The 66,357-nt window shown below is 41.8% G+C and overlaps 1 protein-coding gene across 1 annotated transcript; it reads left to right on the top strand.

The window, feature by feature from the left end:
• The first annotated feature begins 12,449 nt into the window (after positions 1 to 12,449).
• Positions 12,450 to 29,972, top strand: LOC122795964 (proteinase-activated receptor 1-like). The gene is made up of 2 exons (XM_044064445.1): positions 12,450 to 12,720; positions 28,778 to 29,972. Exons 1-2 carry the CDS (start codon positions 12,450 to 12,452, stop codon positions 29,827 to 29,829), a joined length of 1,323 nt encoding a protein of 440 aa, XP_043920380.1. The 3' UTR covers positions 29,830 to 29,972.
• Positions 29,973 to 66,357: the final 36,385 nt, after the last annotated feature.

Genomic DNA, 66,357 nt, shown 5'->3' with positions numbered 1-66,357 from the left:
AACCATGTAGGTACATAACATCTTAATTTTTGAGGTATTGCAAGTAAGATACACTACAAAGAGAGTAATTAATGAAGTTAGAATGAAAGTTATCAGCATATAAAGGACAACATAGAGCCAGAACAGAGGACAAGTGCATGTATAGTGTTAAAAAGTATAATGACAGAGGTAAAGTAGGAAAAAAAGATATTGAAAAAGTAAGAGATGTACAATGTGGAATGATGAGTATTTATTTATAGTTTTATTAAGTATGAGTGACCCATTGACTGTGCCATTTAGCTATGAGACATTCTCTTATTTTGGATTGGAACACTTTTGGACTGGCTTCTGAACATATCTCTATGTTGGGATTTTGTTGCAAATCTTAGCTACAGAGTTATCATGTAGTGCATTACCAAAGTCATTACTTGACTTTACTCTAAAGAGTTACTTTTGACTGGGAGATGTAAGATGCATTGATAGTGTATGTAGTCTCACCATGTTCATGGCAAAACTTTTCAAGATTCTGTAGGATTTTCTGAGCTATTTTTAATTGGTATTTTTATTTTGCTAATATATTTTGTAGCCCAATCCAACCTAAGGTATTCATAGCTATATGGTCAGGTGTTCCTCTTAGAACTTAGTTGCAGAGTTGGTAATTTTATTGTCTTTGGTTTAAAGTTTTTTAAATAATGGTTTTAATGTTGTGGCATAAAAAATGGTAGGGGTAATGTTTGAGTTGTGAAAGAATAAAGATAGGTCATTGAAATAAGAATTGGCTTTAGATTGTAGTTCTACTTTTTATGTGTTTTGACTACATTATTGCTAAAGTGATTTTCTGATTTGAGGTTATGGTCTGTTATTATCCCTAACAGTTTGGCATGAATTACATGTTCCATTTGTGTTTTACTCAGGGATGTTAGAATAAATGCTGTAGAGTTCTTGCTGCTATGTTTGCGCTGAAGCATTTGTTTAATTCAGAACTTCATAAGTTGAATAACAATGTTCTGGGTCAAAGACCATCTAGGAACACTGAATCCACAAGTTCAGGATCATAAACCAAGTTACTAGCCCATTTGTCAAATTCTTGCTTGAGTATTTTTAAGCTTTGAATAGCCCTGCTTCTTGCTGGTGTTTTATTCTAGAGCTCTAAAAGTTTTATAGAGGCAATATTTTGCTTTAATTTAGTTTTAGTTCATATGTAGCTTAAGATGATCGTTTCTCAACAAAAGTTTGCCATGGTAAGGATGTATATTCAGTCTCTCTTGCAGAAGTAGATCATGAAATTCTCTGTGTGCCAACAGTATCTTACCCCATATATAAAGATAATGTAATGTGTATAAGTTAAAGTCAGTACATCTGTCCTTGTAACATGTATGTTTAATGCACATGAAAGTCTTACTAAACCTTCTTTGCATCCTTTCAACATTGTTAAACTGACTCTTACTGTAAATACAAAACTCATTACTGTACTGAAAGAAAGGATGCACGCATGTGTAATACATCTTTGATAAACAGCTGCTGTCCCTGGTACTGATATCCTTAATCATTGCTCTTGTTTGATGCATGGCTTTACATTTTATTACTTAAACTTATTTATTAAAATAGAAATTATCAGTAATTGTAGCACCCTGGTCTCTAAAAACTTTCACTATATTCAGGAAGGACAGTGGGAGAATAATCTGATGATGAATCTGAGGCTTGCCAAAATACATAACTGAACATTTGTCAGTACTAAATTTCAAACCTATAGGATCACCCCAAGAATAGTTTGCTGATAGGGAATTATTAATAATTATACCATGACCCCCCCAAAACGTGCACGCTGATTGGCCAGCGTGCCCGTTATAAATCGAGTTATACTAATGGAAAAAGGTCCGGTCGCCCGCTAGGTTGATTGGGCACTCTAAATTGACCTTAGGTGTAAGTGTGTGTGTGTGTGTGTGTGTGTGTGTGTGTGTGTGTGTGTGTGTGTGTGTGTGCCTTTTGAAGAAGGTTAGGCTAGCAACTCAACATCTTAAAAAAATCTACTGCCACCCATTCTGCGGACCTGTGTTCTTCTCTGGCGACACCTAATGGGAGCAGCCAAAAGGAGGAGAAGAAGACGAAAAAGCTTCAGAGGCTCTGTGCATTGCAATAATAGCACTTTAAAGTAGTATCAGGTCTTCTAGTGGTGTTACTGACTGTGGCTTTATCTGTATTACCTCTAAAAAAGGTTTCAGTGACTTGAGTATTTTACATGCAACAAAACCTGACCCATATGCACTCATATCAAGTTTATCACTGGCATACACCCTGGGGTCATACAAATAATCTTCCCAGTAACTGACCAGTCTAATATTATAAACCAGACCGAGATGCTGTAGCCAAGTGCTTAATAAATCAGCCTTTATATAAATAGTCCACATAGAGGAAGGAAGGGAGGGAGGAAGGAAGGAAGGAGGGAGGGAGGAAGGGAGGAAGGAAGGAAGGAAGGAAGGAAGGAAGGAAGGAAGGAAGGAAGGAAGGAAGGAAGGAAGGGAGGGAGGAAGGAAGGAAGGAAGGAAGGGAGGAAGGAAGGAAGGAAGGAAGGAAGGAAGGAAGGGAGGAAGGAAGGAAGGAAGAAAGGAAGGAAGGAAGGAAGGAAGGAAGGAAGGAAGGAAGGAAGGAAGGAAGGAAGGATTTCACTTAAGATTATTTCACTTAAGCCATTTTTGACCATCTCAGTTCATTCAAGTATGGCAGTTTTCTTATAATTAAGAGGTGTAGAATATAAATTGTTAGTGCCAATGTGCATTAAAATCCTTTTATAAAGTGGTTTCACCTTAAGTAATCAGTGAAACTGCTCTTGAATATTCACAGACTGTAACACTACCAGTGATCTTTCTTTTGTATTTATTTAACTTGCTCAGAGGATGCACAGTAGGACTGAGAACAGAATCACTAAGGATGAGACTTTCACACTCACTGTTTATCTCAGGTATATATCATCACATATTATGGTTTGATTGGTGGTAAGCGCATGTTGATACTCTGAGCAACAGATATGTCCAAGTTTTCAATTTTTGCAATATGGTGCTTTTCACCCTGGGCCTTCTCTGAACAAGGCCCTTTGCCCAGTCAGACTTCTCTGGACAACATATATAAACAAATAAATAAATAATTCTCTATGACAAAAGATTTTACTTTCTTATTAACAGTGTGAGGTGAACTGGGAAAAATAACCACATTACTAGAGTTTTTGTTACTCTTCTCTTTTTCGGTAGAATTTATAGCCCTGGTCCAGAAGAGTGGGAACTTTGTTGTGTACCAAACTCCACTGGTACAGTGTCTTAAGCAGAATTTTTCTTAAGTAAAGCTTAGGTGTTAAGTAAACTGTGTTCATTAAAAATTTAATTTGGTGCCAACTAATCCTCTGGGTCAACTACTGGGGTTGAGCACTGAGTTACCATACTGCTAAAAAAATCTGTTCATTGTTTTTATTATGGATAACATTCTGGTATTTAGTCTAGATAAAGTCTTGCATGATTGAAGGTTAGAGGCAGAGCTGTAGATTACTAAAATTCTGGTTTAAAGCTGTGCCAAGACAAATGCTGCTTTATTAAAACAGAGCTACAGTGCCATGGGCACAGCATAAGTGGTAATGGACTGAGACCAGATACAGGCAGGGTTAGAACAATAGCCAAGTTATAAAATTCATCTTGTGTAACTAAGACAAGCCCTGAGAACAATTAACTACTTGGACAAGTTTGTACCAGACCTGTGGACTGTGCTTCATCCCTTAACTGTCTTATAAAAACAGGTACATGTGCCATAGTCATGGGAACATGCTTAAGCCTAAACATTCAGTAAAGTAAAATAAATGCTAATAACACCTCCAGTGCTAGCACTCTATGGTGTCACTAAAAAAATGATAGTGAGTGCAGATACAAGTACACCCTGCACAATAACTCAGAATGGATGAACATGTATGTCCTCTTGCCTATTGCTCTAGAGTTCTAATTGGCACTGGACAGAGACATTTGCAAATGGAAAAAGAATGCAATGTAAGTACATAGGCATGTAAGAAATTTCCAGATACCCATTAAGGCTCAAGAGTTTCCAACTCCAGTTTGCTCACAAACCCTTAGTTCCACTAATTACTTCATACAGCTTAGACAAAGTGCCACCATGGTGCCAAAGACTGTTAATGAGATTAGGACAAAGTGCCACCATGGTGCCAAAGATTGTTAATGACATTAGGACAAAGTGCCACCAGGGTGCCAAAGACTGTTAATGAAATTAGGACAAACTGCCACCATGGTGCCAAAGACTGTTAATGAGATTAGGACAAAGTGCCATCATGGTACAAAAGATTGTTAATGACATTAGGACAAAGTGTCACCATGGTGCCAAAGACTGTTAATGAGATTAGGACAAAGTGTCACCATGGTGCCAAAGACTGTTAATGAGATTAGGACAAAGTGTCACCATGGTGCCAAAGACTGTTAATGAGATTAGGACAAAGTGTCACCATGGTGCCAAAGACTGTTAATGAGATTAGGACAAAGTGTCACCATGGTGCCAAAGACTGTTAATGAAATCGAGAAAATTCAATGCTACAGCAATCCATGTGTCTGAGAAACAACTACTGCTGCTGCTGTTGCTGATGTGTTAGCCAGAAATCCCATACATGACCAGCCATGATCTGATACAGAGAAAGTTAATTGCTGAATACATGCAGAATATTATGACAAGACCCATATCTATCAAGAGATTAGTCAAGCCTAAATAAGCTGCTTATAATGACCAAAGTTACAAGCTATTATCATTGAACACAAACCAAACAGCTCATGCATAAGTACTGGCAGTTAGTACAGAGCCTGACAGTGTGAAGGACTAACCTTTTTGTTCCAAGGGTACAAAGTTTAAATCTTTCCACACTAAGTTGCCTACTGTGTGACCTTCAGCAAGTCACTTAACCAGACATTGTTTTGTGGCTATTGGGAATTTGTGTTAAGCTCCTTAATGGTCACCTGGACTGTAAGTCTAGTAACTGCTTATGAACCTACTATACCTTCAAAGTGCAGTTATTTGAACATGATGGCTTATTGTTATATCAAGAAAAAATTGCAATACCTTCATAGCATAAGTGCTATATTGAATACATGAAAAACATTAAAGTCTTACCAAGTGTTGAGAAAAAGCCAAAATGTTAGTGTGTTGGTCAAATGTCCACCAAAATATCATGAACCTGGTGTTCAGCTGTCAACTTTACATTGTGCATAAATTATTGTAAACACTAGAACCACTTATGCCAGCACCCTTAATCTATGGTCCATGGCAAAAAATAGCTGCTGACATGTGATTTTGTTAAAGTTTTATTAATTTAACATATTTACAATGTATAGCAGAAAGGAAGACATTCAACATCACATACTATTATGCGGTGTTAGGAATAAATTGACTCATCAAGGCAGTCTTATACAATTAACACATTAAGAGTCTTGGTATTTTAACAGCATTTCAAGGCTATCCCAATCTCTAAAAGTCTTAGTTTGATATATAGATCTTGTTCTGATCACTTCTATTTCAGTTTTACATAATATTGCTGTTAAATTTAAAAATTCTTTGAATTTAGGAACTAAATTTGATTTCCAATTTTTTGTAATAATTTTTCTAGCCACTGCCAGTAGACTCCAGAATAGTTTTTGTTAATTGGCTTTAACAGATAAAGGAAGTGGGACATTAATTAGTATTACTGATCTAGTTAAAAAACAATTATCAGACCATAACCCTTTAAAAATGTGTATCGCTTCCCAATATGCATTTAATTTCTCACAATCCATGAACATGTGTGTTCAGTCAGCTTTTACAGCTTTACTACATCTCCAACAGACAGAAGAAGTCATTTAATTAAATTTAATGGTTTTATAAGGTGTATCAAACAGTCTGTATATATTTCCACATAAACATTTTCCAGTATAAACTAGAACAAGTTTGACTAACCGATTTAAGTAATAAAGTTTTATTCTTACCATCTATTGAGTCACTCAATCCACTACTATCTAAAAAGTTCCAGAATTTTGCATCAAAATTATTATTATTTGTAATTAACTTATATAACTTGGACAAGCTTCCTTTGGAGGTGATTTTACCCTTGATGGTAGTATTCATATGTTCATATAATGGGGGAATAGTGTCATAGTATCTACAAATTAATTTAATTTCTTACTGCTGGATAATATCAGCTGGTTAACAGATTCATCCAGTTTATAATCTTTCATTAAATATTCTAGCAACTTTGTTTCTCATTTTTGAAAGCAGTCAGACCATAATACTAATCCATTCCTTTTTAGTAAATTAATTTTAACATTGTTCTGGATTTCCATAAATCTAGAGATGTGTGCAATAGGAAAGTGTAGAAATTTCCATTGTGATATTTTGGAGTTTTAAAAGCATATTTCTTAACTGTTTTAAGAATTGATTTCATATATGCACAGTTTAAAGATTGAAATGAATTTCCTTCTAACGTAATTTACTAGCCAGATGAAAGGATTGTTACATATTTCTAATTTATCATATTTGATAAACTTATAAGAATTTAGTAAAATCTGTTCCTGAATTGTTTTTCACTGACTAGTGTACGATGAGTCTATCCAGAGTATAACAGAGTTAAAATTTGCAGCACTAGAATAAGATTCTACATCTGGGAAGCTAATACCACCATACTTCTATAATCTTAAATGATTTCTATAAGCAATTCTCAGCTTTTTAGGATACCATAACAATGAAGTTAACATTTTTTCCACTTTCTTTAAAAGATTTTTGTCAGCTATTAAAGCTATTGAATGCAATTTGTATATGATCTTGAGTAATAAAATCTTTTTAATAAGTACTAACCTATCTTCAAAAGTAAAAAAGCATTCATTCCATTTTTAATAAGTAACACTTCAATTATTTTTTCAGAATTATTATTAATAATCTTACTCACATCTTGCTAGATTTTATTCCTAAATATTTTAGTTCTTTTCCTTCTGAATTATATTTATATTTACCTTTAAACTTATTACCTAGTAATCGATTTAACACTAAAGTTTCAGTTTTATTAAGCTTCAACAGCAATACTTCTTGAAACGTTTCAGTTTCCTCCTATTTTTCTTCAGTTGAATAATTCAAATCTGGTATAGTTAGTCAAATAACATCTACATCTGCAAAAAGCTATATTTTAGATTGACAGTCCTTGTTAACTGAGAATCCATTATTTTTTTCATTGCTTCTTATACTATTAGGGTTTGATAAATAATTCACATAGTAGAGGAGACAAGGCCATCCTTGCTTTGTGCCTTTGTTTAAAGTGAATCCTTAAGAAGCCTAAGATCCAATTTTAGCATAAGCTTTAGATTCTCTACACAGTTTTTTTTAATATTCCAATAGATTGTTCTGGAAATGCAAACACGTTTAAAGTTTTAAACAAGTTTATATAATATTCTGATTTGGATGGCAAAGAATACAATATCTCTTTAAGTGCAAAAGAAGAGATGAGGGACATCAGCTGACAGCCCATGGCATGTTAGTTCCCACTATTTTTATTTTTTCTGTGGCCAGGCTTCCATGAGAACAGTTGCTGCCTGCGTACATTTAAATACCCGATCCCAGGAACTAGGATGGTGGATGTGAGACCTGCTTAGGTACTCATCCATAATTGCTATCTCAAATGTAAAATGAACATTGCTTACCAATTTTCATTAAGCATGTCTGTTATTCTGAGGTTGGGATATGGTGGAATATAATAGACAGTAGTGGCACTACAAATGTTCTAATAGCAGCAATGGGTGTAGCAAGGGTGGGACAAAGGGATAAAGGTTTCTGAATGCAGATACTGCATTTGCAGTCAGTGCTGAAGTGTTTTATCAGTCTGTATGTACCGACTTTGAGAAATGAATGCTAAATAGCAGTAGTAGTCAGGGCTAAAGCACAAGTCACTTGTCACGTTTATAGAAAGTGGCTTGTTACAGTTTAAAGCAGTTTAAATTACTATAGGACTATATTTTAGTTTTTGCCCTTGCCTCAAGACAAGATTTTTTTTTGTTTTGTTTTTGCTATTCAACTTAGAATTGGGAAGTTGAGCGGTATTATATTGGGAAACTAGGCACTAACTACAGATGTTCATTTTTCACTGTTGTAGTAATAACTATGTAAGTTATTCTTGCTGAAGTAGCCCTTGACTGGCCCAAGCACCAAAGCTGTAATTCCCTATTTCTGGGCTGGTGGACACCCTACAGCTGATATCAGAAAATCTGGGTATAAAAGTTATGATTCAGTACCATCTTACTGTTTTTTCTTGCCATTAGAGCCTAAAGCATCCACATTCATAGATTATATTGGTCCTCCCCAAAGACCAGAGTTCATTTTAAAGATAAGTGTCCTGTTGGGGAAAATTTTATACCTTTTCATTGTCTGCCCTATTAGATGAGTTCTAGGACAAATACTTGTCTTGACTGTGAAAAGCAAATTCCATACTGAGATTTTCATTTCCCATTGTCTGTTTTTGCTTAGGCCCAGAGCACAACATTCCTAATTGTCCCTACTGTGCTCATTTTAATAAGTGCACTATCCATTACTGGGCTGTATCCCTTGCAGTTTTTACAAAAAAGGAAAAGGGGTGTCAGGGATTGTCATGCACTATGGCATCCACCGGTTCTTTTGTTTTTGACCCCTCTCATAAGCACAAGGAGAAGCATCCGAAACTATTGAGGGTGGCAGATGACATAGCTTCACTTCTGACTAGTTCACCAAATCTTGTGATAGTTGAAGGACAGGAAACACCTTTATACCCCTTCTGATGACTGAGGGAATGTTGGAGACCATTGGTGAGTACCATTTGGAGACTGACATGCTTCCTAACCCCTGCATGTCCTCACAAGCTGAAGGACAAGGGTTGAGTCTGAGGCTGCTCTGCAGGACCCAGATTCCAAGTCTCATGCTAGGTTTTGAGACAGGGAGGGCAGAATCCTAAAAACTTCCAAGGGGTTGTCATTCTATTGTGCATAGTCCATGGCCTGGTCACAGTACCCCCAATGCCACATGAGGATCAAGCCTAAGTCCAAACCAAAAAGGATTCTTCCTGGCATACATCAGCCTAGGCCTTCAGGCTCACAATCTAGATACAAAAAAAAAACAAATTCAAGACTCCAAGATAAATGAACAGGCAAGTAGGCTAGATTCAATCCAAAATTTATTCACAAATTCCACAGGTAAAGTAAGCGGTTTCGGTTGGCAAATAGACAACCTTCTTTAGATATTAAATTCTAGAATTAAATGAGCATTTAAACAAAACAGCATGATGACATCATTTCATCCTAATCATGAATTAAAGTCACACTCACCTTATAATGACTATATTACTTAGAATATAAAATATAAAATGTAAAATATAAAACCACAAGACCTTCATATAGTCATTCTTATAAAAATAAATAAAAGCACATATATGAAAATAAATGACCTTAAAAAGGTGATACACTTTTAAAATTCTATAAATATACTTAAAATATATTATATTACTGTAACGTCTCTCCAAGGATTTAAGTTTTAACAAACATTTCAGGGAACACATTTCATTAAGTCTGGGGAACATATAGGCATTTGTTAACAATTGCCACCAACGATCCTTGTATTCTAAGGTTAAGGACCAAGGTCCACCTCTAGGATTAGTCTTCACTTGTTCTATAACTGAAAATAAGAAAAAAATGGAATTTATTCTCATTGATATGCCTTGCTAGAGCATTTGTACAGTCATTCTTTGTAATACAATACAAATGTTCATAAATTCTCCATTTTAAGTGGTGCTCAGTCTTACCAATATAAAATTGGGGGCAGCGTTGGCATTCAGCTAAATAAACAACCCCATTACTGTCACAATTATATCTGTTCTTAATATAATAAGTAATAAATCTAATAGAAAATCTATTGGATACTTTAATATGCTTACACTGGGGACAACATCCACATTTAAACATCCCACCTGATCTAGAAAAACTGGGATGCTTAATCTCAATCATATTTTTAAAGTTTTTACCTCTTTTATATATGATTTTAGGACATTTAGGTACCTTATTTCTCAGACTACTATCATCCATTAGAAAGGCCCAATTCTTACATATGATAGCTCGCACTTCATGGGCATCAAGAGAAAAGGTAGTAATAAAAGAAAGAGAAATGGAAGTAACCAAATTCTCTTGTGAAACATTATTATGTGAGACATTATCACCCTGCATAAGGCCACTTAAACTTGAACTTTGAGGATGAATACTATTGTTCTGTATGGGTTTAAACCAACCTGAAGTACGTTTTTGAGTAACTTCATCTATTAACCCCTCAATCAAATTTTGGGGATAACCTCTTGCAAGAAACATCCTCATAAGATTGTCACATTCATTTGAAAATTCATGATCCAAAGTGGTCATATGGGCAGCCCTCACTAACTGTCCTTTTACAACAGACCGTTTCTGGAACAATGGATGGGAACTTTCAAAATGTAGAAAACAGTTTGAATAAGTCAGTTTACGATAAATTTTTGCTATGTAACAATTATTAACAATGTCTTTACATAATAGAACATCCAAACAATTAATACAATCAGTTTTGAATTCAAATGTGAATTTTAAAAAGAAGTAAGGTCAGAAATCATGTCTACAAAATGGGCTGCTTCAACATTATTACCCTTAAACAATATAAAAATATTGTCAAGGTAACGTGTATACCACTTTACATGTTTTTTTAAACATATCATGTTTAAAAAGTAAGGAGGTCTCTCAGTGTGACATAACACAATTAGCAAAGCTCCCCCCCACATGGGGAGCCCATAGCTATACCAGATTTTTGGAGAAAGATGTCCCCACCAAGCATAATATAATTGTTTTTTAAAACAATGTCAAATAGGTATTCAATTAAATCGATCTCATTGCCTCCAACTCCATTTGCATGCAGGAAATCCCTTACCCATGAAACCCCTAAAGTCTAGGGGATAATAGTGTATAAGTCACACACATCCACTGTTAAAAAATGGACATCACTACAATAATCTAAATTGTTAATGCATTCCAGAAATTGCCAAGAATCATGACAAATCTGAATTTGGCCAGCAAGGTATTTCCGCAATTTAATGCCTAACACTTTGGCACATCCATAGGAAATACTATTCTGGCCGTCAACAATAGGACAAAAGGGCGAATTATTCAAGTCCTTATGCAGTTTAGGCAGCCCAAAAATTGTTGGTGTAACTGGGGAGGGGGTTATTAAGTAATTAAGCATATCTAAATCTATCATTCCATCAATAAATAGATAATTTAATAAACTTCTAACTTTTTGATAAGCACCATTCAATTCATTAAGAGATGCTTTAACATAGTTATCAGTCAATAATAAATTCAATATTTTATCATGATAAATGTTTTCCTTCATTAAAACTAAGCCGCCACCTTTATCTGCCTTTAAAACACAAATATCCTGTAGTTTCAAAGAATTCAAGGCATCAATCTAACAGGCACATTAAATCTGTCCATAAAGGTTGGCCAATTCCCTGTATTAATTAAATTCCTCAAATCTAGCTCACATAATTTCTCGAAACAATAAAGTGCTGTGTGCTCACAATCCCCTCGGGCCCACCAGCAGTGTCTACTAAGACTGGCTGTGGATTTATTTCAGATTGTTGTTTCCACTCTGTGTAGTCCATCTAGATATCCTGCCCCTACAGAATCTGTTTCTGGGAAACGAAAGATGGACCCTCCCCCCTCAAGAATACTTGGACTCTTAAGACTTAGATAAGGATATGTTGGCTTATGTAGATCAGTTGTCTACAGGCTCATATGCTGATTCTTACTCAGAAGACATTCTAGCCTCAGCCTCACTACCTGATGATGTCACTTTTGGGGAAATATTTCATAAAATGAGGGAACCTTTCTAAGGGGAAGCTCAGGATTACCCTCAGTCAAAGAAGAGAATAACGGAATTTTTGAAGCTCCCTGAACATAAACCTTTGGACATTTTTCTAGTTCTAGACATAGTGGATGATGTTATTTTGGACTCATCCCTGCAGCCTAATTCCCAGCCATCTGCTCATAGGAAGCCAGACTGCTTATGTAAGGTCCTGGATTCCCACAAAAATCTTTTTATGAATCCTACTGCTGATCCTGAAGTGGTGACACAGGGTCCTAAGAGAGCTAAAGGTAGCACTTCTAGGAATCTGTTGTCAAATGATAAGGAGAGGAGGACCCTTGGTTACTTTGGCAAACAGTCTATACTTCTGCCACCCTGGCTATAAGAGCACTAAATTGCCAGTTCCATAAGGTTAAGTACCAGAAAACTCTGCAGAACAATATGAAGGATAAACTGGAGGAGATGAAAGACACATCTCTCTGTAAAGAATTGCTGTATATTACAACTCTATTTCTTGAGTTGTAAAGCATTCTTTGCATTGTGGCTAAGATGCTTTAGAAGCATCAGTTAGCATGGTTACCTCTGAGTCTGGTATCCATCAACATTCCTGGTTAAGAGAACAATCCCTTCCAGACCACGTTAAATTTGAGATTTTAGATGCTGCTCTAGACGAAGACTTCTTATTTGAGCAAATCACTGAAACTGCATACAAGAAACTGGAAGAGAAAACTAAATCTGTGCAGACAATTAAGGACTTTCTGCATGTTCAGCCTCCCAGGTTTAATAAAAATTATCCCACTAAGTCCTGGTCCTCTACTCCCACACAACAAAAGAGAGAAAAGGGTCAGAAGGGGTAGAGCCAAGGCAATACAAAATATATCAAACAGAGCCTACTTCTAGGCCTGGCGGACCCTGACTCCAGGGGCCCAGCAGGAAGCAACCTTGACTCAGCCTATCCCCTCCTTGTTCCTTCTTCCTCAAGTTTCACCCCATAGGAGGACGGTTATCTGTGTTTTACAATGAATGGACCAAGATAACCCAGGACAAATGGGTGCTAAACATTATCAAATCAGGTTACAGACTTTTTTTAACTTCTCTCCCAAAGCCTGCAGGCATCCCTACTGTTCTGCCATACCATGTAAAAGAAGCTCTGATCCAGGTCAGCCTGCTTTTTCAGCAAGGCTGCACAGATGGTACCCCCCAGGAAAGGGGAAAGGGGTGTCATTCAAGACTCTCTTTGTTCCAAAAAAAAAAGAGGGAAAAAAAGAGGGAACTTGGAGACCCTTATCAGACTTGTCAAGGTTAAACAGATTTCTTCTAGTACTGAAGTTCAAAATGCTTACATTACAAAAACTGCTTATGCTTTCTCCTTGGGCCTTCATCGTCACCTTGGATCTAAAAGATTCTTACCTTCATGTTCCCAATGCAAAGTTTCACAGGAAACATCTATGGCTCAAAGCAGGTAGAAATGGTTATCAATTCATTCATCTTCCCTTTGAATTATATACTATACCCAGATTATTCATCAAGTACTGTGCTCCAGTAATAGCATACTTTAGGACCAAGGGCATTCATATCTACCCTTACTTAGATGACTGCCAGACCCAAGTAGATTCCATGGAGAAACTTCTTTCTTCCCTACACCTGACTATAACCATCTTCCTCTCCCTGGTTTACACCTTAAACATAACGAAATTCAAACTGTTTCCAACTTGAATGCTTATCTTCTTGGTGTCCTTGCTGGGCAAAGACCTTCAAAGGGCTTTCCTTCCAGAGGGAAAAAAAAAACACTTTCCTGTCAAGCTACTATCAATCCTTTCTTCCCCTTAGCAGTTATTCCAGTATGGGAGGCCCTCAGATGTCTGGGAAACATAATTTCATTTATTTCCCTAACAAGACTCCACATGAGAAAGATCCAGTGATATCTCAGAAGTGTGAAGAATCAACATAGCCAATCTCTCAACCCAAAAATCCCACCTCTTTCCTCTCTAAAAAGGGAAGTCCAGTGGTGCATCTCTGCTTGCAACAACATTTTTACCATTCAGGACCCCACACACAAACCAGACCCTGACCACAGATGCCTTAGACCTAGCCTGTGGGTAAATTCCTGTGGCCTTCAAGTTCAAGGAAAATGGATTCAAAGCTTTCAAAGACATCACATAAACCTTAAGGAAATGGTGGCATCCTAGCTTTCAAAGACCTACAGAAACCACAGACTTTACTGATAAAGGCAGACAATACCACAGTTATGTGGTATGTAAACAAGTAGGGGGTACTCAATCCTATACTCTTTGCCACTTGACCATATCTTTGTGGGACACAGCTGAAGCCTTCAGCCTACATCTTCTAGCTCAATACCTGCCAGGGAAAACAGTTCTCTAGCAGATCACTGCAGCAAGTCAGAAGTGAATCCTTATGATTGGACTTTGAAGAAAAATGTGTTCAGTCTCATTTGCCTGTCTTGGAGTGTGAGAGAAATAGACCTCTTTGCTGCAGGTCAAAACAATCAACTGAAAAAGTGCTATTCACAGATGCCTTCAGCTTTCCATGGACAGGCCTTTTTCTTTATGCATTCCCTCCTATTCCCTTCATCACCAGGGTAAGGTTGAAAATCAGGATGAAAGGGTCAAGAGTGATACTGATAGCACCATTTTCATCTAGACTACATTGGTTTGCTCTCCAGCACAGTCTGAGAAAGGAAAAATTGTAGTTGCTTCCTCAGCAGGTGGACCTGCTGACACAGAACAGGGGCTCCATTCACCCCAGTCTCAGCACCTTGAGGTTGACAGCTTGGTTGATTCACTAACTGCTTCCCGGAGTCTGTTTTTGAACAAAGACATGCTTAATATTCTAAAAGAAGCCAGAAAACCTAATACTTGAAAATTATAGATTTCAAAATGGAAAATCTTTTCAGTCTGATATTTACAACAATGTATTTCCCTAAAATTAGCAGAGATCAAACATCATTTTACTTATCTTAACAAATTTATTCAAATCTCTTTTGTCTTACCCATCCATTAAAATACATCAATTAGCTATTTCCACCTGCCTTCCTATACATATTCCTTTTTTTTCTAATCTCCTTATGAAGCAGTTTCTTAAGGCTATTATACACCTGAAGCCTCCCAGAAGCACTCCCTGACCCTCTTGGAATCTCAATGTTGCACTGGAAAAGCTCACTTTATCTAAAGTTAACATTAGATTTCTTTCTTGGAAAAAAGCCTTTCTTGTGGCATTCACTTCTGCTAGACAGGTTTCAGAACTGCAAGCACTTATGAGCATTGAACCCTCCATTACTTTTCATCAGGACAGTGTTGTCCTTAAGACTAATCCCTCTTTCATGCCAAAAGTGGCACGTATCCTACATTCACTTGATGTTCATAGACAACTCAAATATTATTTGCATAGGACCAAGTCAATTAAAAATTCAAACCAACTTTTTGTAGTCTTTACAAGCAACAAACTAGAAAATTATATTAAAAAGCAAACCATTTCCAGATAGATTTCAGCTATATTGCATTTTATCAGAATTATAGAACAACAATACCACAACATATCAGATGTCATTCAGGAGGACTACTACTACTACTAGTGCCTTTTTTAGAGGGGTTCCCACCAGAGAGATTTTAGAGGCTGCTACTTGTTCCTGTGTCCACATCTTTGCCAGACATTATACCCCTCCCCCATTTTCTCTAAGACCAGGGCTGGATTTGCTTCTGCAGTTTTGCATGGCATTTTAGCTTCCTGCTTAACTCATTCTCTTCCAGCCTCCCTTTTTCTCAGCTTTGGGAATCCTCCAATGCAGTTATTACTGCAACAGTCAAACATAACAAACATAGTACAGTTGTGTCCATTTACTGTAATATATTTGTTTGAGTGTCTTCATGTTTGCAGTACATCTTCACCTCCTCCTCCTTCCCTGCTTTCATTATTTAAGGTTAGGGTGGGTACCCTTTCCACATCCCTGGCCTGCTGCAATTTAAAGGACTACTTTTTCCCCTCATTTCAAGAGATGATTTTTTTTACTTTTTGCTACTCAACTTAGTATTGGGGAGTTGAGGAGTGTTACACTGGGAAACTGCACTGGGTCCTAACTACAGCTCAGCAACGACTCTTCATCCCAGTTACAAATGCAGTATCCTCCAGAAGTGGACACTCAGAAAGATTTTTGATGATACTGGCTTCAGGTTCAAATCTAGCATGGTATGTAAGTTAGACTGTAGATAGATTATCCATTATTTGGGTGTTGCTAAGTTTTACTTATATCTAACTGAAGGGTCTATATTATAAGTTTGAAGTTTGAAAACTTCGAATCTCATATGATCAACATCATATGAGCGAAGTTTTCAAACATTGAACGTTTCAACGGAGATCGCTTTAAGGAATATTTCCCTTCACTTCAATGTAGTGTGATCTCGAGTTGGTATATTTAAGTAGTGGGGAGCGTGGGGGGTGCAGGGGGGCTTGCCCCCCTGCATAGAGCATTCATATAGTTTTTTATTTTTAGTTTGTTTATATTTTATGTTCGATGTTTGAAAACTTCGCTCATATGGAGTCGATCATATGAAATTCAAAGTTTTCAGACTTCGAACATATAATATAGACCCCTAACTGAACTCCTGTCTGCTTGAGATACTGAGCTGATATACTTGTTAAAAACACCTTTTTAATTTTTATTCACCTTTATATCGATATCTGTGAGAAATCATGCAACAAACTTATAATTTTAGGTATATTATGTATCAGAACTTGAGTCAAAGAAATATAATCATTATCAAATAACAGGTATTTTGTTTTTACAAGATATACTGACCATCTCTGTAAGTCATTTTTGGCCTGCAGTGCCCAGGTATTTAGTAGCCAAAGGGACTGAAGCAAGAGACATCCTTAGTTTGTATCCTTGAATAATCAAAAGGGTGGGGGGTGAAAATTTATCATTAGTGAGAAATGTTGCTGTTGAGGTAGCATAAAGGACCTGGGCAGCTAAAAGAAGTGACAAAGGGAAACCCATCCATTGCATAATGCTCCAATGGTAAAGCCACCTCATGGAACTGTATGCTTTCTCAAGGTTTACTATTGTTTGTGCGAATGACCTTCTATCGGCAGCAATGCTGCTGAAAATCAGAATGGCGTGTGCAAAACAATAGTGGAATGGATAGTCGACTTACACTTATGCGAATGCACTACTGCATTTGCACAAGTGCATTTGACTATTTGCATGGAGATTGCAGTACTGCGGCAATTGGAAACTCATCCATATTCCCACTGTAGTGCAATCTCGGAGTTAGAATATATAAGTAGGGGGGTGTGGGGGGGTGCAAGGGGGTTTGCCACCCTGCAAAAACGTGATATGTTGTATAGGAGTCTGACTTACATCAGCTGGTATACGGCTATCACGTGATGGTTTCGGCGACAATGTAAACTCATTTTGGTCTACATTGTGGCTGGTCAGAATGTGTGTTTTTGGGTTTACCATTCATTGTTTTGAACGGCAAATGTTTTGCTGTTTGAGCAAACAATAGTAAACCCTTTCTCAAAGTGCCTGAAAACAACAACAGCAGATTTCATGACACTCTTTGGAGCTTGCATGTGTATTAATAGGGTACACATTTGGTCTGTGTTGGTATTTCCTGGTACAAAGCATGCTTGAGCAGTGGAAATTAAGGAGAGCAATATAAGGCAGATTGGTCTATAGTTTGGCATTGTTTTCGTCTTTTTACTTGTTAGAAGGGAAGAATATGGAAGTCATGGAGCAAATATTTATCCTTCTATATGCCTAAAACCTCAGTACAGCAGAACCATAATAAGGAGAAAGGAGAACAGAATAACTTTGTTAGAGTTTCCCAGCTATGACATTAGGAGCAGGTGCCTTCCAGTTAGGTATTTATCTGAGTATATCCTTAATCTCTTCTAAAGTTATCTGGGCTCCTAGTGAAGCAATCTCGTTTGCCTGAAGCATCAGGATGCTAGCTTTCTGCAGAAGCTGCTGTAACCTCTCTTAAGATGCTTGATCAAGCTAACATGAGTCTTCATATAGTGACTGGTAAAACTGCATAATCCCAGATTTATTGCCTTGTGGGTCTGTATCTCATTCCTGGTCTGGTGTAGCTGAAATTGCAACTACTACTAGTGATGCTGTTGTATTTCTGTATGTTCTTCATTTTCTTAATTTAATATAAGTAAAACAAAAAGAAGCTTGCAACAGTGTGAATATGAACATGTGACAGCTATGAAAAATATTCACGTCAATAATTTTTTATTTCAGAAAAAAGGTAAAATAAGATTTTTGGGAGGAGACTGGGAAAATTCATCACTTGCAAAGTAATTAATGTAACAAATTTATGATTAATTATAAGGCAGTATTTGATTTTTATGTATGTTTCTTTAAAAGTTGATTGAGTGCAATTAACTTGATTTGAATGGGTGTATTTAAGTTGCAATTTGTACCAGTGCTTTTATCTGATGAAGTCTAGTCATTAGACGAAAGCGCTCATCCTCTGTGCTTTGTGAATTGTATAAAGATTTTTTTTACCTACGTGGAGTCCAGGACTTTTTTTGATATTATTTTTGGTTGATTTGGTACAATTTATCACAGTTATTTTGTTGGTGAGTCCAGGATTCTACTGTGGTACAACTTATTTCACGAGAGGTACATTTTGGCACTGGTACCATGAATATTTCATCTGGTGACTCTACTTTGTTGGTTGATGATCGTTTACCAAGTCCTGTTTTACCTTCGTCTGCTTCAGACGAAATTGTTCGAATGACAGAAGATATTGCTTCCCTAAAAGGGGATTTAACTTTACTTTTAGAGCTTATGAACTAGAATTATCACAAACCACCAGCAGATGGCGCTACAATTTTGAAGAAAGCTGTCCCGAATAGGGAAACTGCAGGCGCAACGTTTAACTTGTCATCTCCACGCTCGAGGCATGTGAGTGATTGTGGAAGAGTTCAGAAGCAAGCAGCTGATGTTAGTGAAGGTATCAATCATGCAGGACTGCACAAAAACGGGTTATTTTCATCGGTAATTCCACCACGAACCAACAAGGAAAGAACAGCTGTTTTTGGATGTTCTCAAACAAGAGGTACTGAATTTGAACCTAGACAACAGGAAGGTTGTCTTGGTACACGCATTTGTGATTGTGATGGACTAAATCTTCATAAAAACGCTGAGTTAACTCATGGGACTTGTTTTAAGGACATATTAGATAAAACCTACCAGTTTAATTTAGATTTTGATGCGTTTAATAAATGTGATGAATTTAAGGGTAATGAACAAGCTAACACATTTACGCTTAAAGAAATGATTTTTTTCTTTGAAAAAGAGTTATTTAAACTGAAACGTTTGCAAGTTGATAATAGCTATTTGAAAAGTTGTTTGGTGCATAAAATTGTACCACATGGACTTAGGTTGTTTAAATATCCGTTTGTTATTAATTATACAGACGTGAATATCAAAATGTTTCATGGTTTTTTTGATACTTGTGGATTGGGTCTCATAGAATGTATGATGAACTGTAATGAAGCACTTTTACAGACTCTGACTGCAGAAATAAGCAAACTTAATGCTGATATTACTAATGATTTATTGTTTTCTGAATATCAGGGTTTATATGACAACATTTTGATAAAAACTGAGAAGAAAATACAAGATATTTATTTTACAAAACAAAAGAAATTTTACAGAGATAAAAAACAATATGAAATTGGAAAAGTGTATGTAGGTCCTTTTAAAAGAGGTAACAGAACACAAGGCTATGTCCATAAAGGTTATGATAAAGGAGAATTTCGAGTAAATAGTTTGGTGTCTGATAAGCCTTCAGACAATATTTATCAAGAAGTTGAGGAAAGTACTAGACATAGACCACTGGATGAATTGGACTCTTTTGGAGGGGAAGAGGGTCATTTTTTTCTCCCCAGGAGGTCAGAAAGGATAGCGAGCAGGAGTACCTTTCCACCAGATCCAGGACATTCAGGACACCAATTATGGATGGAAAAAAGTGGGGAAGAAGATGAAATAGTTCCATTAGATGATAATTGTGACATACTTTATGAATACAAAGGGTTCAAAATTTTTAATTATACTAGTCATAACTTGACCAAATTACATTTCAATTTATTTTCTAAGGGATTCAAGTTTGTGAAAACGCAGTATGGTGATATAGCTAACATTTTAGTGGATTTGAAATTATATTTAAGAAAATTAAATCTTAATATTACATTCAATTTGGGTAAAGATACTACTATTAACAACTACAGGGGGGAAGATATGTTGGTGAGACATAGTACATTTAATCCTCCTTTACATCCTACTTTGATGTTGTTTGAAAAAGTTGTTACTGAGGAATTATATGCAACATATGTCAAAAACGGATGGCAGAGAACCAACTCTAATCTTACTAAGGAAGAAAGTAGTTTGTTACATCAACTACAGACACAATCTACTTTACGAATCATGAAACCAGATAAGGGAGGGGGGGTTATTATGTATAATGTAGAAGATTACAACAACGTTATTACTAACATTTTGTTAGATAGTGTTACATATACCCCTGTCTCCATTAACCAGATACATATAACCTATAGTAGGATAGATTCTTTCCTTGAAGAATATTTACTAGAAAATAGAATAGAATCTAAGACATACAATTTCTTAAAACAACTGCATCCTAGTATTCCGAATATTTTTGGAATACCTAAGGTGCACAAATCACTACAAGCACCCCCTTTTAGACCAATAGTATCTGCAAAGAATTCTAAAACCCATCCACTAGCTGTGTATGTAGACAAACACACTAAGGAAATTATCAACAAAACTCCTCATTTAATTAAGGATCCATGGGAATTTTTGAGTAAAATGACCCAAGACTTGTGGAGTACGGACTGCATTTTTCTCACCATTGATGTGAAGGATTTGTTCACTTGCATTCCTAGAATAGAAGGATTTGAGTATTTCAGTGACTGTATTTTTAAACACTCTACTCTAACTAGGGATAGTATTCTTTTGGTGTTAGAACTAGTTGAGTTAATATTGGACTCTAACTACATTCACTTTCAAGGTGAGTTTTATCAACAGATTAGCGGTATTGCAATGGGAGCCGCTTGTGCTCCCACATACGCTAATATAGTATTACTAGAATGGGAGAACAAGTTTGTCTTTCCCTCGGTTTTTTACAAACACATTAAACTTTACTTGAGATTTTTGGACGACATTTTTGTGCTATGGGGTGGATCTAAGGAAGAACTTAATCTTTTCATGGAATATATAAATTCATGTACAAACTTTTTTTCTTTCACACATTCACATCATGAATTTAACATCAATTATTTGGATGTTACTATTTCAAAGACCCATACAGGTTTTAAATCAAACATTTACAGGAAACCTACTTGGTGTAATAGTTTTTTGCACTATAGTAGCCATCACCCTTTAGCACAAAAGAAAAGTTTGATCAAAGGTCAAGCCGTCAGGATAGCCAGGATGACTTCTGACTTTTGTGACCTGGAAAGGGAAATGAATTTCTTAGGAAAATGTTTTATAGAAAGAGAATACCCCTTAGAAATAGTTAATGTTATTCTAAAAGAAGTTACAAAAAACTGGGGTATTAAATATAAGGCTTTACGAGGTCAGCCCTTTCAAACTTCTCAAGTTCTTAAACAGGATAGGAATAAATACAAAGCAGCATGTATAATTCAATACAATACATTATCAGATTCATTCTTAGATATTATTAAAAATCACTGGAATTTAATGAAAATTGATAAGGAGATATACAAGTTAATGGGAGAACAACCTATCTTCACATATAAGGTGGGAAACAATTTTAAGAGAGCTTTTGAAAAAGGATATAATGAATTTATTCAGTATAGGGCCACCAATCCTTGTGGAGCATGTAGTGTTGTGCATATATATATAATGAGGCAAGTGTTACATTAAACAACAGCTTGAAAAGTGTGGTGAGGTTTATCAAAGGTAGTTGCAAGTCTAAAATGCTGGTTTATATGGCCTTATGCACTTCATGTAGTGTATACTACATAGGTAAAACCGAGAGGGCATTTAAGGACCGTATTTATGAACTCTTATATGATATTAGGACTCATAAAGAAGCTAGTGCTTTGTACAAACACAGTATAACTTGTCCTTTTACATTCACAAGGTTTAGATTTGGCATTACTGACCTGGTTCAAAGGGATTCTTCTAAGGGAGGGGGTGACCTAAAGAATGTTTTGTTATGTAAGGAATTGTTATGGCAACTTAGGTGCAAATCTAACACCCCACCTGGCTTAAACGATTATATTAGTATAAAACCTGTATTATGTAAAAAAGCGGAAAATGTTTGAATTAAACAAATACAATAACAAACAAAGTTTGTATATGAAGTTATGATTAAAGTATTTACATATAATTATATATATACATATATACCATATATATATATATATATATATATATATATATATATATATAATTTATTAATTATTTTATACATTAAATTGATTAATCGATTATAAAATTAAATAACATTTTTCTGGTTATTCTATAAGATATTTTATTGTGTAAGAAATGTTTATAAGAAGAAACAAGATAAATATGATGAAATTTTATTAGTAATACATGCCTTACATGTATTTATAAGGCAGTATTTGATTTTTATGTATGTTTCTTTAAAAGTTGATTGAGTGCAATTAACTTGATTTGAATGGGTGTATTTAAGTTGCAATTTGTACCAGTGCTTTTATCTGATGAAGTCTAGTCATTAGACGAAAGCGCTCATCCTCTGTGCTTTGTGAATTTTATAAAGATTTTTTTACCTACGTGGAGTCCAGGACTTTTTTTGATATTATTTTTGGTTGATTTGGTACAATTTATCACAGTTAAAGTAATTAATGTGCCAAATTAAATTAAATGCTGTGGTTGCCCTGAGTTTAAATGACTCAGTATCAGTTGCCTTTATTGTAAAACTGAAAGATGAGAGGTTATAATTAATTGATTGTGCATTTCTATGGTATATATTATTAATATTGTCAACCATGTGATTCATACTATGAAGTCTGGAAGAGCTCTAGATGAAAGCACTAATAACTCTGGTTTGGTGAAGTTTTCTATCTGTGTCCTTTAAGTCCTTAATCTGAAGTGCTTTTAGCAGATACAGATATACCTTAAACCAAAGAAGTCTAAATAAAACCAAACAGAAGTGTTTACTCCAGATAAGTGACCTCTGCTCCTATGCAGAAAATATAAAAATACATTGTAAACTTGCTTCTGGCACTACCTGCATTTCATTGTTTGGTGTTTGGTACCCATGTTTGGCAACACCCCAGGGCACATGTACCACTATCAGTTATGCAATTCCTGTAGACTCATGAATAAACCCACACATGTGAGCTGATAAACTTTCTTAACTAAACACAATGTAAGGTCATTTGGCAGATTTCTGAAATTACAAGGCACTGAAAGATTTTACCAAATTGTTCAGCTACTGGTGACACTTCTAAAGAAATATAATGTATCCTAAAGTGAAGAAGTGAAAAAATATAATGTGCCCAAAAATGCTACATCATTGAGGTATACTATATACATTTAGTAGGGGGGGACGCTGGGTGGTGACCCCAAATAGGTTCATAGGAGGTTAACTAGGCTAATGACCCTAAACCCTTTACAAGTCTAGCCATATTTATCCCAAGCTGCCCAAATTGTTGGTGGTTAGGTGAATGAATTTCGCAGAGGTAAGGGTCTATGGTAATTAATACTGACTTCTTTTGTACAGGAGGAACATGGGCACCACCCCAGGAGTGAATTTGCAGTCACCCATCCATTGGTCTAGGTTGTGTTTGAAGAAAGTCAGGGAGGGGCTCTGTTTCATGTGAATTGTAAGCTTGTTCCAGAGAAGTGGCAGTCTCTGGGAGCTGTATCTATCTCTCCAGCATGACCTGTTCATGTTAGAGGCTAGGTTTAGATACCTGGAGTGAGTGATCCTCCTGCACTTGATTTATAAATGTGTAGCGCTTCCATGAGGGCTGGGTCAGAGACTGCCCTGTCAGCCAGTCACAGGTTACCCTTTAGCAACCTGTAGGAGACAGAATACAGTGACAGGGCTTTCAGTCATTCTGCATAAGACTTCTTTTGTGTACCCTCATGGGGGAGTCAGGAGCATGCACTTATTCAGGAAAGCTTTGTGGTGTTTGAAGAATTCATTAAAAAATTCATTTAATTGTCATTTTACCAAACTGTGTTTTAAAGATTTGAAGTGCGCTCACTTTTCACAAGCTACATCCCGTCAAGGATATTGCACACTGTGGAAAAGTTCTAACTGAAAACAATAAAATCTCAAAACCACAAATGCTTATGAGGATAACACTTTTGGTTTCTTCATATTACATCTATAAGTTGTATACCAAATGACCTGCATGAGTGTCATTTTCCTTGTCCTTCAACCATAGACTATGCTAAAACCTATTGCCCAGATTCAAAACTAAGCTATGCTAATGCTCAAGACTTTGTGCAGCACAGAATGATGAATAAAATCCTGCCTGAGTCATAAAATTCTCCAACATGATGAGGCACAATCAAGCAAGACTTCTTCTATGATGTCACACGGTTGTGTGATACAATTTACCCCATGCTAATGAGCTCAAACCCCCAATAAACCTATCAATAGTGATGGATGCAGTGAGTCCAGTGGCATAAATATGGAACTCCAATGGCATTCGATCATCTGGTACAAAAGGCATGGCTGCAATGATTACCCTCCCCTATTAGTAAGCTGCTCAGCAGATAGTACAAAGCAACAGACTAGCACTAACTCAAAATTAAAAAAATATATATATGCCACTTTTGAATGACAGGAAAATCCTTATCTGCAGTGGAAAGTCTTGTCACCCCCATGATCCAGGCAAGCTCCCACTAATGGATGCTCATACAGCATCAGATCCCTCACTGCCATGATATGGTAATGAACTCACTGCTGTCTGCATATCCAGTTGCTGTGATTCATTCATAGGTCAAAGTTATTCATGAAAGCAGTACACCGTGCTACTGTGTAGGCAGCTGAGTATTGAACAGCAAACCTAAGGCAAGCTTTACACTAAGCAGCTGCCTGCCTCAATAGTGTTGTGCAGTGAGCAGTATTAAGTTACACAGAGCTACCTAGAATCCACTGCAATCCTGAGCACAGGAGTGCCTTATAGGCATAAGTGTACAAGGCACTCCTGTGCAGCATTCAAAAAAATGAGACAGTAATTGTGAATACCCCCCCATGACTACCGCAGTTCATATCTTTGAATCATGTCAGTCCAAAGTGGCATATAAATGCTTCTGTGAAGTATGTTTGTGAATACCAGGGCACATGCATTTACTGAACCATTCTCTGAAAAATAAGCATACTGTTTTGGCCATGACTGATTAGCTAATACAATTTCATGTACAGTCCCCAACATCCATTATACAGTTTCCAGAGACAGTCATCCAGTTCTCATGTTACAACTGGTATACTCATACATACAGGGTTACAGACTGGCCCTGGTATTCATGCACTCAGTGCTCAGATGTGTAAATGCTTCGGATGCATTATTATATATCGTAGTTTGTAGTGGTGTACAACAGACATCCTGTTTTGTTGTATTGCATGAAGGAGCGCATACCACACCACTGTGTACTATGGACTTCTTTGCTCAGAATGGGGGGGGGGTAAGCTACAGAGCCTGACAGCACTACCCAGCACAGCAGCGAATTGTATCCACTGAGGTATACTGTATTACTACCCAGCACAGCAGTGAATTGTATCTGCTGAGGTATACTGTATTACTACCCAGCACAGCAATGAATTGTATACGCTAAGATATACTGTATTACTACCCAGCATAGCAGTGAATTGTATCTGCTGAGGTATACTATATTACTACCCAGCGCAGCAGTGAATTGCATCTGCTGAGGTATACTGTATTACTACCCAGCACAGCAGTGAATTGTATCCACTGAGGTATACTGTATTACTACCCAGCACAGCAGTGAATTGCATCTCCTGATGTATACTGTATTACTACCCAACACAGCAGTGAATTGTATCTGCTGAGGTATACTGTATTACGACCAGCACAGCAGTGAATTATATCTGCTCAGGTGTATGGTATTACCACCCAGCACAGCAGTGAATTGTATCCGCTGAGGTATACTGTATTACTACCCAGCATATCAGTGAATTGCATCTGCTGATGAATACTGTATTACTACCCGGTGAATTGTAACCACTGAAGTATACTTTATTACTACCCGGCATATCAGTGAATTGTATCCGCTGAGGTATACTGTATTACTACCCAGCATATCAGTGAATTGTATCTGCTGAAGTATACTGTATTACTATCCAGCACAGCAGTGAATTGTAGCCACTGAAGTATACTGTATTACTACCCAGCATATCAGTGAATTGTATCTGCTGAAGTATACTGTATTACTACCCAGCACAGCAGTGAATTGTAGCCACTGAAGTATACTGTATTACTACCCGACATATCAGTGAATTGTATCTGCTGACATTTACTGTACTACTACCAGCACAGCAGTGAATTGTATCTGCTGAAGTGTACTGTATTACTACCCAGCACAGCAGTGAATTGTAGCCACTGAAGTATACTGTATTACTACCCGACATATCAGTGAATTGTATCCGCTGACATATACTGTACTACTACCCAGCACAACAGTGAATTGTATCTGCTGAGGTGTACTACATTACTGCCCGGCAAAGCAGTCAGTTATATCTGCTGAGGTATACTGTATTACTACCCAGCACAGCAGTCAATTGTATCTGCTGAGGTCTACTGTATTACTGCCAGCACAGCAGTGAATTGTATCTGCTGAGGTATAATGTATTAACATCCAGCACAGCAGTGAATTGTATCTGCTGAGGTATATTGTATTATTACCCAGGACAGCAGTGAATTGTATCTGTTGATGTATACTGTATTACTACCCAGCACAGCAGTTAATTGTATCTGCTGAGGTATACTGTATTTTGCTAAGTAACTACATGAAGCTAATTGGTAAGGTAGTATACCTACCTAAGCTGCATTTCACCTCTGTGTTGTGCCCCACCATCATGCTTATGAATGATTCACAGAACTATTTTACTCCATAGACATGACAGTGGAGCTATGGTCATTACCATATTATGCTATTGAGAGGATGTGTTGCTCTGTTGGATGGAGATCCCAGTGCCACAGTATAGGGGTTGGGCAAGTATGTCTTTAGTAGCAGATTTGTCTGTACCACAGGGAATTCTGTTGTCATTTTTTTCTGCTGTGTACCAGACATTTTTGCACGACTGCACTGCTGTACACAGTGCCCTCCATCTCTACATGACTGCACTGCTGTACACAGTGCCCTTCATCTGTACATGGCTGCACTGCTGTATACAGCACCCTCCATCTGTACATGGCTGCACTGCCATACACAGCGCCCTCCATCTGTACGTGGCTGTACTGCTATGCACAGCACCCTCCATCTGTATGTGGATTTACTGCTGTGCACAGAGCCCTCCATCTGTAAATGTTGCACTTCTGTGCATAGTGCCCTGCATCTGTACATAGCTGCACTGCTCATACCGCTCAACCTCTTAGAGCAAGAAATCTGGACAGTGCCATAAAGAAAAGTGGGACAAAGGTCCCAAAATAGGGACAATTTTTAATTATTGCTCTTGCAAACTTTGAACGTTGATAGAATAACAGGTTTTGCATTAGCATGAATTTTCTGATGGATATGATGTCTGAAACTCAAATGTCTGTTATTATTTTTGAACATCAATGTTTAATGATTTACTTCTAATTTGCCAGAAAACCACAATTTTATGAAAAAGGGACAAAAAATATGAGGCCAAAATCTGGACATTCTGCAAAAATCTGTACAATTGAGAGGTAGCCACTGCTGTACACAGCACCCTCCATCTGTATATGGCTGGACTCTTATAGGTTATTCCATTGGGGCCAGCCATGTTACATTGTTTGAATTATATAGAGTTAAGGATGTGGGATGTTTTGCATATGTACTCCAAGCATGGAGTGCAATGTGTATATAATGAAGTACAATTGTGTACAATAACCCCATAGAGTACACTGATTTATGAATCACAGCAAGGAACAGCATACCAAGTCTCCTCCATGGTGAGAAAAGTCTAGAAACACCACTCAGAATTTCAGGGAAAATAATTATTTTACTTTGATATTTTTATGAATACCTTAGATGTTTTCTGCATCTTATTCTGAAATAGTTTTCCTTGCAGTATTAACTAAGGAATAATTTGCTTGCTTTTTTATAATAACATTTAATTTTCAAGGTCCAGTAAGCATGCAACCCATTAAGCAACCTAAAATTAACAAATACATGAAGACCTATAATACATCTGAAAAGCAGATTGCTGTTATTATCCATTATTAATTGTTATTTTGTACAGTATATATCGTATCAGGAACTAAAATGTTCCTATTAGATATTCTGTCATTACTTAATCAAGTTAGATGGAGTGCATATATGTGGTTGTGTTGCTTGTAAGAGAGTACTTGTGAGTCATTTCATTTAGTTAGTGAGCAATCAATCAATCAATAAATAAATATATTGCATAAAAGAAATGCGAGTCTGCTGAATTTGTGAGAACTATTAGGTGATTTGAACTTGCTGATTTTAACTTTGATGGTATACATGCAGCATAGCAGGTTTTTGAATCTTTGGAATGTTCGATTAATACATAAACAGAGTGCTGTACTGTAGGATATGAATGAAAGCGGGGAATAAGAATGTTAACCATCTGTGATATATGAATACTTGAAAGCCTTAAACTGTAATCACAGTAGTTAATATAATTTAAAATAACAACTATTCTCAAGATTTGCATTATTTTTACAGGTGTCCAACAAATTGAAAGACAGAGAACTCCAGATGCCAAGAAAAGCAGTAAACCTTATGAATCCAAACAGTTACTTGTAATAAGTGAAACAACCCAACAATATCTGATGAGTCGGTGGATAACCATCTTCATCCCTTCTGTTTACACAGCAGTAGTTATATTAAGCTTAGTGTTGAACTGCATTGCAGTCCTTGCATTCATTTTGAAAATGAAGCACAGAAAGCCTTCTGAAGTCTACTTGCTAAATTTGGCTATTGCTGATATACTGTTTTGCATGTCTCTTCCCTTTAAAATAGATTATTACTTCTCAGGTAACAACTGGTATTTTGGTTCAGGAATGTGTCAAATTGTGACTGCAGCATTTTACTGCAACATGTATTGCTCAGTATTGTTGATTACATGCATTGCAGTTGACAGGTTTTTAGCTGTAGTATATCCTTTGCGATCACTATCATGGCGCAGCTGTAGTTGTGCATCTTTCGTATGCTGTGTCACATGGATCCTTGCTATAGTCAGCACCATCCCACTATTCTGTACTGAACAGATTAGTGAAGTGGTTCAGTTAAACATCACAACATGTCATGATGTGGGATCTGTTAAGTTCCTTTCTTATTATGGCTATTACTTTCCAGTAATTTCTTCTGCTTTCTTTTTTGTGCCTCTGATTGTTAACTCTGTATGTTATACCAGTATCATCCGATGTCTGATCAAAAATAAAGTTAGCAAGTGTAAGAGAAAGAGAGCCATCTTTCTCACTGTCGCTGTTTTCCTAATCTTTCTTCTTTGCTTTGCACCAGCAAATTTTCTTCTGATTATTAATTATATGGATTTTAGTGAATGTCATGACTCCGTCTACTTCATTTATCTTCTCTCACTTTGCATCAGCAGCCTGAACTGTTGCATTGACCCAGTAATTTATTACTTTGCTTCCTCACAATGCAGGCAGTTATTCCAGAAGTGGTTTCACTTCAGAAACAAACAGACAGATACCACAATTGAACAAGAAATAACAAGCCAGACATCTCTTTCTCTTATTCAGAAACATATTTGATGTTATAAAACTTTGTAATGAATAATTTATCGGCTATAAATAAATCATCTCAGCCTCCTTAGACCACATGAGCCCTACTTCTGGAACTGCTAGGATCTTCACAACCAACCAAAAGTTCATGTAGTCTGATTGTCATCATTTACTGTTCCATAAAAAGTACCACCTTTTTATTTTGGTTCTTATTGATTTGTCTGTTTATAGGGCTAGAAAACTGTACATTTAATTTCCTTAATTGACAGTATTTTTTTTTTAATAATTTGATCACTGCCTATAAAATATATTGGCACACCAAGGTACAGTTATATGCATTGACTTGTACATTCACAAGCAATGCTTTGCTTTACCATGGAGCAAGAACATCAAAGCATCTGGCATATGGCTTGCAGTTTGTTGCATAAATGAAGAAATAGCCAAATAGTAATCTGGGAAAGATCAAAGTGGGTGCCCTGCTGTGTAAACTGTATGTATTTGTATCTGTTGACAGACATGGCCTTGACCAATTACATAATTGCATGCACAGTTACAGCAGTGTGTTTTTGCTTTGGTATGAGCTAGCTATAAGGTCTTTTTATAATTAATATACTCTCAGTAGGCATCTCCACATCATAGTACTTAATGCAGTGCAGATGCAAAAATTAATATGGTCAGTATGTTTCAATATAGGTAGTTTGTGTAGTAATTCTGATGTCTTTTTTAGTCTCATTGATTCAGTCTTGTTTAAATGATTTTAGATATTATCTGATGAAGCTCGTTGTATGGTCGGATGAAAGGTGCTTTATCTATCTTAATAAATCGAGTTTTGGCTGTATTTAGTCTTGCCTGCTGTGCGGTTTCCTTTTATCTGTTTTTTTTTTTTTGGCGGTTGTACTACATTTTTGTGAATTTCAATTTGTTTCTTTTCGTTGCTCTCATTGGTTAAAAGGTGTCCCAATTTGCACCGTTGTTTAGCTGGAGCTAATCCATGCTTCACCTCAATATCTTCAGTCAAAGTGACAGTTTGGTATTTTAGCTGCAGAACAGTCAAGAAGCACAAATTCTCACCTACATCTACAAAGACATAGGGCCAGATTCAGGAAGGCTTACACGGAGTTTAAGAGTAGTGTAAGCCTCCGTGTAAGCCTCCTGATTCAGCAACAGCCCAAATCTCCGTGTAAGAGACAGCTAACACGTCTCTTACACGGAGTGGGCGTGGAAATGCTCAATACCTCATTTGCAGCTCCAAGATATGCAAATGAGGTATGTGAGCGATCCACGTTGCACAAACCAGTCCGTGTAACGGACGGGTTGCAGAAATGTACTCAGCTGACAACTGAGTACATTTCTGCAAAATTAAAAACGGAGCTATGTCAGCTCCAAATAAAGGGTGCATTTGTTACATTAAGCATGCCAATGGCCAAATATGTGGCCATTGGCATGAAAAAGTGTTGAAAAAAAAAGTTATATAACTTTTTTTTTTTTCACGGGATTTATGTGTTTAACTGTAGCGCACACCCGCGCAAACGGGGTGCGCTACCTAAAACTGAAAACCGAAGCTTATAAGCCCACAATTGTGGGCTTTATATATTACATGAAATGTCAATGGAGGGACTTGCAGAGCAAAAACAATATGGCCTCCGTTTAGTGGTTGTCAAGGGGGGAAGCTCCGTGTAAGATATGTAACTAAGCATTACTAGGCAATCCTATGTAAATGAGGGTTACAATACTGAATCACACTGCCACATAAGTAATGAGCACTTTCTGAGTAGTGTAAGAGTTAGAGAAGGGGGAGGAACAGAGTAAGAGGTAGGTGACATCATGGGGGGGAAGGATAGAAAGAAATGTACCAGATTGGAGGGCAATGTAAGGTAAGAGATGACAGACAGACATCAGGGAGGGAGGTGTGTCCCAACAGAACACTAGGAATGTCAAGAAATTGAGGGTATACGCTATCCCTACACTCTAAGTTTCTTGATATACATGCATGCGCGCGTGTGCGCGCGTGTAAGGCAGGTTCAACATGTGGGAGCGTGTTGCAAACTGTTTACAACGGTTTGCGCGGGCGTGCACGTGTGTAAGGCGGTGTGCGCGCGTTTTAGCATGAATCAGCCTAGCTAACACCGTGTAAGGATGTGTGCGCGCGTGTAACACCGTGTAGGGATGTGTACACGCGTTTAAGTTACTGTGAGCGTGTTTAAGCTGGTGTGCACATTGCTCCCCCTCAGGAAACAGAGAGGAAATAGGAAACAACCAAAATACAGGGAAACTGCCAGAAGATACTACTAAAGTTAATTGGTGGAAACAATTAGAAGCAGGCAATTACACAGGCAGACTAGAAGCCCAACCCAGCACTTAAAACACAACAAAGAGCAGTGCAGGCTGTTTCTCACAAGAGATACTGCCAGAAACTAAGCTATCAGAATTGAAACCTGAAAAAAGCTGAACTCAGAGCAGAAATGCTAGGGGCTGCCATAGCTGTTATAATCAGACATAGGCGAATTGCTGAGGGTGGTGATAATGCAGATGCTGACAGACAACCCAGAGTGAGGAGAAGGAGAAGAGTATACAGGCCTAGGGTCACCTACCATGGGTTACATGAGCTGGAGATAGTAGAGCACTATAGAGTGGACAGAGAGCTCCTGCAGCAGATTGTTGAGCTGTGCAGGCCACGCCTCACACACAGAACCAACAGAGGGGAACCCATCCCAGTGGAAACCAAGGTATGTGTTGGCCTAAGAATACTAGCAACAGGTACCTTTCAGAGACCAACTGGCGATATGATGGGGATATCACAGGCATCAGCCTCCAGGGTACTGCACCAGTTCCTGGATGCCATGTCACCACATGTCAGTGATCATATATATGTCCCTAGTGACCGTGAGGTTGTGTCCAGCAATATGCGTCTCTTCCAGCAAATAGCGGGATACCCTGAGGTGCTGGGTGCAATAGACTGCACGCACATACGCATCAAGGCACCAGCCGGTGAGCGGGTAGAGTCTACATTAACCGCAAGGGATACCCCTCCATCAACTGCCAGGTCGTGTGTGATGCCCAGGGCATAATAATGAATGTGTGTGCTGGCTGCCCTGGGAGCTACCACGATTCCCACATCTGGCATCTGGCAGCTGTACCAATCATTTGCCAATGGGGACTTCCCACACGGACACCTAGTGGGGATGCTGGTTATGCACTTGAGCCGTGGCTGATGACACCCATCAGAAATGCACACACACCGAACAGGAACGCCATAATGAGGCACACGCACAAACACGTAATATCATAGAGCGTGTGTTTGGGCTGCTCAAGTCACGGTTCCGGTGTCTGGACACGTCTGGTGGAGCTTTGCAGTACACACCAACTACATGTACCCAAATGATCATGATATGTGCTATGCTACATAATATGATCCCGGAAACAGCTGCAGCAGGACCAGCACAGGGCTGGGCCAAACATCCCCACCATTGCCAAGGCCACCACAGGCAGGGGTGACTTGGAGGAGGAACAACCTGACCTTGTCCCAGTAGGCAGAAGGAGGCGTGCCCAGTATGCCCTGGCCTTGGCAAAGAGGCAACGATAGCACATATGCTTGGTCAGTAGGAACACTGGGACCGATACCCACTCTGACTCACTCATACAGTAACAGGGATGCCTAACATGACACAACCTGCTTCCAAATGTACAGGGAGTGTAGTATGTGCATCCGACAGAGGCAGCCCTGCAGCACCACCCGAGGCATGAATGCCATGTGTTAAGTAATGTAATACCATGTATCATATGCACACCTGAGGACCATGACTAACATCCACCCTCACCAATCATAAACCACAAAAACACAAACCCACCTCATAGCTATCACAAGGGATAGGAACCTAGATGTAATGCTACCCAATGCCAAAGGTATAAACAGCAAGATGTGTGCAGTGTAAATGCACACAGTATAGGGAATGCACATATCAGTGCTGTAATAGAAAACAGGGTCAAAGCGCACATCAGCACCCTGACACTACCAGGGTCACACCTCATACAGTGATGTACATGTGCAAAAACATGGAACAAGATACAAAATGAGGGTGACTACCAATAAATGGCATGGATAACCACACACCCCTGTTGTTACCACAACAAGAAGCAACATGCATTAGCCATGGTCAAACACCAATGGCTAAAACTGACTACTACTATATAGCTTGCTGCAGACCACTGTCCTAATAGCAGCAACTGCCCCAGGCCTATGTTCACAGGTTCACAGGTTCATACTAGGCTATCTGCCCTAGGGCATTTATAAGCCTAGACCAGAGTTCCGTGGAGTCTGCCGCACCTTCACTCTGACGGATAATTTGCCCATTATATTGCTGTGCCTCTGACAAGCAGTGATACTGAGGTTATCCCTGGGGCATACCTGCAATCCCCCATCCATTGATTAAGATCTCACTTGAATAAAGCCAGTGAGGTACTCAGCCTCACATGTACCAGGATGTTGTTCCACAGCATAGGGACACTCTGGTTGAAGAATCTGTCCCTCCAGCACATCCTATTAATATCTGTGTTGAGGTTTAAATCTCCTGCCACTGTAGTTCTGATGGATGTAGAGGTCTTGAGGTGAAGCGTGTACATTAACTCAGGTTTGGACATGGCCTTGGATGTCAGGCACAGGTCACCTCTGAGCAGACGGTAAGTCACGGAATCAAGCTGGAATTCCTCCAGTCGGGCAGCATAAGAAATATGTTTGAGACCCTTTCTCCTCCTGTCGAGGAATTTGTGGGCCCATCCAATTGCCATAGGTGTCAGGTCATATACATGCTGAATGGGGCATTGCACTCAATCAATGGTCCGATGAGTGAAGAGTACAGGGAACAATGACCTCCCTGGATCTAGATGTGAATCCCTGCATGATGAGGTGGGCAATGTAGAAGTTCTACCTAACTACCCTGGCAACGTGAGTGTCAAACAAAGGTTACTCTCAACCTGGGTGCCCAGGTCCCTGATAACCTCCTGTGTGCTTAGAGGATTGCCACCTACATGGGAACTAGTGGTAACCTTGTTCTTCCCAAAGGGTATGGCTATGCATTGTTTAGTGTGTAATGTAAGGCCATGGCTCTGGCACCAGTTATCCGTGTCTATGACACCCTTCTGAAGGATGTCTGTGTCAGATGGGTGTCCAACTATGGTTCCCAGTCTGCAGTCATCTTCAAACTTTGTCAGCCATAATCCTGCTGTGTTTGCTTGTACTTCTGAAAAGTAGATGCTGAGCAATAGTGGGCCCAGGACTGAGCCCTGTGGGACACCACTTGTGACAGTTGTGGAGTGTGACATGGCACCAGCAAGTCTGAACCTGTCTGTTCTGTCACGTAGCCGGTTTGCAACCCATCTTGTGATGTATGGGTTCACATTTAAGCTGGTGATGTTTTCAATGATACCCGAGTGGGGTATTGTGTTGAAAGCCTTTGCCAGGTCAAGGTAGGCTGTGTGGAGTGCCTTGCCCTTGTCAATGGCCTTGGTGCCTGTTATGAAACAGTCAACCAAGTTTAAAAGGCATGATCTGCCCTCAACAAAGCCTAACTGGGTTGGATCTAATGTCTGCAAGTCCCCTATGTCCTCATCTATGACTTCCATTATGATCTTCTCCATAGCTTAGCAGACCCTGCTTGTCAAGCTGATGGGATGGTAGTTTCCGTGGTCGGTGGAGGCACCCCCATGTGAAGTGGGTCCACCATTGACATATGCCACTCCTTGGGAACATATCCTGAGTTGAGGCTAAGATCATACAGCTGCCCTGACTGCGGGTTTAATTCTTGAGTGAGTTCATGGAGCACAAAACCAGGGACACCATCTGGTCCCATGGATGCTGCGTCCTTTCCCTTGGATAGAGCAGTTCCCACCTGAGCATTTTAGATGTTTGGGGTGCTACAATCCTCTTTCATACATATCTCTCCAGTTGTGGTGCAGGGGTCGGGGGAGAAATCTGCACTGAACCTGTCAGCCAGTATGTTGGCAATGTCTGTAGGTTCAGTGATATTTACAGCATTCTGAGCCTATTCTGAGCATATCTGGGAGTTTCCTCCCAGGTGTGTAACGTATGTATAAAAGGCCTCATTGTTGTCCCGTGAGCCCTTAGTGGGTTTACTCCCAATATTCGCCTTGGATGATTTCATGGGGAACTCAGTGTTTCACCTATATTGAGCAGGGGTGTCTACCCTTCCACGGATATCGCTCTATCTTGTAGTACCTCCTTCCTTGTGTTGTAGTGCTTGTTTATGGCTGAGGTCCACCACACTGGACGCTTGCCTCTGGTACAACGAGTCTGTGTTTTGTTTGGGATTGCCTCATCCATGCAGTCTTGAAGGTGCTGGTAGAAGGCAGTTGTAAGTGATACAGTGGCTTGGGTAATGGTGTCTGCTGGCTTGGGGCTGTTGCTAGAGACCACAACAGTCATTAGTAGTGTGTAGTTGGCTTCCGAGAGGTTCTGTACTGTGGGTTTTTCTATCTGGGGTGGGGTGGGATGTGGACTTCCACTGAGAGTAGGTCATGATCTGATCTCACCAATGATGGGTATACCTCTGGTGTTGAACATTGTGAGCCCATGTTTGTGATGATGAGATCTACTATGTTGTCTCCTCTTGTGGGGATGGTGACTAGTTCTTCCATGGCATGTGAGTGTATGAACTCTAGGAACCTGTGGGCTAGAGTGTTGTGGCTGTAGTACTGATCCCAGTCTATATTTGGATAGTTGGGATCACCCAGTGTGATGGTGTTTGCAGGTACATGTATGCCCGCCACTGTTTTCATGAAAGCTCTGTGAGGTACCTGAGTTTCAGAGGATGGCCTGTAACATGCTACAAACTTCAGAGCAGTCTTGCCTATGGTTAATTGCACCCGGATGGTGTCCAATGCATCGTGTGTTGCCACCAACCATGAGGTGAGGGTGTCCTTGATGAATATTGCTATTGCCACTCCTCATAGTGGTAATATGTGTACTGCATAGATACGAAATATTGTGCCTCTGACTTAGTAGTGACACATTATGACCACCTTACATAATTGAATAATGTGACTATGCCTCTGTCCAGTCTGTGCCCCTGTCCACATGCAGCTGTCCAGATGTCTCTTGAAGAGAGTCAGTGAGGTACTCTGTCTAACATGAACTGGGATACTCTGCTAGAGTTTGAGATGCCTCTGAGTTATGACTCTGTCCCTTCAGCATGTCCTATACATGTATGTGCTGAGGTTCAAATCTTTAGCTCCCATGTTTCTGGTGGATGTGGATTGCTTGCAGTGGAGCATGTCTACCAAATCCTGATCGGACATGGTCTTGTATGTCAGGCATAGGTCACCTGTACGTATGTGGTATGACACTGTAAAAGCTTGTTTTTAGTTATTCTGGAAGTATATGACATGTGTTGTAGATCCCTGATCTTCATGGTAAGGTACTTGTGGGGTCTCTCCAGCTGCTGCAAGTGCTGGTTGAGGTACATACCAAATGGGGCGTTGTATTCAAGCATGGGCCTGATAAGGGAGAAGTATAGTGGTACAATGACCTCCTATGGTCTGGATGGAATACCCTCCATGATAAGGTGGCCAAGATAGAAAGTCTGTCAAACAACTTTGGCAACATGGGTGTCAAATGAGATGTCACTATCTACATGTGTCCCCAGCTGTCTGATTTGTTTCCTGTACTCATTGGGTTGCTGTCTATGTACAGATCTGTGGGTACTGTGTTCCTCCCAAAGGCATGGCTACACATCAGTTGCAGTCAGTTTTAGGCCATGAGTCCAGCACCAGCTATCTGTCTGTGTGACGGCAGTCTGTAGGATGTGTGTGCTGGCTGATGTATTCACTATGGTGCCCAGGTTGCAGTCATCTGTAAACTTTGTCGGCCACAACCCTCCTATGTTTGCTTTCACATCTGAAAAGTAAATACCAAATAAGAGAGGTCCCAGGACACAACCTTGTGGGACACCACTTGTGACTGGCTTCGAACCTGACAAGGCACCTGCAATGTTGACATTATGGGTTCTGTTTCTGAGCCATTTTGCAACCTATGCTGTGACATATGGTGTTATATTTCAGCTGTTGAGCTTGTCTATGAGGCCTGAGTGGGGTATTGTGTCAAAGGCCTTAGCCAAGCGCAGGTAGGTTGTGTGGACTGTGTAGCCCTCATCAACGGCTCTACTGACAGTTTCAAAGTAGTCAACTTGGTGCAAAACGCAGGATCTGCACTGTACAAAGCTGAATTGGGTGTGATCAAGGGTCTGTAGGACACCAATGTCTCTGTGTGGAAGCTCCATAATGACCCTTCACAAAGCTTTGCAGACAAGGCTGTTTAAGCTTGTGTGGTGGTAGCTGCCAGGGTCTGTGGAGGCATCTCCTTTGTGGAGTGGGACCACTGTTGCCGCACGCCAGTGTTCAGGTACAGATCCTGTAGCAAGGCTAAGGTTAAATAGCATCTGCATATACAGGTTTATCTCCATCTGTAGTTCACATAGCATGCAACTGGGGATACCATCAGGTCCCATTGATGCTGTGTACTCGTCTTTGCTGACTGGGGCTCTCACATGGACATCCAGGATGTCAGTGAGGTTACATACAGCTGTGATAACTATCATGTCTTGGGGGTGAGGGAGGGGGTACATTGCACTGAACTGGTCTGCCAGGGTGTCAGTAATATCTGTCAGGTCCCTGGGATATAAGTTGTTGTGTACCAAATCTGAGCATATATGAGGGTTCCCACCCAGGCGTCAGACATAACTGAAGAAAGCAGTGTGGTTACCTTCATCGTCTGTGGTGATTTATGTCCCCAAGTTGAACTTGGGTGTCTTTATGTGAGAATGTAGCTTTCTACTACTGCTGATCACAGCTGCCTTACATTCTGGAGATGTAGCTCTGTCTTGCATTAGTATCCTTCATCTGTTATACAGTTCGTTTATGGCTGGGGTCCACCAGACAGGCCACTTTCCTTGGTGGTGAAGGTCTCATTCTCATTTGTGATTGCATGGTCCATGCTTACTCGGAGATGTCCGTAGAAAGTGTCTGTGCAGGAGTCACCATTGTGTGTTGTGGTTTCCACTGGCCCAGTGGGCTTAATGGATACCATCTCAGTCCGAAGAAGTGTGAAGTCAGCTTCTGAGCTGTTTGTCACTATACACCTGGTATCATACTAGCACTGACACAGGTGTAAACAATTCCCCAGACTCCATCAAACAAAATGGACATGCAGGCTTACAGATGCCCTAGGGGGGTAGCCTAGTATGAACCCATTATGATACAGATTGTACAGGACACTACAGATAACCCCAAGGCTGTTGCAAATGATGGTAGTAAGCATGTTGTTGATTCCTGGATATGCTCCGGATCACACAGATATTACAAACAACATACCAGACACACACAGGTATGGCCAACATACATCCTGACATGTGCAGTGCAAACCGCCCATAATGCCAAATACCTTCCCAGCAGACTGCCTCCCTGACATTATGTCACCCTTACCACAGGGTAATGCACTCCAAAGAGCAGTGTACAACAACAGTGGGTGTTCTCAACAAAGGTGTCTCCTGAATGGATAGGAAAACAACCACCACAGAATCATGAGAGGTTTGGTCTGCACAGCTATGGAAAGGACCAGCATGTACCACAGACATAATGATATTGTGGATCTATTGACACCCGACCCTACCCAGTGTGGGTTTACAAAGTGCAGACCCCACCCTCAAACATGTGTGACTCAGTTGAAACAGTACTTGAAGTCAGTGATGAGGGCAATGTGGTCCACACAGTGTAGCCGGACCTTGCAAAGCCTTCTGTACAATACCCTATGTGTTCCGTATAGATTTGCTCACCAGCTGATATATACACCCCAATGTCATGGGAGGTGTTGCAAACCAGACCAATGACAGAACTGACATGGTCAGACATGCAGCAGCCATGTCAGACTACAAACCACATATAACAGGCATCCCACAAAGCTTGGTCCTGGGACCTTCACCATCTGGTATATATGCCCCATAGGTACAGGCCAACAAGTAAGGACTGTGCTGGAACATGTTTGTAGAGGACAACAAGCCGCCTGACATATCTGATACACCAGCTGACACAAGCATCCCATAAAAGGGCCGCATAGAAACAGACAGCTGGTGCCATAGCCATGTCAGCATGTTAAATGGTGAAAACAGTATAGTCAGCCTCTGTGGATAATCCAGTAAGTGACCACCAATTCCCACATAGGTGTCGACCCATGACATACCTAACATGTAATGCCAGAATGGGGACACAAGGTGATAGATATCCTGCATTGGACAAAAATGTGGCTGTAGGGTTAACAGCAACAATCCATATACCAACCTAATCATGAGGGTTATGACATCTAGCTAAGGGGAGGTCATTGTGGTTTTGCAGTTATCTTTCAACAGCATTACAAATGACCACAACAGCGCCTGTGTGGTGTACCTCAGCAGATACATTCAGCAACTGTAAAGTCCACAACAGTACCTCACCAGGAGTATCAAAGAGCTGGAACACATGTAATGTGTCGCCTGATTAAACAGAATGCAGCTCCACACACTGCCATGCTGGCCACCCAGACACAAGCTGTGCCTGATGTAGAAAGCCATGTCCAAGCTGTCAGCAATGCACATGCCGTACCTTGTACAATGTGAATGGCAGGAGATATGCACATGAGGGACCTGAACCCCAGCACTGACATACATAGGACAAGCTGTACTGCATTATCCATAACACAGAAGCCACCACCACGCATGAGTAAACTACCAGTACAGGTTATCCATAGAGTCACTCATTGATTCTACTCAACAGGGATCCTAACGAGTGGATGGGAGATGGTAGGTATACCCTGGGTATCAATGTTGTGTCACAGGTAGACAGAGGCACAATATACAAAACAAGACATATGTCATGCCAAACTGCACTTATGATGTGTTGATGGACAAACACACTATCCAATAACCATTAGAAATGGCCTTGGGCACATCGGTAGTGTTTGCCAATGTACACCCATGTTGTGGAATACACTACTGCAGTTGGTTGAGGCCGTTGTAAGTAGTTCACATCTGAACATAATGCAACATGGTCAGATAGGTTCATAGGTTCATACTAGGCTATCTGCCCCAAGGCAGTTCTAAGCCTAGCCCAGAGTCTGGTTGCGTACGCCACCCCTTATATGGAAACAGTACTGTGCCCATTAGTTTGGCGTGCCTGTCTCCAGCAGTGACACAGTGACGATCCCGGGTAAACCTATGATTTCCCATCCACAGGTCAGGATACCTCTTGAACAGAGCCAGCAAGGTGCTGTGACTCACATGGACCGTGATTGTATTCCACAGCATAGGAGTCTCCGGTGATAAATCCACCCTCCAACATGTCCAATGTACATCCCTGCTACGGTGTAAGTCACTTGCACTAGTGGTTCAGGTGGATCTGACGATTTTGAGGTGGAGCATGTCCATTAATCCCTGGTTGGACATGCTTGCATGTCATGCACATGTCACCTCTAAGCAGACAGTATGTGACTGAATAGAGCTGTAGTGTCTTCAATCTGGCAGCATATGACAGATGTTGGAGACCCTTTATCCTTTTGTTGGGGACATTCAGGGTCTCCCCACTTGCTGCAGATGTCAGGTGAGATACATCCAGATAAGGCAGTGTACCAGATCACCGGTCCGATAAGTGAAGAGTACAGGGGAACAATGACCCACTAGATCTGGATGTGGATCCCTTCCTGATCATGTGGACAATGTAGAAGGTCCTACTAGCCACTTTAGCAATGTGATTGTCATCAGAACAGTGACTGTCAACCTGGGTCCCCAGGTCCATGATAACCTTCCTGTGCTTAGAGGATTGCCACCTATATGGTAGCTTGGGGTTACCTTGCTTTCCCTGAAGGGTATGACTACACATGTTTTGCAAGTTGACTTCAGGCCATGGCTCTGGCACCAGCTATCAGTGTCCGTGAGCACTTCTGAAGGATATCCGTGTCTGATGCACTGTCCACTATGGCACCCAGTGTGCAGTCATCTGCAAACTTTGTCAGCCAAAGTCCTCCCATGTTGGACTGTACTTCTGAGAAGTAGATAACAAACAATACGGGGCCAAGGACTGAGCCCTGTGTGAGACCACATGTGACTGGCCTGGTGTCTGACATAGTGCCAGCAACTCTAACCCTGTGGGTCCTGTCCGTAAGACAGTTTGAAACCTGATCTTGTGACATATGGGTGTACATTTCTGTTGGTAGGGTTTCCTACAATACCTGAGTGGGGTATTGTGTTGAAAGTGTTTTCAACGGCAAGGTAGGCTCTATGGACTGCCTTTCCCTCATCAATGGCCTTAGTTACTGTTTTGATAATGTCAACCAAGTAAAAAGGCATGACTTGCCCTTGATCAACACAAACTGGGACAGGTACAATGTCTGCATGTCCTCCATATCTTTCTTCATGAGCTCCATTATGATCCTCTCCATAGCTTTGCAGACTACACTTGTTAAGCTTATGGGGCAGTAATTACCAGAGTCCATAGAGGCACTGCCTTTGTGCAGACATGCACAACTGGACCCTAAAGAGGCTGTTGTGCACAGTATGGAAATGTAAATCAGTGATAGGACTAAAGCCCAGGATAATGTCCACCACAGTGAAAGTACTGAACCACTACACTATACAGTACAACAGTGCTAGGTCAGTATGAATGGATGTTAACAATTGTATGCAAAGTATCCCATGCAAAACCTGCAGGCACAGTATAATCCCTGTTGTGTTCACAGGAAGCATCTGGACAGTAACTACACAACATGTCACAGAACACACAACCTTAAACAGGAGTTATTTTTGGAGTTCACACTCATCCACAACTGTGATGGGCTGCATAGTTCAACATATGGAAAGCTCACACTGGGCATGCTCACACACTTTGATAAATGAGACATCATTCACACAACATGCCATGGGAAGGCTGAAGTGGGCATGCTCACACACTTAGTTCAAATGTTCCTCTTAACAACTGTGAAAACACACCACAGGATGCACATTCCCCATTCCAAACAATGAAGATGTCAGCACCCTATAAGTAGATCAGTAGAAATGCTACCTCCCAGTAATCCGAATAGCGCTCTGCTAATGCGCGTCTGTCTCTAGTGTCATAACATAGTTAGGTAGGGGTTTAAATCCAGCAAGTGGCATGTGTGTGTGTGAATGGGGGTAAGTGTCTGTATAAGTGTGTATGAGAAGCACATCCCTTTTGGCAACTGTGGAAACACACCACAGGAGCTCATTCCACTTTCTAAACACTGATGATGTCAGCACCCTATAAGTTGTTCAACTGAAATGAATTCTCCTAGTAATGTGAATAGCGCCGCTAATGCGTCCGTCTCTAGTATTATAACATAGTTAGGTAGGGGTTTGAATCCTGCTACGGGAATGTATGTGTGTTAGTATGAGTGGGGTTTGTGTGTGTGCATAACGCTGTGGAGGGAAGGTGCCTTTTGCCAACTGGAAGAACACACTACAGGGTGCACATCCCTCTTCGTAAACACAGATGATGTCAGCACCCTCTAAGTACAGCATTGGAAAAGATTGCTCCTACTAATGCAAATAGCACACTCTGCTAATGTGTCTGCCTTTAGAGTCATAACACATCTAGGTAGGGGTTTGGACCTTGCAAATGGAAAGTATGTGTTTTACTGTGGGTGGGGTTGGTGTGTGTGCACAATGGCGGGGGTGGGATGTCTCTTTTGCCAAATGGGGCTATGCACTGCAGGGTGCACATTTCCCTTAACAAACAGTGATGTTGACAGCACCCTGTACAAACAGAACAACAACACAGAAGGTGTTGTTACCAATGATGTATGTAAGGTTACACTTCAAGTAATGTCCACAAAACAAAGTAGGATAAACAAATGCTCCTTTTACTCTATCCAAACAACATGGCAACAGAAAACTGACACTACTCAGTATAGTGCTACATGCTACTGTAACATGCAGATGTACCAGAATATACCTAGATAGTGTTTTGAAGCCTGAATGTGGCAAGTGTGTGGATGTGTTATGTTACTGTGTGTGCATTTCCGTATGGAAAACATGTTTGAGATATTGGCAATATTGTTGCAGACAGTTTAGGTGCAGATATCCCCCATTCTCCTACACAAGTGGAATTAGTTATCACAGATGACTGTAACCTCCCTATCCTCTCACATGTCCAGGTGAGGGCCACCCTCAACATTGCAGGACACATAGCATCACTGTTACAGAATGGTATCCCTGGATGTGTGCTACATTCACCCCAGGAGGACATGGCACCACATTACAGACTGATATTACTCCCTGGCCATACTACAGGATGTGTACCTGAAGAGTGCCATACATACACAGTGGTCCCACACCAATGAGGAGTAACCTCTACTGACCCTGGTATCTACTGCATCATATGCACAACTGGCCTTCTGTTCTAAGCTACGGAAGTGTCACGTATGGGCAACATGTACAGCAATATTACATATGTGTATATTTCAGGACTATGCACACAAAACCTATCTCATGGACAGAGCTATAGATAGTGAACTATGATACATTTGGAGGTGTCACAGTAAACACAGTATTAACCTGCTACTTTGCATTACCTGTGTTTGTGGCAGCTGTTGCTGTGTCAGTGGTGCTTGCTTGCTGCTTGCTGTTTGCTACTCATGGTTTTGCTGCTGGCTGTCTGTATATTTTCTCTTTTCTCTCTCTCTCTCTCTCTCTTTCTCATTAGGTTTGTGCAATGACTGTATTGCATGAGTGGAGTGTGGGTACTGAATGCTTTTGTAGGTATCTGCATAGGTCCATGTGATGGCCCCTGCACCAATTGTAAGGCAGCATTTGCTAATTGCATGCAGCCAGGTGTGTGTTGATTGCATGTCTCACTGTGATTTCAGGACACTGCTATAAAAAGGTATGTGAGATAGGCGTAGCCCTTTCAGATTGTAGGGCGTGGACGATGCTGGTATGCTGTTGACAGTGTTCTGTGAGTGTGAAGGTTAGTATGGGAATCCAGTGATTTGGCCATTAAAACTTTGCCTCACATGCTTTGGATGGTACATCTCCTATATTGCCTTTATACTAATTCCTACTATTGACTGTTATATTTATTTTAGCAGAGTGGTTTTGTATGGCTGTCATGGCTTAGTGGTAGGTCATACAGACTAATGTTACCAAGGTCCTGGGTTTGAGACTGGCAGTGGGAATTCATTTTTGTCTCCAGACTTTCAAAATGAGTACAAGACATGTCAATCAAAGTGCCATAAAGGCACTTCTAAGCACTTTAAACCAGGTCTGCACTCGTTAGCATGAATGAAGAAGGAGGCATGCCCAGTATGGCCTGGCCTTGGCAAAGAGGCAACGCATAGCACATATGCTTGGTCAGTAGGAACACTGGGACTGATACCCGCTCTGACTCACTCATACAGTAACAGGGATGCCTAACATGACACAACCTGCTTCCAAACATACAGGGAGTGTAGTATGTGTATCTGACAGAGGTGGCCCTGCAGCACCACCTGAGGCATGAATGCCATGTGTTAAGTAATGTAATATCATGTACAATATGCACACCTGAGGACCCCAACTAACATCCATATCCACTCATATGACCCTGTGGAAACAGCTGCACATCATACAGTGATGTACATGTGCAAACACATGGAACAAGATACAAAATGAGGGTGACTAGCAATACATAGCATGGATAACCACACACCCATGTTTGTACCACAACAAGAAGCAACATGGAATAGCCATGGTCAAAACCAATGGCTAAAACCGACTACTACTATATAGCTTGCTGCAGACCACTGTCCTAATAGCAGGAACTGCCCAAGGCCTATGTTCACAGGTTCATACTAGACTATCTGCCCTAGGGCATTTATAAGCCTAGCCCAGAGTTTTGTGGCTTCTGCCACCCGTGCAAGTTGATGGATAATATGCCCATTATTTTGCTGTGCCTCTGTCAAGCAGTGATACTGAGGTTATCCCTGGGGTATACCTGCAATCTCCCATCCATTGGTCACAATCTCACTTGAACAAAGCCAGTGAGGTGCTCAGCCTCACATGTACCAGGATGTTGTTCCACAGCATATGGACTCTCTGGGTGAGGAATCTGTCCCTTCAGCACATCCTATTAATATCTGTGTTGAGGTTTAGGTCTCCTGCCCTTGTAGTTCTGATGGATGTACAGGTCTTGAGGTGAAGCATGTTCATTAATCCTGGGTTGGACATAGTCTTGTATGTCAGGCACAGGTCACCTCTGAGCAGACAGTGGCGACTGAATACAGCTGGAATTCCTTCAGTCGGGCAGCATAAGAAATATGTTTGAGACCCTTTCACCTCCTGTCGAGGAATATGTGGGCCCATCCAATCTGAATGGGGCATTGTATGCAATCATTGGTCTGATGAGTGATGAGTACAGGGGAACAGTGACCTCCCTTGATCTAGATGTGAATCACTGCATGATGAGGTGGCCAATGTAGAAGGCCTTCCAAACTACCCTGGCAATGTGAGTGTCAAACAAAATGTCACTGTCAATCTGGGTGCCCAGGTCCCTGATAACGTACATTGTGCTTAGAGGATTGCCACCTAGATGGGAAGTAGTGGTAACCTTGTTCTTCCTGAAGGGTATGGCTATGCATTGTTTAGTGTGTAATGCAAGGCCATGGCTGTGGCACCAGTTAGCCGTCTCTATGAAACCCTTCTGAAGGATGTCTGTGTCAGATGGGTTTCCAACTATGCTTCCCAGTTTGCAGTCATCTTCAAACTTTGTCAGCCATAATCCTCCTGTGCTTGCTCGTACTTCTGAAAAGTAGATACTGAACAAATGTGGGCCCAGGACTGAGCCCTGTGGGACACCACTTGTCACAGCTCTGGAGTGTGAACTGGCACCAGCAACTTTGACCCTGTGTGTTCCGTCACTTAGCCAGTTTGCAACCCATGCTGTGATGTATGGGTTCACAATTAAGCTGGTGATGTTTTCAATGATACCTGAGTGGGGTATTGGTGAAAGCCTTTGCCAGGTCAAGGTAGGCTGTGTGGACTGCCTTGCCCACGTCAATGGCCTGGGTGAGTGTTTTGAGAAAGTCAACCAAGTTTAAAAGGCATGATCTGCCCTTGACAAAGCCAAACTGGATTGGACCCAATGTCTGCAAGTCCCCTATGTCTTCATTTAGAATTCCCATTATGATCCTCTCCATAGCCTAGCAGAACAGGCTTGTCAAGGGGATGGGATGGTAGTTTCTGGGGTTGGTGGAGGCACCACCTTTGTGAGGTGGGTCCACCATTGATGTATGCCACTCCTTGGGAACATATCCTGAGGTGAGGCTAAGATTAAACAGCTGCCCTAACTGCGGGTGTAATTACTCATTGAGTTCATGGAGCACACAACTGGGGACACCATCAGGTCCCATGGATAAAGTGTTTTCTGCCTTGGATTGAGCAGTTCCCACCCCAGCAGTGGAGATGTTTGGGCGGCTACAATCCTCTGGTGTACATACCCCCCCAGTTGGGGAGGGGAGAAATCTGCACTGAACCTGTCAGCCAGTATGTTGCCAATGTCTGTAGGTGCAGTGATATCAACATCATTCTGAACTAAGTCTGAGCATATCTGGGAGTTTCCTCACAGGTTTCAAACATAGGTAAAAAAGGCCTCATGATTGTCCCTGGAGTCCTGAGTGGGTTTACTCTCTAAACATGCCTCGGATGATTGTATGGGGAACCCAGTGTTTTACTCACAATGAGCAGGGTGTCTTCCCCATACGGATTACACTCTATCTTGTAGTAGCTCCTTCCTTGTGTTGTACAGCTTGTTTATGGCTAGGGTCCACCAGACTGGATGCTTGCCTGTGGTACAAAGAGTCATTATTATTTTGGATTGCCTGAACCATGCAGTCCTGGAGGTGCTGGTAGAAGGCATTTCTAAGTGATACAGTGGCTTGGGTAATGGTGTCCGCTGGCCTGGGGGCCTTGAAAGAGACCACACCAGTGCTCAGAAATGTGAAGTCGGCATTTGACAAGGTCTTCACCGCTTTTCCCATCTGGGGTGTGGGTGGGATGTGGACTCCCACTGAGAGTAGTCCATGATCTGACCTCACCAATGATGGGTATACATCTGGTGTTGAACAGTGTGACCCCATGTTTGTGATGATGTGTTCTAGTATGTTGCCTCCACTTGAGGGGATTGGGACCAGTTGTTCCATGGCATTTCAGTGTATGAACTCTTGGAACCTTTGTGTTAGAGTGTTGTGGCATGATTAGTGATCCCAGTCTATATGTGGATAGTTGGAATCACCCAGTAGGATGGTGTTTGGAGATACATTTATCCCCTTCAGTGTTTGCAGGATAGCTGTGTGAGGTACCTGAGTTTGAGCGGGTGGCATGTAACATGCTACAAACTGCAGAGCAGTCTTGCCTCACGGTCACTGGCACCTGGATGGTCTCCGATGCATAGTGTGTTGCCACCAACCATGAGGTGAGGGTGTCCTTGATGAATATGGACACCCACCATCCTTCTTGTTGTTGTCGGGATGCTGGTGCGTGAATGCATGAGATGAGGTAACACCCGATAGTGCTGGGGTGCTGTCAGAAACTGTGAACCAGGTTTCAGGCACAGCACAGACATCAATGTGCTACATACTGAGAAGGGCATAGAGTGTGTGCAGCTTGAGGTAGAGACCTTGGGCATTGAGCAGCATCAGCCGTAGTGTCTTTCCTTTACTGTGTTCTAGGGTGGTAGGTGTAGAATCCTGTTTCCAGTTGTGATTGTATGGTCCATGCTGTCTGACATCTAGCTAAGGGGAGGTCATTCTGGTTTTGCAGTTATCTTTCATCAGCAGTAGAAATGACCACAACAGCCCCTGTGGGGTGTACCTCATGCACACACATCCAGCACCTGTAAAGTCCACAACAGTACCTCACTAGGAGTATGACAGAGCTGGAACACATGTAATGTGTAGTCTGATTAAACAGAGTGCAGCTACACACACTGCCATGCTGTCCACCCAGATGCAAGCTGTGCCTGATGTAGAAAGCCATGTCCAAGCTGGAATCAATGCACATGCTGCACCTTGTACAATCTGAATGGCAGGTAGCTATGCACATGAGGGAACTGAACCCCAGCACTGACATATATAGGACAGGCTGTACTGCATTATCCAAAACACAGAAGCCACCCCACACATGAGTAAACTACCAGTACAGGTTGTCCATAAAGACACTGGTTGAGTCCCCTCAACAGGAATCCTAATGAGTGGATGGGAGATGGGAGGTTTACCCTGGGTATCAATGTTATGTCACAGGTGGACAGAGGCACAGTATACTAAACAAGACATATGACATGTCAAACTACGCTTACAATGTGTTGATGGACAAACACATTCTCCGACTAGCATTAGGTCAAGATACCTCTTGAACACAGCCAGCAAGGTGCTCTGCCTCAAATGGACCAGGATTGTATTCCACAGCATAGGAGTCTCCGGTGATAACTCCATCCCTACAACATGTCCAACATACATCCCTGCTAAGGTGTCAGTCACCTGCACTAGTGGTTCAGGTGGATCTTCTGAGTCTGAGGTGGAGCATGTCCATTAATCTCTGTTTGGACATGGCCTCGCATGTCAGGCACATGTCACCTCTAAGCAGACGGTATGTGAGTGAATAGAGTGTGAGTGTCTTCAATCTGGCAGCATATGACAGCTGTTGTGGTTCCTTGATCCTTTAGGTGGGGGACAGTCAGGGTGTCTCCAATTGCTGCAGATGTTGGGTGAGATACAGCCAGAATAGGGCATTTGACTTGATCACCGGTCTGATAACTGAAGAGTACAGGGGAACAATGACCCACTAGATCTGGATGTGAATCCCATCCTTATCAGGTGGGCAATGTAGAAGGTCTTCCTAGCCACTTTAGCAATGTGAGTCTGAGAAGAATGGCGACTGTCAACCTGGGTCCCCAGGTCCGTGATAACCTCCTCTGTGCTTAGAGGATTGCCACCAATATGGTAGCTTGGGGTCACCTTGCTTTTCCTGAAGGGTATGTCTACACATGTTGTGCACTCTGACTTCAGGCCATGGCCCTGGCACCAGCTATCAGTTACTGTGAGTCCCTTCTGAAGGATATCTGTGTGTGATGCACTGTCCACTATGGTGCCCAGTGTGCACTCATCTGCTAACATTGTCATCCAAAGTCCTCCCATGTTGGCCTGTTCTCCTGGGAAGTACATGACAAACAGTGGTGGCCAAGGACTGAGCCCTGTGTGACACCACCTGTGACCAGCCTGGAGTCTAACATAGTGCCAGCAACTCTAACCCTGTGGGTCCCATCCTTAAGCCAGTTTGCAACCCATCTTGTGACATATGGGTTTACATTTCAGTTGTGAGGGCTTTCCACAATACCTGAGTGGGGTATTGTGTTGAAAGTGTTAGCAAGGCCAAGGTAGGTTGTATGGACTGCCTTTCCCCAACAATGGCCTAAGTGACCAATTTGAAGATGTCAACCCAGTACAAAAGGCATGATCTGCCCCTGACCAAGCCAAAATGGGATGGGTACAATGTCTGCATGTCCCCTATATCTTTGTTTATGAGCTCAATTATGATCCTCTCCATAGATTTGCAGACTACACTTGTTAAGCTTATGGGGCAGCAATTAACAGGGTCTGTAGAGGCACTGCCTTTGTGCAGATGTGCACAACTGGACCTTAACCAGCCTGTTGTGCACACTATGGAAATGTAAATCAGTGATAGGACTGAAGCCCAGGATACTGACCACCACAGTGAAAGTACTGAAACACTACACTAGACAGTGCTACAGTGTTAGGTCAGTATGAACGGATGTTGACAATTGTGTGCAAAGTATCCCATGCAAAACCTGCAGGCACAGTATACTCCCAGTTTTGTTCACACAATAAGCATTCGGACAGTAACTACACAACATGGCACAGAACACACAACCATAAACTGGAGGTATTTGTTGAAGGTCACACTCATCCACAAATGTGATGGGCTGCAGAGTTCAACATATGTAAAGCCCACACTGGGCATGCTCACACACTTAGATAAATGAGACATCTTTCACACAACATGCCACAGGAAGGCTGAACTGGGCATGCTCACACACTTGGTCCAAATGTTACCCCTAGCAAATGTGAAAACACACCAGAGGATGGTCGTCCCCCTTTCTAGACACTGATCATGTAAGCACCCTATAAGTATATTGGAGAAAAGGATTCTCTCAGTAATCCGAATAGCGCGCCGTGCTAATGCGTCTGTCTCTAGTGTAATAACATAGTTAGGTAGGGGTTTGAATCCAGCAGGTGGCAAGTGTGTGTGAAGAAGGGTAAGTGTGTGTGTAAGTGTGTATGAAAGAAACATCCCTTTTGGCAACTGGGAAAACACACCACAGGATGATCATTCCACTTTCTAGACTCTGATGATGTCAGCACCCTATAAGTATATTGGAGAAAAGAATTCTCTCAGTAATCCGAATAGCGTGCCGTGCTAATGTGTCCATCTCTAGTGTCATTATATAGTTAGGTAGGAGTTTGAATCCAGCAGGTGGCAAGTGTGTGTGAAGGGGGGTAAGTGTATATGAAAGAAACATCCCTTTTGGCAACTGGGAAAACACACCACAGGATGATCATTCCACTTTCTAAACTCTGATGATGTCAGCACCCTATAAGTATATCAGGGGAAAGGACATTCCCCAGTAATGCGAATAGTGCGCTGCGCTAATGCGTCGGTCTCTAGTGTCTTAACATAGTTAGGTAGGGGTTTGAATCCGGCACATGACAAGTGTGTGTGTAGGGGGGTAAGTGTGTATGATTGATATATCCCTTTTGGCAACTGGGAAAACACACTACAGGATGCACATACCCATTTCTAAACGATATCACAATTATGTATGGCTTTTGATTACAGACATGCCATGTGTGTTGTGCACACACAGAATGCCCATGTATGTGGGTTGTCCCTCACAATAATGCATGACATTGATTACACCGGTTATGGCAATGAACACATGATGTATGTGTGTGCCAAATACACATATGTACCTGTGACTTTCAATAGTTACCATGTGTGATGCCTGCCACATGTGAATACATGGTATTTGCACAGGGTAACATTATGACCGTGGTCTTCTGTGCAGATGCTGCATGTGGGATGTGTATATACAGTGTGAGATGTAGATGCTATCAGCCTAGTAGTGAGGGATGCACACCTGGTCTGGGGCATAAGGTCTACATGTTGTTAATGTACAGGAGCTGCATGTTTTCACCTGTTGTGGGAGTGGTAAGACAGTATTCCATAGCAATGCAGTGGCTGCATGCTAAGAACCATTCAGCTAGGGTGTTGTAGATACACTTATTCATTAGCATTCAGTAATTTGTCGGAATCCCTGGTGAGGGTCTGATGCCAACCAAGGTCAGGGGTCTACCAGCCTGTGTCACTTGCTCAGTGATCCCTTCCATGTTCCCTATCACGTATCCCAGTGAGCGACATCCCACATCAGCTGTGGTGGCATGGACAATGACTGAGTCATATGTGTCCATGCATCTGACTGACTTGTATGTTGTTGTTACAGTTTGGCCATGTGTTTCCATCTCATACATGTGATGTACATCAATGGGTAGGGGATAGGGTTGACTGTGTACATGTGGCAGCTGTGACATTACTACATGACACACATATTCCACAACTGTACCATAGAGGTGACTGACAACTGACCTTTGCACATGCTACCGGAGTATTGAGATTACATTGGTGATTGACAGCACATAGGGCCAATGGTGAAAAAGAGACATAGGTCCATAGGTTCGTACAGGGATATCTGCCCAGGGCATGTATCCACCTAGCCAGAATGTGCGTGCCTTTCAACATGCATTGTGAATCTGTCTTGCTATGCCCTTTTCCAAGGTTAGTATACTGTGCCTCTTTCTCACAGTGACACATAAGTGATACCCAGGGTAACCCTACAATGTCACATCCAGTCATTAATATCGCTCTTGAGGATAGTCACTGAGTCAGTCCGCCTAACCTCTATTGGGATAATAATCAGGAATGAAGGGTGCCTCTGAGTTGTGAATGTGCCCCTCCACCATGTCCTATGTATATCACTCCTGAAGTTCATGTATTTCCAGCGTGTATCCTGGTGGGATCTGGATATTCTGAGATGCAGCATGGCCATTACGTGAGGGTATGACCTGGCCTTCTATGTAAGGCACAGATTGCCTATGAAGAGGCAGTATGTCACTGAGTAGAGCTGCTGCTACTTTAACCAGTCAGTATGTGGCATCTGTTTGAGCACTTTGATCCCCTTGTCGAGGTACATATGTGGTAGCCCCAGTTGCTGCAGGTGTCTGGTAAGGTGCATGCTGACAGGTTCATCATAGTCAATTATGGGCATGATGAGGGATGAGTAAAGGGGCACAATGTCCTCCCCTGGCCTACATGTGGATCCCATGATGATGTGGCCCATATCACATGCTTACCTAACCACTTTGTCCATGTTGTTGTCAAATGGTAGGATGCTATCAACCTGCGTACCCCAAGGCCCATAATTCCTAGATCTGCACTTACTGGATTAACACATATGTGGTACATTGTGGTCATTTACTGTTTGACAAAGGGTATGACTATACTCTTTCTGTCATGCATGTTGAGGCCATGGCTGTGGCACAAGTCGTGTGTTTGCAAGAGTCCCTTTGGAGGATGCGTGTGTTAGCTGTTGAGTTGATTATGGTGTTCGGTCTGCAGTCACCTGTGACGTGCTGAGCCACAGTACTTCCATGTTGGCCTGTACCTATGACAAATATATAATGAACATGACAGCCCCTAGGGCTTTGCCTTGTGGGACACCACTTGTACCAGGTTGGAGGCTGACATGGCTCCAGCAATTCTACCATGTGTGTTCTGCCCTTGAGCCACTGTGCAATACCCATAGTGACATAGGGGTTAATATGTACACTGGTGAGCTTCCCTAGAATGCACAAGTGGGGTATTGTATCCAAGGCTTATGCAAGGTCCAGGTAGGCTGTGTGGACCTCCTATCCCTTGACAGTGGCCTTGGTGACTGTTTCAAACAAAGCAAACAGGTTTGATAGGCAGGATTTGCCATTGACAAAGCCAAACTGTGTATGGTGACATGTCTGTAGGTCCACAATATCTAGATATGTGAGGTTCTTGATGATTCTTGCCATAGCTTTGCAGACAAAGCTAGTCAGACATATGGGGCGAGTAGTGTCCAGGATCCGTGACGGCACCACCTGCATGTTGAGGGACCACTGTTGCTGTATGCCACTCTCTGGTCACATATCATGTATTAAGGCTGGGATTGAACAGTGGTGTTATGTCTGGGTGTAGCTCTTCTTGTGGTTCATGTAGGACACAGCCTGGGACACTGTCTGGTCCCATTGATGCAGTGTTTACTGCTTTGGGAAGGGCATCTCTTACCTGAGCATCTGTGATGTCAGGGGGGGAAGCACTGTGATGCGAGACATATGTTCCCTTTTGGTGTGGTGGGGAGAGAAGGCAGCATTGAACCTGTCCACTAGGATGATGGCAATGTCTGTGTGTTTTATATTTTGTGTGACATATTGTATTACCTCTGAGCATATCTTGGTAGTACCACCCAGGTTACTAACATAACTACAGGCAGCCTTGTGATTATCCTCAGTGGCTTGTGGAATCCTCTCTCAAAGATGGCCTTAGACAATCATATGGGTGCCTGTAGTTGTCTTCCAATACTCATCAGTGGTGCCTTCACATTTTGGGAGGTTGTTGTATCATGTAGTGGCGCCATCCTTCTATTGTATAGTGTGTTTATGGCTGGTGTCCGGCGCCCAGGACATCTGCCTTTGGAGAATTGTGTCATGCTTTCATATGTGGCTTCATGATCCATGCATTCCTGAATGTGTCCACAGAATGCCTCTATACAGGTATCTGCAGTCTGGTCCATATTTTCAACAGGCCTTGGGCCTTTGAAGGTTTCCACATCATTTATGAGGGGTGTGCACTTGCTTGACATGAGCTGTTGACAGACGTGCCGCCTCCAGACAGAGCAAGGGAGGGTCACAGTCAGCTACCTGTTGGGACGCACCTCCCTGGACCACATGGAAAGAGACACAGAGGAGCTCTTACAGCACCCTCTCAAACTCAGGTCTCCCACACAGCCTTCATGCTGACACAGGAGAGTTTAGATTACTCTGCAAACACCATCATACTGGGTGATGCCAGCTACCCAAACATAGACTGTGTACATTACACAGGCCACAATACCCAGGCTCTAAGATTCCCATTGATCAGACATTCTTTGGCTATGGAACAGGTAACCAACCTTCCCACAAGAGGGACAGATATACTAGAGCTGATCTTTACAAACATGAGTAAAAACTAATCACCACTGGGAGTATATCCCTCATTGTTGCAATCAAACCATATACTAATCACACTGGTGTTCTGGATCCGCCACATATGCAAACCTCCAACACATCGATGTGTGTGTGTGGGAAATGTCCCTATTAGCAACCGTGACAGTATCCCCCTTTTGAAATAGTGATGATGTCAGGACTGTATGACTATATCACCTGTAGTAAAGTCCTCCAGTAATTTGCATAGCGCTCTGCTAATGTGTCTTTCTTCAGTGTCATAACGTAGTTAGGTGGGGGTTTGAATCCTGCAAAGGGAATGTATGAGTGTGGTTTATGTGTGTGCACTATGCTGGGAGGGTTAACTGCCTTTTGCCAACTGGGAGAACACACTACAGGGTGCACATCCCTCCTCCTACACACAGATGATGTCAGCACCCTCTAAGTACAGCATTAGTAAAAGTTTCTCCAACTACTGCAAATAGCACACTCTGCTAATGTGTCTGTTTCTACTGTCATTGCACAATTAGGTGTGGGTTTGAATCTTGCAAATGGAAAGTATGTGTTTTACTGTTGGTGGGGTTAGTGTGTGTGCACAATGATGGGGTGGGATGTGGCTTTTGCCACATGGGGCTATGCACTGCAGGGTGGTCATTACCCTTAACAAGCAGTGATGTTGATAGCACCCTATACAAACAAAACTACAAAACAGAAGGTGTTGGTACTGATAACACATGTAAGGTAACACTTGTTCAAGTAATGTCCACAAAACGGAGTAGGATAATAAAACAATTCTTTTATTCTATACAGACAACATGACAACAGACAACTAAGTGCCAGTACTCAGTATAGTGTTACATGCTACTTGAACATGCACATGTACTCGAATATACCTAGATAGTGTTCTGAAGCCTGAATGTGGCAAGTGTGTGGATGTGGGATGTGTCTGTGTGTGCATTTCCGTATGGGAAGCATGTTTGCTGTGGCAATCAGGGTACTACAGTACCTGATGCACATTACATCTTCCAAATGATGAGGTTGCCTGCACCCTGTGAGTACAGGTAGAGAAGGGGATGCCAGTAGTAAACAACATAGTGCACTTCTGAAATGTGTACCTGTCATGTATCAACAGCTACTCATGTAGGGTGATAAATAATGGGAATGGCAGGTGAGCGTGTGCATGTGTGTGGGTAGCAGGGTGTGTATAAATGCATGTGTGACAGAACAGATACATGTAGCTGAATCTACATAACAGCACAAGATGCACATTGCCATAGTCAATGTTAGCATGTGATGGTGTGCTGCAGGTACACTTTGTTAAGTAGTATGGGTGCAGATAACAATTGAGGACATTCATACAGTTACTGCAGCAGGACTGATGGGATATACACACATTTATACTGCAACACACAACAGTTACCAACATGTTACTACTTATACACATCTATGTAGTCACCCTGTGCATCAGCAACGTGTTTACCTTTACCTGCACCGATGTTGTAGTATGCAGGAGGTGGCACAGTGTCATCATATGCACAGGGTGTGGGTTAGATATGCCCAAGCCGGCCACTGGTAACACCAATTGACATGTGTGTGTATGTGTGTTTGTGAGGGGCAGCAGTACAGGGTGGACCGTTGTTGGTGCAGTGTGTGTGTGTGTATGTGTTTGCCCTAGGTGTTAGGTTTCTGCATGTGTGTAAGCACGCACACAGTCCCACATAATGGCTGCCATGTACAGGGTTTTGTGGACAGCCACAGACTGCACCTGTCAGGTCATCCAAATCAGTGTCTGTGGGCACGGACACGGTACCTGTGCCTGGCAGGGGTGCTACGGGCCGTATCCGGTACTAACCCAGACTGGGTACTGTCATCGGAAGCAGGGGTGTGTTGACTGGACACAGTTCCCTGTTGGGACTGTCCAGAGCCACGTGCACGTGGTCTCCTGGGGCGTCTGGATGACAGCACAGACCCAGCATTGCTGGGGCTGGTGCTGGCACTTGAGGCGCGCGAGTGGGCCCGTTGTCGTCCACGGCCACTGCCAGCTGGTGCTCTTGCTGGCATACGGCCACGTCAACGCCGCAAACGCACACCATCGCCCTGGCCCATGGACATCTGGTTGTGGAGCAGCTGTTGTATGCCCTCACAACGTCTGTCAACGACATCTGTGAAGTTACGGATAGCATTCGCAACATCATGCATGCTGTCTGTCATGGCTATGCGACATGCTCTCAGCTCCCTCAGACCCTGTCTGGTGTACCTTTCCATACGTGCCTGTGCCTGCATGACAGTTCTAAACATAGTGGAGGTTGACATACCTCCCTGGGCACGTCGGCCAGAGGCAGTACGCCACGGATGCCCCAGAGAACCCATGGGCGACTGTCTGCGTGGTACCATTGGAGGCCTCTGCACATGGCTGCGTTGTGAGGATGCATGTGCCACAGGTACCACATTACCCTGATCTATGCCCACTGCTGACTGTCCATCACCTAGGGACAATGGTGATAAAGGATGTAACGGCAGGATGACTGTGCGCATTGACGGGGTTGAAAGCTGTGTACTGTCAATTGGCTGACCAATGGCGGACCCAGACACACCTTCCTGCACCATTACAGACATTTCATCATCATCAGTACCTGGGGCACAAGATTCAGGTTCCCTGCTGCAGGTCACCAGAGCAGCACCAGAACCTACGGGAGGAAAACATGGAACACAGATTACAGTCTCAATACATATTTGAAAGAGATGCACTTCAATACTAATGCACACATTCAGAAATGGACACATGCACTCATGGACACTAACACACATGCACACTTGGGCACAGGCACACTTGCACACATGCACACCCCACAGTAAACACACACATCAATACCGTGTTACACTACTCATTTTACTACCTGTCAATTACAGTTATTGTGGACACAGTCACCAGCATGTCTACTACAGAGTTACACTACTCTTCCTAGTTTTATAAATTGTTTTACAGATACTGTTAAAAAGACTCACCAGCATGTATGGCCTGCCTCGTTGATACATGGGAGGGACCTGGAAGTGTGAAGAGAGTAATGTCAGTGGGCACATGTGTGCCATTTGTTTTGCACATGATACAGTACAGTAGTACACTAGTTCCCTTATACACATCAGCTGCACATCATGTCTGTATATATATCATGATGACAGATACATACCACATGCACACCTTATGCGTGCATGAAGTAACAGTGTACAGAACAGTCATATGTACATACCAGGAGTTAACTCTAATCTCACCCTTACCTCTCTTCAAACGTCAACTCAAATTGTACTTCCAAAACCACTGGCTTTGTTCTTCTTGGAGTCCAGGCTAACATCCCTCTCCCTACGCTCTCTTCACCTTTAACCCCTCATTGTGCATAGAAACTAGCTTCTACCCTGTTTCTTTCACCTTGATGTCCTTCTATGCTCTGACCTACTTCTCCCATCCCTCCCACCTCCTCTTGACTGTCTTCCTTGTTTTCCTCACTTCCCTTCTTGACTCCTGCCTCTTCCATATCATTGTATCTGTCATACTCCTTCTACTTCTCTACCCTTCTGAGCCCTAACTATTATGTATATGGCTTTTGCCTTATTGCATAACCATTATGCTTTAGGTAGGATTGCTTTGAAACCAACAGTACATTGTGTATGACTCTAAACTGTTTGACTTTCTTACATGTATGTTTATTTAATTAACAGGCTGGTGTACAATTCTATTATGTTGGCTGTCTGTATTGACAACTTGTCTGTCTGCCTTTATTACGTTATGTGTGGAGCTTTTCTCCACAGGCCTCTACTGAAAATGAACTCATATCCAGCTAGACTATCTGGGTCAACAAATGTAAAAGTAATAACAATAAATGAATATGGCATCTTACCTGCACGCCGCTGTCTTGCTGCTGTGTGGATCCAACCTCCATCAGGATGCATGATGTTTGCTGTTGTTCTGGGGCTGGATCCACAACACTTAGCAGTAGCCCCTCCTGTCTGGTGAGGGGGATGTGGCCACCCCCCCACCTGTGGCAGCCTGTTGCCTGCGGATATCTACAGCACGCTGGCGGACATTTCTTATCAAATCACTGCAGTGATGTCTCACCTGCTCATATGTCCTATCATGCATGCCAACATCATTTATCCTGCTAACGAGGCTTTGCCACAGTGCAGACCTCTCCTGCTGATTCTGGGTGGTGCGTGAGAACAGGATGGCATAGTCACGCACCAGGCTCTGGTGGATCACGTCATCCTCTGCAGCAGAGTACACAGGATTTCTTTTAGGTGCCATGTCTATCTGGAAAGGTACACATACAGGTTATCAGCATAGTATCTCAACAATACATGGTACACATTCTATACAGGGTGTGTTAACTTCTACTTATTACTGATTGGTTAAAACCTGATTACAGTGTAGCTATCATTCTATGTCATTTGTACTAAGTACTTGGCCTTCAGACCAGTTGTTTTACATTAGGGAGGTTGGTGGCAAGCACTGTGGTGGCAGGACACATATCTTTCATCCATTGAAGTTGGGAACTGCTGATTGTGGGCCCAGTGTACAAGTGTATTACTTCTGGTATGGGCAGTTGTCCTTTAGGCCAGTTATTTAACATTAACGAGGTTTGTGGTCTGCACTCATGTGTGACAATAGGCTGTACTCTGCCATTCATAGCTGGGGACATCTGGTATCAGGTTTATAGTGCCTGCATATCTGAGCTGTATCTTACTGACATTGCTACACCTTGTTTGTTGTAGCAAACACTACATCCAGGCCTCCTGCATCTACCTTTGTTTATATGCTTGTTATCTGTTAGCTTGTTATTTCACTGGTATGCTACTTCCACATAGTACACATCTTTGCAACACATCTGTGACTCACTACTGTCATCTGCATTGCTTACTGTACGTTTCCATGTTACACATGACAGCAAGTGACTGCTTGTCATTGTTGCATTTACTTCATTGTGACACATTGCACTTAGGTTACCTGGCATTTGCTCACTGACGCTTTTATATCAGTCAGCAGTTGTAGGTAATGTCAGTACACCCTCACTCCCCACTGGACCTTGTTTTCAATCATTACTGATTACAGAGTTCACAATAGTATTCTAGCATGTCCAGAGGTCAGTTGTCAGTTCCCTCCTCAGTCCAGCTGGTGAGTGTGGTACTCCAGAGACAATGTTAGAACAGATGCATGTACACAGACAACCCCTCCTCCTAACGACAAATTCAAACTCATGTGAGTGATGCAACCATATACCAGACTGGAGGCTAGGCTCTGTCTACTCAATACCGCCATAACCAGTCACGTGGCAAAGGGGATCACTCACTACACTTCCAGTCTCACATAGACCTAACACAACAGCGGACCTAACACATGATCACACATGATCATACTTGTAGGCTCAGACCACAGCTCTGCCTATGCAGCAGAGACCTCCTATGCAGACATCCAGGCAACCACTACCACATAAACGAACATGTGCAACACATATCACACAAAGCCAATGTGCTGAACACTCACAGCCATTAACAGTTAACAACACACCTCATACACCTGTACTAGGTGCCTCTATGATCAGGCACACTCACATCACGTTCACCAGGCTTAACGAGGTGAGGGTCACGGTGTGCAGCCTGTCAGTCACTATGACCTGCCACATAACACAAACAGTCAGGTAACCCCAAGGCAGGTACAGGTATGACTCAGTCAATGTCCATGCTGCTGTGAATGGCCTGACACATTCCTCCCTGGACTACATGACATGAGACATTACAGAGCTCTCTGAGCACGTAGTCCGGGACAGTTTGACCCTGACCTTGAGTAGCATCCTACCCTCACCTAGAACAATGCCACAATATCAAGGCACAATGATCCCTTCCAACAATTGACTGACATACTGGTGTCATTCACAGGTGTGCCAATCCCTGCCATCTTGGGGTGGTATGCTTTGCTAGGGACAGCTTGCACCTGTCACCACAGTCCTATTGACATTTGGCGGAGCCTCCTGCTACACCCATAGTGCCTGTATTAGGCAAGGCTCATAAGGCAAACCCACATCCATTTGTATCACAAAGGATGAGGAAGTAAGAGTGATGCTACTCAACACTGGACATCTAGACCCAAGGATGCACGCACCCAAAACCCTACCTAGCATTCTGGAGATCGATATCTGTGCAGTAACATGAACCTGTTTCAGGTTTCACAGGAGCACACCAGTACTACCACGTTATAGCTGTTACCATTCTTGTCGGCCACAACACTTGAACAAGGGAGGGCGAGTATCAGTATTCAATGCAGATTCCCACGCCTCCACATTGGTGGCACAGTACAACATAGGTGTTAGGCCATTGAGTACAGTAGACGTAGTTGGGGACCTGGGGAAGAAACATGGTAGCAGTCTGTCATTTGTCTACCACATGGCCAACGTGGATTGACAGACATGTTATATAGCCCAGCTAATCATGACTGATTCACATGTATGGCAGGGGAGGTCATTGTGCCTCTGTACTCATCCATCATCAGGCCTATAATTGCATACAATGCACCTTTTGGGATGTACCTAACTAGACACCTACAGCAACTGGTACAGGACAACAGTACATCATCAAGGGGATGCAATGGCTCACACAGATGTCATATGCTGCCCAGGTAAAGTGAATCCAGCTGGACTCAGTGGCATACTGCCTGTTCAGGGGCAATCTGTGCATGCCATATACAGCCATGTCCTACCTAGCAGTAATGAACGTGATGTACCTCAGGCAATCAGAGTCCCATACAGCCACATGCTCAGGAGAGCTGGACCTCAGCACTGACATACATGGACATGCTGGAGGGGCATATTCCTAACCAACAGGCTCCCTTCACTCTGTAATGAGCTCACACTACTGGTTAGGCAGAGTCCCTCATTGACTCTCTTCCATAGGAATCTGGATGAGTGGATGGAGATCATAGTTGTACCCCAGGTATCACTTCTATGTCGCTGTTAGACAGAGGCATAGTATACTAAAGTCGGACAAGGGCATAGCAGCATAACTTGTGATTGGGTGGCAAAAGACAAACACATTCTACTAGGCTTACCAATGCCCTAGGGCAAATAGCCTAGTATGAACCTATGAACTGTTCATTCTCAACTGTTCGAGCTCATTACAGAGTAAAGGGAGCCTCTCAGTTAGGAATTTGCCCTCCAGCATGTCCATGTATGTTCTATTCAGTCGCCACCGCTTGCTCAGAGGTGACCTTTGCCCAACATACAAGGCCATGTCAGACCCAGAGTTGATGAATATGCTTCACGTAAAAAATCTAGATCCATCAGAGCCACAAGGCCAGGAGACTTAAACCTCGACACGGCTATTAATAGGACATGCTGGAGGGATAGATTCATCACCCAAAGACTCCTATGCTGTGGAACAAAATCACGGTATATGTGAGGCAGAGCACCTCGCTGGCCTTGTTCAAGAGAAATCTTGACCAATGGATGGGTGATCGCAGATATACCCCAGGGATTACCTCAGTGTCACTGCTCGACAGAGGCACAGCAAAATAATGGGTATGGTTCCCCATACTAAAGGGGTGGCGTAAGCCACAAACGATGGGCTAGGCTTGTAAATGCCCTCGGGCAGATAGCCTAGTATGAACCTATGAACATGTGTGTACTGCTATAGTACTTCTGCCATATGTTGCATGTGTGTGTGTTGTGGGGATGCACAGGTAATGGCCAGATACGTCTGCACAGGTGACACGTGTGACACATTCTGGGTGTTCATCCATACATACTGGATGTGTGCTGCCATCCAACCCTGTGATGTGGACACACATTACTCAGCCTGGATATACATATCTGAACAACACCACAAGCACAATACACTACCTTGCTATGTATGCATGTTATTACACAGTTATTCAGTAGTTATGACAGTGATGCTATCCATGCAGCCCACTGGGCCAGTGGAAGCCACAACACACACCGCCAGCACATTTGCATATGCTTACCACAGACATCCCACATACTGCATGTACTGTGCACACAGTTATCTAACCCAGAACAACTGCACACCACTTATTAATCCTGTCCAGTGGACTACAGATACAGGCATATTGTATAACAATAGTAGGAGGCTACTGCAGCACAGGGCAGATTCACATGACAGGAAGGCATCTGTTGTCTGCAGTGTTAAGATGCTTCACATTCACCAAATGCACAGATATTGCCAACAATGTTGCAGACAGTTTAGGTGCAGGTACCCCCCCCCATTGTCCTACACACGTGTTATTAGTTATCCCAGATGACTGTAACCTCCCTATCCTCTCACATGTCGAGGTGAGAGCCACCCTCATCATTGCAGAACACATATCATCACTGTTACGAAATGGTATCCCTGGATGTGTGCTACATTCACCCCTGGAGGACATAGCACCACATGACAGACTGATATTAATCCCTGGCCATACTACAGGATATGTACCTGAACAGTGCCATACATACACAGTGGTCCCACACCAATGAGGAGGAACCTCTACTGACCCTGGGAACTACTGCATCATATGCACAACTGGCCTTGTGTTCTAAGCTATGGAAGTGTTAGTTATGGCCCACATGTACAACAATATTACATATGTTTATATTTCATGACTATCTACACACAACCTATCTCATGGACATACCTATAGATAGTGAACTATGATACATTTGGAGGTGTCACAGTATACACAGGATTAACCTGCTACTTTGCATTACCTTTTTTTATGTGGCAGCTTTTGGTGTGTCAGTCGTGCTGCTTGAATTTTGCTGCTGTTGCTGCTGCTGCTGCTGTTTTTCTGCTGGCTGTTTGTATATTTTGTTTTGTCTTCTCTCTCTCTCTCTCTCTCTTTCTCATTTGGTTTGTGCAATGACTGTATTGCATGAGTGGAGTGTGGGTACTGAATACTTTTGTAGGTATCTGCATAGGTCCATGTGATGGCCTCTGCACCAATTGTAAGGCAGCATTTGCTAATTGCAAGCAGCTGGGTGTGTACTAATTGCATGTCTCACTGTGATTTCAGGACACTGCTATAAAAGGGTATGTGAGATAGGCGTTGCCCTTTCAGATTGTAGGGCGTGGACCATGCTGGTATGCTGTTGACAGTGTTCTGTGAGTGTGAAGGTTAGTACATCTCCCATGCTTCATGCTGTGTTGTAGATTCAGGTTGCTGCATTTATCTTGCCTGTTCCCTGTAGTGAGTGTGTATGCATACTGACACCTACAACTATATGTCATATGTATTGCTATATAAATATATATATATATATATATATCTGTGTACATATACATACTTTCATATATGTACATTAGCTGACATTATTGGGTACAAGCTAACAATTAGCAGGGCTGTTTCTGTTAACACTACTCTAGTATGGGAATCCAGTAATTGGGACTATAAAAGTCTGCCTGACATGCTTTGGGTAGTAGACATACTATATTGCCTTTATCTTCATTCCTACTATTACATGTTCCACTTATTTAGCACTATATTCCTGTATGAGAGTCATGGCTTAGTGGTAGGTCATACAGACTAGTGTTACAATGGTCTTGTGGTAGGGCCTACTAGTATGCTCATATTCTGCTTTTGAGTTGAGTATAGGGCCTATCAATCACAGTGCTGGAGGCACCTTTAAGCAGTTAAAGGGCTTAGTAGGTCTCACAGGAGCCAGGCTGTGTTGTAGATTCTGGTTGCTGCATATATCTTCACTGTTTCCTGTAGTGAGTGTGTATGGCTACTGAGACCTACGATTATATTTCATATGTATTAATATATATTTATATATATGTATGTGTAGATATACATACCTTCACATATGTACATTACCTTACATTATTATGTACAAGCTAACAGGTAGCAGGGCTGTTTCTGCTCACACTGAACTAGTATGGGAATGCAGTCATTTGGCCATTAAAACTCTACCAAACATGCTTTGGATAGTACATCTCCTATATTACCTTTATACTGATTCCTACTATTACATGTTATATTTATTTTAGCAGTGTGTTCTTCCAAAGCAGGCATGGCTTAGTGGTAGGTCAAACAGACTAATGTTACCTAGGTCCTGGTTTCGAGACTGACAGTGGGAATTTTTTACTTTGCAAACTTTCGAACTGAGTACAGGACCTGTCAATCAAAGTGCTGAGGCCACCTGTAAGCAGTTAGAAGGGTAAGTAGGTCACACAGGGGTCAGGCTGTGTTGCAGATTCAGGTTGCAGCAATTATGTTAACTTTTTCCTGTAGTGAGTGTGTATGGCTACTGAGACCTACGATTATATTTCATATGTATTAATATATATTTATATATATGTATGTGTACATATACATACCTTCACATATGTACATTACGTTACATTATTATGTACAAGCTAACAGGTAGCAGGGCTGTTTCTGTTCACACTGAACTAGTATGGGAATCCAGTAATTTGGCCATTACAACTCTACCTGACATGCTTTGGATAGTACATCTCCTATATTGCCTTTATACTGATTCCTACTATTACATGTTATATTTATTTTAGCACTGTGTTCTTGTAAAGCAGGCATGGCTTAGTGGTAGGTCATATGGACTAATGTTACCAAGGTCCTGGGTTCGAGACTGACAGTGGGAATTTATTTTTCTTAGCAAACTTTCGAACTGAGTACAGGACCTGTCAATCAAAGTGCCATAAAGGCACTTTTAAGCACTTTAAACCAGGTCTGCGCTCGTTTGCGCGGAGCTCACGCATGCGCACTGGCAGTTAGCCTGTGGGAGCGGCGCGCAAACGGTGTGCGCTGGGATAAATCTTAATTGGCTAGCGACACACATGTTCAGCTAATTGCACACAGTTTCAGCCTGTTTACCCGCTGCTTGGCAACGGGCATGCAGTTTGCAGCTTTTTAAACACTACTCAGCTACGGGCACTCTGTCTCACGGCAGCTTAGCTATCAGTACATTTCTGACTATTTTTATTCTTATGTTACTTCAAAATGCTCTATTTCATTCCATTTTACAAAAGGGAATACATTTACATTTGTACAATACTGTCAGGGGGCTTTTTAGTGCTTATTTACAAAAAAAAAAAGGTTGTTGTAGGGGCTCAAACCCTGCCTGCCTACTCTTAGGGCGGCTACTCTACCGCTAAGCTATTATTTCTTGGCTTAC

Source organism: Protopterus annectens, chromosome 2.part2 (assembly GCF_019279795.1).
Source record: "Protopterus annectens isolate FY-2018-M chromosome 2.part2, PAN1.0, whole genome shotgun sequence".
Classification (NCBI taxonomy): domain Eukaryota; kingdom Metazoa; phylum Chordata; order Ceratodontiformes; family Protopteridae; genus Protopterus; species Protopterus annectens.
Note: the sequence above shows the minus strand (reverse complement) of the source record. Positions and strands in the feature narration are given on the sequence as shown.

Bases quoted from the DNA above. Each gene is read 5' to 3' on its own strand.
- LOC122795964 (XM_044064445.1), top strand. From the start codon at position 12,450: ATGGTTACCTCTGAGTCTGGTATCCATCAACATTCCTGGTTAAGAGAA. The intron at 12,721-28,777 runs GTCAGAAGGGGT...TTATTTTTACAG, and splicing joins ACAACAAAAGAGAGAAAAGG to GTGTCCAACAAATTGAAAGA.